Below are 72,089 nucleotides of genomic sequence, written 5' to 3'. Positions count from 1 at the left end.
AAATTTCAGCACTATTATGGCACCTATCACTGAATGTATGAAAGGTGGGAGTTTTAATTGGACCGAAGAAGCACAAAAGAGCTTTGAACTTCTAAAGAAAAAGGTATCCGCAGCTCCTATTCTTACACTACCAGATTTTAATAAGGTTTTTGAAGTGGATTGTGATGCCTCGAATATGAGAATTGGTGATGTTCTTAGCCCGGAAGGACAACCTATTGCCTACTTCAGTGAAAAGTTGAATAATGGTCGTAAAAATTATTCAAATTATGACAAAGAATTCTATGCTATTGTTAGAGCATTGGATCATTGGCAACATTATCTTTTGTATAAAGAGTTCATTCTCTTTTCTGATCATGAGTCCCTGAAGTATATCAACTCCCAGCAGAAGCTAAGTGCTCGACATGCCAAATGGGTTGAATTTCTTCAGTCATTTACCTTTGCTATTAAACACAAATCTGGTGTTCTGAACAAAGTAGCCGATGCTTTAAGTCGAAGAAGATCATTGATATCCACCATGCAAGTAAAGGTGCTGGGATTTGATATTCTAAAGGAGTTGTACAAAGATGATCCTAGTTTTGGTCAGATTTGGGAACATTCTGCCAATAGGCCAATTCGTGACTTTGTTATTCAAGATGGTTTTCTTTTCAAAAATAATCGTCTTTGCATTCCGACTTGTTCTTTGAGGGAAGCTGTAATCTTTGAAGCTCATGAAGGAAGACTTGCTGGACATTTTGGTAGAGATAAAACTCTTGCCCTTGTGCAAGAAAATTTTTATTGGCCAAGGATGGAACGTGATGTAAAACGCCATGTTGAACGATGTCGAACTTGCCATATTGCAAAAAGCCATTCTCAAAATATAGGATTATACACCCCACTTCCTGTTCCTCTTGCGCTTTGGGAAGACGTGAGTTTAGATTTTGTGGTGCGATTACCAAGAACCCAACAAAGCAAAGATGCAATAATGGTAGTAGTTGATCGATTTTTAAAAATGGCTCACTTTGTGCCATGTTCTAAAACACTAGATGCTTCTCATGTGGCTGATTTATATTTCAGAGAGATTGTGAAACTCCATGGTGTTCCAAAGACAATAACTTCAGATCGTGACACAAAGTTTACAGATCACTTTTGGCGTACATTATGGAAGAAGTTGGGAACTCATTTGCAATTTAGTTCGTTGCATCATCCACAAACTGACGGACAAACCGAAGTTGTTAATAGAAGCCTCGGAAATCTATTGAGAAGTTTAGTTGGTAACAATCCTCGCCAATGGGATCTGACATTAGCTCAAGCTGAGTTTGCATACAATCGATCAACAAGCCAGACAACGGGGAAAAGTCCTTTTGAAGTTGTATATGGTCAGAATCCTTCTAGTCCATTAGACTTGGCTCCCCTACCAGCTACTAATAATTTCAGCGGAGATGCAGCTGATAGAGCTGATCATATCAAGAAACTACATGAGCATGTCAGATTAAAAATAGTAAACCAAAATGAGAAATACAAGAAGCAAGCAAACAAGTTTAGAAAGCCAGCTGTCTACAAAGAGGGTGATCTGGTATGGATTCATCTGCGTAAGGAATGTTTTCCAAGAGGAAGATCAGGAAAGTTAAGTCCTAGAGCTGATGGAGCATTCAAAGTACTTCAAAGAATTGGTGAAAATGCTTACAAGATTGAACTTCCAGGTAACTATGGTGTGTCTGCTACGTTTAATGTGTCTGATCTCTCACGTTACATAGATGAGAACAATAAAGACTCGAGGACGAGTCCTTTTCAACCCGGGGAGAATGACGCAGAAAAATCAGAATTCTGAGAATATTTTGAGTCCGCTTTGATGAATAAACTGATTTAATCTAGGAAGTTCTTGATGCATTGTGATATACCGTTGGAAAGGTATAAGAGTCTAGTTTTCAGCAAATTTTACGGATCTAAAAAATACATTTCCTACAAGAAGTTATCCCATTTTTAGTCAGAGGTGGTCAGACTGCCCAGAATGGTACATTCTGAGTTAAAGTATTTGCATTCAGGCTAGTGTCTTGTGTTCTTAATTATTTCCAAGACTAGTTCATGTATTGGCAAGTCCCTATAAAATGATATCAGTTATATATTTTAGTATTCCAAGTCTAGAATGTCAAAAGATTGGTATTTATTTCAAGTACAATGCATCTACCTATGGCAGAAGGGATGTTTCTGGCCAAGTATATAAGGACTATTCCAATTATGTAACTGATATTGAAGTTGAAAATACAAATCCAATATTTATTTGAGCAGAAAGAATATTGATCTCATATTCTTATCCCTTGGTTGGATTCCCTTGGGTGGCGAGTTTATTCTTATCTCTAGGGTAGATTCCTTAGAGTGGCGAGTGTTAATCCAATTCTCCATTTACTTGTTGTTTCCAGTATCAGATGCACTTCTCACCACCATCAATTTGTTGATGCACTTCTTATCAACAACAATTTGTTGATGCACTTCTCATCAACACCCAATTTGTTGATGCACTTCTCATCAACCATCATGTGCAGTATGGGATGCATATGGGGCTTGATGAGAAGTGCATCAACAAATTGGGTGTTGATGAGAAGTGCATCAATAAATTGGTGTTGATAAGAAGTGCATCAACAAATTGATGGTGGTGAGAAGTGCATCACATATGAAGAGAAGTGCTTCATAAATTCTGTTCATGAGTTTAAGATTATGGGGGAGATTGTTGGAAAAATAATCTTAAACTCATAATTTAAATATTTGTGTTGCAATGCGTTTTTGAATTCTACCTGTTGCTTTGTTCCAAGAAGTCACTAGCTTTGATTTAGTACTGTTGCATGAACTAATCGTGCATGTAGTGGAGATTTTTTAGGATCATGATAAGTAGAAGTAGTGGCATGAGTTTAGGACTTTTAGTAGTAGTTAGTTCCTAATTTTTAGGCTCTCTTGCAGCTTTTCTATATATTTGTATTCAACTCCCGGAAATAAAAGATAAGTCTTTTGGCGTGCATATCTGTATGTGTGGTTTGTGTTTTACTAGAGAGAAGTGAATAAATATATACTTATGTATAAATAGTTATTTTCAAAAAAATATACTCTTTCCACACCAAAATTTTAGTTATATTGACTTTTTGCAAATACTCTTTTAACTATTGCCACTTTGACTTTTTGCATGTTCCTTTAGGCGTATAAAAGAGATAGCTTTGTAGTTTTTTATAAATTCTCCTCAATAACAATTTAAAAGTTTAATTGATATTAAGAAAAAAATACAAAAATAATATTTGAAGCTACCTTTTTCATACTCCTTAAAGTACATATAAAAAGTCTTCGATTGATATGAGGCGGAAGGAGTAATATTAATCATTTGACCCGTTACAAAAAAAGATGTAGGGCTTAATACTTGCCAACTCCATGAAAAATATATTATTAATGTATAACATGATATCACTAAGAAAGGCTGGGGATCAATCTTTGGCAACTACCCTTTTCATCATTTTGTTAGTGCTACTGTGTTATCAAATGTGTGTTTTTGTGTTTTAAAACTCCCTTATCCCATTTCATTTGTCTCGCTTTATATGGTGCTAATGTGTCATTTTTTAGGTTTAAAGTAATTTACCTCATTTAGGTGGGTTATTTTATATACGAAGTAATTATATGGGTGATATAAGAGACAATTAAAGTGAAATAGTGCATTTCTCACCTTCCGAGGACCTAGAGGAAAACAACAGAGTGTTTGGTTCATGATTAATGAAATCGTTACAAGAATCACATCCTTTATCCCAAATGATGGTGGTTGTCTTTGGATTAGCAATATAGTTGCTTGGAGTGGAAACCTCATTCTCATTATATAGGCAAATCATTCCTTACCTGCACCTTGAGTTTTCATATCATTCTCATTCGCATACCTTTCATTCCCATCAACAATCCAAACGCGCCCCAGTTCGGATGAAGGACTAGAAAACCTATTTCAAATAACACAATAACCAAAATATTAGTGTTAGGTCCAGATACGATTGTAGAAGGGGGGGGTTGAATACAATCGATACCAAATAATCGCGGAAGTGAATCTGATTGAAATATGACTTGTTAATCAGATTATAATTAATTAATATAACAATGTTTTAAGTCGTTATATAATTAATATGGTTCAGTTTTAATGTCCACTAATGTTCGTAGAATAAATTCGACAGGGTATATTCTAGATTAGTGATTAAAACAACCGGGTTATCAAAGCACAGAAAACTGTGGATATAACGATCAAGCAAGTTACGAACAACTTGAAAGCTTTACAAATGCTTTGATTTACAAAGTGATGAACACTTTCAAATGAAGAATGAATGCCATATATATATAGGCAAAGCATTGAACTTGTAAGACAAATAAAAGATAAGACAATTACAAGTGTTGGAAAGACAAAACAAGAAGGGCAAGACAATATAGCTTGGGCAAGACAAATTAAAAGCAAGGGAAGACAATTACAATTGCCTATCAAGCATAAAACATGGCAGTAAGACAATCTATACAAGGGGAAAGACAAATCATGGCAGGAAGACAATTTGTCTTGGCCACACATAGAATCGGTAGGATAATTATTTGAAATTGTCTTGCTGCTTCATGCAAATTTCGGTAGGACAATTTCTTGGAAATTGTCTTGCTGCTTCATTCAAATTTCGGTAGGATAATTTCTTGGAAATTGTCTTGCTGCTTCATTCAAATTTCGGTAGGACAATTTCTTTGAAATTGTCTTGCTGCTATCCATTACACTTTGGTAAGACAAAGTCAAGACTTTGTCTTGCTGCAATCTTTTCACCCATTTAACCAGTTCAGTAAGACAATTTGGAATTGTCTTGTTGGGCTTGTTTTAGTAGATTTAGTTTATATTTAATTAGACAATTATTCACTTAATTAAGTTAATCATGTAAATACATAAATTAAATTAATTCAAGAGTGAATTAATTTAATAAATAAATTACACAATCAATATAATTATTTGGAGAAGTGAAATAATAGTCTATTAAATATTAAACTACTCAACCTTCAGTAGAAATGAATCCTGTCTTCTTTAAACTTTAATAACTTCTTCTTGATTTGTCGATCGATCGAACTACCACTTCTGCTTGACTTCAAATATTTAATTTGAGTAACTGATACAAAGATGTACTGTATGGTTCATCTGTATCCAATTAAATCAAATATTCTTCGTCAAATAAACAATAAGAATTTGGTTTGTTCATTGAATCTTCGTCTTGTAAGTTCTTCTTCATTGAATGGAATCTTCTGAATAAATAAAGTATAGAAACTTTATATCTTCTGAACTCCTGGACGTGCCACAAAAGATTATTTGTGCACTAAGGCTTGAACATATTAATGAACTTCTTTCAGTGGTGTGCAGCAGCATCCTGGAATTTATCTGACATATAATTCCCATAAGTCATTTGACGTTCTTCGTACGGATTCCGATGACTTGCTATTTACCGAGCTTTCTTATCTGAGTTGAGTTGTACCTCTTTAAATACAAATAGGCTGAACATATGCCTTTCAATATCCCCCTATTTGTTTGTTAACATAACATGCAAATTTCCTAGAGGATAACTCAACTAACAGATAAGACAAAGAATTAAACATTGGAATGCAAATAGCAAAAGTTTATGGCTTTACATTAAACATTAAACCATGATCATAGATAGATTACAAAAGGATGTTCTTTGAACATATCTAACAAATATCCTAATCAATCTATTCACTCAGAAAGAGTGACTTCTCCTTCTTCAGTATCTGAACAGTGAATGATTGGAGTAGAAGGCTCATTCTGAACAGGTACTTCAGCTGCAGTGGATTCTCCACGCTTCTTTCTTTCACGAGCCAAAGAAAGATAATATTGAACTTCTATGTCCAAAGGGTCTTCGATAAAATCTGCTGGCTGGGATTGGTTAATATACTTCATATTTCTGAAGTAGTGTTGAATGTTTCTCCTTGTGCAGTAACTCACAATCTCAGCATCAGCATCAGCTTTGGCTTTCGTAGCGAAGCCCTTGGTACGTAGAAGAGTCGAAACAAGAACCAACTGATTAACATCATACTTGAGAAGATGTTTATAATCCAGGTAGAAGGTTCCAAACTTGCTCTCGTGAATGAACTTTACACAGTAAGGTCTTCTGACAACTTGTGGACTATTATGAACAGCATGTTCCATAAGTCTGTCACGGAGGAGTTCATTCAGATTTGAGCTGCGTCGAATCTTGTTACGAATCACCCAGATTTCAGTAATAGATAAGAACTTGAATAAGTCAATTGAAACCCTGAATGTTCCGTTCCTTTGAGTAGAAATGATGATCTCCCAAAGATCGAGGAGATTCTTGACACCGATAGTTATATAATCTAACTCAAGAGTTAGAGCACGCATAAACATATCCTCATTAGGGTTAGCCTCTCTCAGGTCATAGATGAAAGATTTGAACTTACCATCCTCGAAAGGTTCCCTTTGAGGTCCAGAGAAGATCTGCCTTGCTATATCCCAGCTTTCACCAACTTTTCTGGATACATCTTCTCTCTTTTCCTTGCACTTAGCATCCCACAGCTTCTGTTTCTCCAGCTTGACCAACTCATCAGTTGTCCTCTTCTCATTCACCAAATTCTGCAACTCCTGAAGCTTAGCTTTGCTAGCTTCATGTTCAGCTTTAAATTTCCTGACCCTTTCCAAGTGCTCAGGGTCCACATATTCATCTTCAGTGAATAAGTAGCTTTCATCGAAACGACCTTCTTCTTCAGCTTCATAATAGGCAGAATCAAATGCATCATCACCATCAACATCTTCAGGAATGTTATCATAATCCATATTAGTGAAGATGTTTTCAGACTCAGGCATTTTGCCTTTTGACTTCTTCTGTTGTTTATCAGCTGCAGAAGAATCTTTTCCACTTGCTTCTTCTCCATCCTTATCTCCACCATCAGCATTAGCATTGTCATCTTTGTCTTCCTTATCCTTCTCCCCCTTAGTTGAGGGATCCTCTAGAGTTGACGGAGTTGTAGACTTAGAAATCTTCAAGTGATCAACAACTTGGGCCATAGTTTGCTCCAAGCTATCAAGCTTTGTCATACAGAGCTCCTGGTTCTTGTCAATTTCGTCCATCCTAGAATAGATACCCTTGACATGATCGTTCATTTCCTTTTTCAGAGAAGTAAAGGAAGTATCAGCAACTTTCTCCTGTACAGTCACCAGCTCTCCACTTCTGAACTTTGCATTCTCAGCATTCAATCTTTCTATTTCAGTGCTCAGAGCAGCCATTTCTTTCTGTAATAGATCTGTGTTGGTGTGTGCACTCACCTCACGAACACTCAAAGATTTTTCACTATCCTCTCGTGCATGTGTTTCGCTCGGTGTTTGCCTGATTTCACTCGTGTTTGTCACACCGTCACCATTACTTGTATAAACAACCATAGTTCCCTAAGATGGAACTGTAGGATGTGAAGGAACAAATTGTCCTTCTGATGCCTGTGAAGGCAGATGTACTTGCAGGTTGCCAAGTAGATCCTGATCCAAAAGGAAAGAGTGATCAGAAAAGTTTTCATATGACATGTTTTGAAAATCTGTGCTCTCTCTAAGTGAAGAATCATAAGACACAGGTTCAGTGTTTACTAGCGTGAGTGCTAGTTGTGTGCTTGACTCTTTACAGGATACCGCGGTAGGACGGCCAATTTCAATAAACGCATTCTGTGGAGAGAATGAATCTAGAGACTGTATATTTACCATTTCAGTGTCCAAATCCTTTTGGGAGGAAATGGATGCAGCTGCAGTTGTCTCCGGTTCTGCCACCCTTTGCTTATTGTGAAACAGAGCTGCGGGTTCTCTCAGAATTGCACTCCCACTCCGTTTCCGGGCAACCTTTCGAACAACTGGTGTCGTAGTGTTGGTTGATGTGTTTGATGAAAAATCAGTGGTTGAAATGGAAACATCAGCTTGGTTATGAACCTGGGTGTTTTCAGGTTCAATGCTGGGAGTCTGGAAATCAAATCCAATATCACAATCAAAATTTGATACATCAATATTAAAAGTATCAGTGAGAGTAGAAAGTACCTGAGCTACCTGTAAGTCAGTCCTGAAGTTCTGTAGCTCCGGGTTGATAGCAGAATCAGATGACAGTGGCTGAGAGGTAGATTGTGTTTGGGGAATATGATGTGTATGGGTAGGTGAAGGTATAGGTTCAGATTATGAGGGAAATATGGATGATTGTTGTTCAGGGAAGAAGTTGTAGTGTTGAGGGGATTGGTTTTGAGATTGGTGAGGAGAGTTGTATGGTAATTGGTAAGGTGATTGATATGGTGAGTTGTAAGGAGGGTTGTAGGGTGAGTGGTGTGAGGATTGGCTGGATGATTGGTAGTCTTGGATGAGTAGTAGTGGTTGGAGGTTGTGTTGAGGGGATTGTTGTGCTGGTTCTGGTTGTTGTTGATCAAACTGTTGTTGTTGTTCTTGTTGCTGTTCTTGTTGCTGTCCTTGTGCTGGTTGATGCTGTTGTAGAGGATTAGGGACTTAAACAGGCTGAAGTGGAGCACTAAACTGCTCCAGCATGAAAGGAGTCACAACCAGAGGCACATTTTCATGCTTCTTTTTATTGACCAGCCTTGTCTGGATCTTGGCACAAGTCCTCAGAATAGGAACCACAGGAGAATCGACATACATGTTCCTATCTGCCTCATTCATCTTATCATTTAAAAACAACATTAGAAACCTTGGATAAAAGAATTCAACCTTCTCATTCTGATGAATAGATCATTGTGTAACAGAACCCATTTTCCTGATAATCTCCCTTAGCAATATCTTCCCAAAGTTGATCCGACGATTATAAGCTATGCTGAATCTAAAAATTTGCAACATCGAAGATATATTGCCGAAATTCTTCCTATTAGTGGGAGCAAACACCTTAGCCAGGGTGTTGAAGAATACATCCCATTCAGCCTTCAGATTTCCCTTAGACATTTTAGGGAGAAAGATCTGTGCCTGATAGTTAATGTCCTGGAAGAATTGTCTAATTTCAGCATCTGTAGGGTCTTCATCAAAATTTTCCCTTGGAAATCCCAGGATTCTATTAACATCATCAACAGTGATGACAATCCTCTTTCCATTAGGTAAATCACCTATCAGCTTGAAGTTATCCAGAGTCGTAGAGTTGACAGCATTTGAGTAGAAGTCAAACAGTGGTTACACTTGAATCGGAATATCAGCTGTCAGTGCAGTACTAGCTAGACATTATCGTGTAAGGAATCTGACCCATGTCTTGAATCTATCTGAGAAGTTATCAGGATTCAGGTTTGCACAATAATTGGTCTCAGCGATCACAAATTCTCTGGCCATTTTTTAATAATTAAAAATTGAATTAAGCGAGAATTTTTCAAATGAAATGTTAATTTTCAAATTTCTCGCAAATTTCAACTAATAATTAATAATCAATTGATTAATTAATTAATAATTCGAAATATTAGAATAATATTGAATTAAAAGTTAATTAATGAAAAATGGCACTAATCCAAATTAACTTCAATTGCAAGCCAAACAGTCCCTTAACTTTCAAAAACCCAATTTCAATCAAACAAGCCAAACAAGCCCTTAGGTCCAGTTAACCCCAATTCGATTTAAAGAACCCTAAATTCAAACAAAAACAATTCGGCTGCAATAATCAACAAATCCAACTCCTTCGACTATAAACTGAAGGTCACAACCAAAAGCTTGAAGATCGAATCACAAATCAAGCATGAACACACGAGGTCAGTACGCTTTGACGAAATTTCGGCAGAGGTTCGACTATAATCCGAGCAAAAGTACAAACCAAGCAAGCTTATAAGCTTGAAAAACAAGAACCCAGCAAGTTTTTGGCAAAACTTGAAAACCCAGATCAAAAGATGCGTGTATAAACAGGTGATGGAGGTGATGAAGTCTGCTAAGACAAACACTCGAAATTGTCTTAAGGGTTTTAAACCAAGTCGAAGAGACAAACTGGGAGATATAATTCTCGGGAAGACAATTTGTTATGCGGGCAAGACAATTGAGATTGTCTTGCCAAGCGTAACGCGGGGTAGTGTAGAAATATGTAAGACAATAGTTTATGCGGGCAAGACAATGGGAATTGTCTTGCCGAAACCAAAATCAAAGCAACCATCAAGGGTCAGTAAGACAATTTAAATTGTCTTACTGAAATGGTTTGACGTAGTGAAAAAGGAGTCTCAGCAAGACAAATAATTGTCTTACCGAGTCCAGAAAGAAACCGAGCAAGACAAACAACAGAAATTGTCTTGCTGAACTAATAATTTTCAAATAAAATAACACATATATGATTTTTAATTGATTTCAAAGATAAAACTTTTTGCAATTAAAATCAAAAATCTATAATAAAAACAATACTATATATTACATAAATATGTTGTAAATTCCAATTCTAATTAAATATAAATATTTTTGAATTTAACTTTAATTCAGTAAAATGAATTAACTTAAAATCAAATATTTATGCTTAATTAATTTTGAAAAATACAAGATAATAACAAATAATTATCTAAATGCCTAGAAAATATTACAGGGGAGTACAGGAGCACTTAGAAAATTACAGACTAATATACAAGCATGCATAATTACTCAGAATATTATCAGATAATATACAAAATATCATATAAAATCTAATAATACAGATATAATTACACAGAAAATTCACAAAAATATATAAAAACATATAAAGCATATGAAAAATATATACAAGAGAACTATGTCATATTTAACGTCCCTAACTCACAAACCAGTTTAGAAAAAGTGGATTCATCCAGTGGTTTAGTGAAGATGTCAGCAATTTGTTCAGTCGTGGGTACAAAATGTAACACCACTGTACCATTCATGACATGTTCTCGAATGAAATGATACCTGATATCAGTGTGCTTGGTTCTTGAATGTTGAACCGGATTGTTGGAAATGGCTATGGCACTTGTATTATCACAAAATATAGGAATTTTGTTTACTACAACACCATAATCATTCAGTTGATTCCTGATCCACAAGATCTGAGCACAGCAGCTTCCAGCAGCTATATACTCAGCTTCAGCAGTAGAAGTAGACACGGAGTGCTGCTTCTTGCTATACCAGAAAACCAACCGACGTCCTAGAAATTGACAGCTTCCAAACGTACTCTTCCTATCAATCCTGCATCCTGCATAATCAGAATCTGTATAGCCGGTTAAGTCAAAACCAGTATTCTTAGGGTACCAAATACCTAAGCCAGGTGTACCCTTAAGATATCTAAAGATTCTTTTGACGGCTATAAGATGTGATTCCTTAGGATCAGCTTGGAACCTAGCACACAAACATGTTGAAAACATGATATCTGGTCTACTTGCAGTAAGATAAAGTACAAAACCAATCATACCTCGATAGCTTGTGATATCAACTTTCTTACCAGATTTATCCTGGTCAAGCTTTGTGGCAGTGGCCATGGGTGTCTTTGCTGGTGAAGAGTCTTCTAGATTGTACTTTTGAAGAAGATCTCTAACATACTTGGATTGGCAAATGAATATTCCATCTTCCTTTTGGCTTACTTGAAGACCAAGGAAGTAGGACAGCTCACCCATCATACTCATCTCATAGTTACTCTGCATTAACTTAGCAAACCTCTTGCACAAGTTATCGTTAGTAGAACCAAATATAATATCATCAACATATATTTGAACAAATATCATATCCTTATCATGCAATTTGTAAAAGAGAGTTTTGTCTATGACACCTCTAGTAAAATTGTTTTCAATTAAAAACTCAGAGAGACTGTCATACCATGTCATTGGTCACTGCTTGAGTCCATAGACAGCTTTGAATAGGAAGTATACAAAATCAGCAAACTCTGGATTTTCAAAGCCAGGGGGCTGTTCCAGATATACTTCTTCTTCCTGCTTTCCATTCAGAAATGCACTTTTCACATCCATTTGATAAACCTTGAAGTTGGAGTGTGCACCAAATGCAAGAGATATTCTGATGGCTTCAAGACGAGCAACTGGAGCATAGGTTTCATCGTAATCAATTCCTTCTTCTTGTGAATAACCTTTTACGACCAGTCTGGCATTGTTTCTCACAACAATGCCATCTAACTTGTTACGGTAGACCCATCTAGTTCCAATAATAGATTTACCCTTAGGCCTTGGAACTAGGGCCCAGACTTCTTGTCTCTCAAATTGATTGAGTTCTTCTTGCATGGCAAGAACCCAATCAGGATCAGCAAGTGCTTCATCCACTTTCTTTGGTTCTAATTGTGATAGAAAACCAGAGAATAGACATTCATTTGTCGTAGCACTTCTAGTCTTGACACCAGCATCAGGATCACCAATAATTAAATCAAAGGGATTATCTCTGCTCCAAATCCTTTCCCTTGGAAGATGTGTCCTAGATGATTCAACAGTATTGTCAGTAAGCTGAAATGTGTGACTAGTTGATCCACCAGCTCCCCCTGAGTTGTTGTCAGGTTGACTTGATGATCCACCACTAGCATTAGTGGAATCTCCAGTGTTTCCACCATTTCCTCCACCATTGCCTGGATCATCACCATCATTTTTGTCTTCTCCTGTTGCAACCTCAGGTGGCATATCATCATCTGAATCGGAATCTGGATAGTTGTTAAACTTCAGAGACTCAGATGCATCAGTAGATTGTAGACTTGGAAGTTTAGTGTCATCAAATGTAACATTGACACTAACTTTCACTGACTGAGTGTCAATCACAAAAAATCAATAAGCAATTTTGGTATAACCAACAAAGATTGCTTCATATGCCTTTGGTTCAAACTTACTCAAATTCTCTTCACCATCTTTAAGAACAAAGCATTTGGCTCCAAAGACATGAAGATGTTTGACATATGGTTTCTTGTTGTTATACAGCTGAAAGGGAGTTTTCACGTGATCCTTATTGATCAAAGTTCTATTCTGGGTGTAACAGGCATTGCTCACAGCTTCAGCCTAAAAGTACAGAGGAAGCTTTGCTTCAGCAATCATTGTTCTAGCAGCTTCAATCAGTGTACGATTCTTTCTTTCGACGACTCCATTCTGTTATGGAGTCCTTAGTGCTGAGTATTGTCTGTTGATTCCTTTTTCAGAGTAAAAGTTGACTAAGGTTTGATTCCTGAACTCAGTTCCATTATCTGACCCTATTGCTTTTACAGGAACACCCTTTTCCAATTCAACTTTCTTGATATGATCAATTACTGTCAGGGGAGTTTCATCCTTGGAAGCTAGGAAGTAAACCCAAGTAAATTTTGAGAAGTCATCCACAATAACCAAAGCATATCTTCCTCCATCAATTGACATAATATTCACCGGGCCAAATAAATCCATGTGCAAAAGCTGCAATGGGTCAGTGATACTATTGATGGTCTTGCTTTTGTGAGAGGCTCTCTTCGCTTTTCCTTTCTGACAAGCTTCACAGAGATCATCAGATGTAAATTTCAGAGAAGGCAAACCACTCACCAAATCTCTCTTGACCAGAGAGTTTATATTTTTGAAGTTGAGGTGTGAGAGTTTCTTATGCCATAACTGACTATCTTCAGCAGATGCTTTTGCATAGAAACAGTGATATTCATTTCCTGGTCTAGTAGATAAATCAGCTACGAATATGTTGCCTTTCCTGATGCCACATAGTGAAGGACGTTTATCCTTGGTATGTTTGATTATACATATTTCCTTTTCAAAGTGAACATAATAACCCTTGTCACAAAACTGGCTGACACTAAGGAGATTATGTTGTAGTCCTTCAACTATTGCAATTTCTTCTACGATGATCCTTCCAACTTTGTACTTTCCATATCCAACAGTACGACCTTTGCTATTATCAGCAAAAGTAACTGAAGGTCCAGTTGCCTCTCTCACTTCTGTCAGCAGGGATCTATTGCCAATCATGTGCCTTGACGCTCCACTGTCAAGCACCCAAACAACTCGAACAATTCCACTGGCACCCTGCAAAAGACAACTTGATTAAACATTCTTTGGGACCCATACTTGATTAGGTCCAGCAAACTTAAAGAACTGATTTCTATCAGGTGTAACAACAGAGCCTCTTGGACTGATACTTGGTTCAGACTTGACTGAACTTACTTCCTTAACAACAACCTTATAAACCTTAGTTTTAGGCTTTGGAACATAAGTCTCCTTCCTAACACGAGGAGGACTAGCAGTCTTTGTCCTAGCATACTTTTTGTTTGTGCGTTGTCTTGGTGACGTGTTTTCATTTTTAGCATGCAAATTCTTAAAATAAGCAGACATAGTATTGAAAGCACAAAGCATACGATTATCAACACCACAAAATTTATGGCATGCATCAAATATAGGAGCAACAGGAATATTAGTCACAATAGTAGGAACATCAACAGATTCTACTCTAACATTATTAAGAGTTTTAAAGTTCTCAGTAGAATGGCATCTATTGTCTCTGTTCTTACTATTCACAAAGTTATTAGGCTTGTTGAACTTAGTTCTTTCTGAGTTGACACCTAAACCAGCTTTAGGCAACCTAACATTGCCTTTCAATTTGATTGGTTTCAGGTTTGTCAGAATCTCATCTCTCTTCTCATTACTCTCTTTCATTTTAAGGTCTTCCTGTTTGAGTTCATATTTAATGACAACAGGAGTTTCTAAAAGAGGTTCAGCTTCTGAGGATTTAAACAATGGTTGAGAGGAATCTTTCAAAACAAAAGGAATTCCTCTCTCCTCAGCACTCTTCTTAAAGGGAGTAATGTTACTAGCCTTTCCTACAGATTTGTTATAGTCAAAACCTATTCCAACACTTCTCATGATCTCTTGTTTATCATTAAGCTCTTTGACTATAGTGGAGGCATCCTTAAAGCCTTTACATTTCACTTTCTCTTCGTCTAGCTGATGTCTTAAAGCAATCTCACCTTTCTCTAGAACTCTGACTTTAGCACATTGTAATCCTAAATCCATAGTCAGTTGTTCAATTTTAGGTTTTAATACTTTCATCTCATTCATCTTATAAGCATGAATATCTAAGACTAAAGTATCAATTTTAAGATTGGTAGCTTTCAACTTTTTAATAGTATCATTTCTTTCAAGTCCTAATTGCATAAAAAGTTTAGGGCATGTAGGATCTACCTGAAAGCTTCCAGCAGGAAGAGGTGAAGATGATCCAGTATTAGCCATGAAAGCAACATTCCCTAGCTGCTCCTCTTCATCACTATCTGTATCATCCCAGCTTTTCCCTTCTGCCAGATATGATTTGCTTTTGAAGCTTTGACCTCCAGAAGTACCCTGATGCTTTCTCACTAATGCATCATACTTCTGCTTCAACTCGTCGTAGGAATCTTTTCTCTTTCCTTGAACCTTGGGCTGTTTGCATTCAGTTGCAAAGTGTCCCGGTTCACCACAGTTGAAACATTTAAACTTGCTTCTGTCCACCATCCCAGTCTTGTATCCTCCTTTGCTTGTAGAAGATGTGTAACCTCTTTTTTGAAACTTGTTGGCACTAGGTTTGTACTTGTAGGAGGGGTTCTTCTTGAATCTCATGTTTTCAAATTTCTTGGCAAATAGTGATAGAGATTGATCTTCTAACTGTTCTAGCTCTTCCATTGTATAAAACTCTTCGTCACCACTAGAAGAAGCAGTCTGACCTATCTCAGGTACAACAAATTCCTGAATGGCCTTAGAAGGAACAACAACATCCTTTTTTTCTTCCGGTGTAGGTGATTCAACAACTAGAGCTCTTGAATGGTTCAATATTTTACCCCAGCCATATCTCTGCTTACTTTGAGCTTGCTCGAGTTCATAAGTTTTCAAAACTCCGTAGAGTTTCTCCAGAGAAATCTCATTCAGGTCTCTACTTTCCCTGATAGCAGTGATTCTGTGTTCCAGATGTTCAAGAAGGGTTAAGAGAAACTTCATGTTGACCTCTCTCTTGTCAAAGTATTTCCCATTCAAATTTAAATTATTTATCAAATTATTAAGTCTGATAAACACCTCTGAAATCCCTTCTCCGGGACTAGAACCAAATTGTTCATACTGAGCCATCAGAATCTCTTTCTTGTTCTCTCTTACTTCTTCTAAGCCTTCGTTGATAATCTCTAACATATCCCAGATTTGCTTCGCGTTTGTACAATTAACAACAGCATTGTACATGACAGGATCTAGGGATTCAACTAAGATCAGTTGAAGAGTATCATCTAAGTTCATCTGTTCATTCTCTTCATCTGTATACTTAGAAGGTTCTTTTGGATATGTCTGATGAGGTATTAACACACCATCCTCTTCGTGTGCTAATATGACATTCATCGGAGTAGAAACACCTTTGTTCAGAATCCCGATGTATTTTCTGTTCGCAGTGGTGAGGAATAGTAACATGTGCCTCTTCCATAGGCCAAAGTGTTCTTTGCTGAACAGTGGGATTTTAATGCTACTAATCTTTTGTGTACTCATTTTTAAGGATTTAAAGTGAATAGTGTTTGGATGAGATTTGGATTACTGAAAGAAAAATATTTTAAATCAGAATTAATTTTTGGAATAAAATTAATTCGAATAAAAAAAATTTGAAACGTTACAGAGTGTGTATAGGATCTAATACGGTGTATTCGTATTAACCGCTCCTGATGCCAATTGTTAGGTCCAGATACGATTCTAGAAGCGGGGTTGAATACAATCGATACGAAATAATCGCTGAAGTGAATCTGATTGGAATATGACTTGTTAATCAGATTATAATTAATTAATATAACAGTGTTTTAAGTCGTTATATAATTAATATGGTTCAGTTTTAATGTCCACTAATGTTCGTAGAATAAATTCGACAGGGTATATTCTAGATTAGTGATTAAAACAACCGGGTTATCAAAGCACAAAAAACTGTCGATATAACGATCAAGCAAGTTACGAACAACTTGAAAGCTTTACAAATGCTTTGATTTACAAAGTGATGAACACTTTCAAATGAAGAATGAATGCCATATATATAGGCAAAGCATTGAACTTGTAAGACAAATAAAAGATAAGACAATTACAAGTGTTGGAAAGACAAAACAAGAAGGGCAAGACAATATAGCTTGGGCAAGACAAATTAAAATCAAGGGAAGACAATTACAATTGCCTATCAAGCATAAAACATGGCAGTAAGACAATTTATACAAGGGGCAAGACAAATCATGGCAGGAAGACAATTTGTCTTGGCCACACATAGAATCGGTAGGACAATTATTTGAAATTGTCTTGCTGCTTCATTCAAATTTCGGTAGGACAATTTCTTGGAAATTGTCTTGCTGCTTCATTGAAATTTCGGTAGGACAATTTCTTTGAAATTGTCTTGCTGCAATCCATTACACTTTGGTAAGACAAAGTCAAGACTTTGTCTTGCTGCAATCTTTTCACCCATTTAACCAGTTCAGTAAGACAATTTGGAATTGTCTTGCTGGGCTGGTTTTAGTAGATTTAGTTTATATTTAATTAGACAATTATTCACTTAATTAATTTAATCATGTAAATTCATAAATTAAGTTAATTCGAGAGTGAATTAATTTAATAAATAAATTACACAATTAATATAATTATTTAGAGAAGTGAAATAATAGTCTATTAAATATTAAACTACTCAACCTTCAGTAGAACTACATCCTGTCTTCTTTAAACTTTAATAACTTCTTCTTGATTTGTCGATCGATCGAACTACCACTTCTGCTTGACTTCAAATATTTGATTTAAGTAACTGATACACAGATGTACTGTCTGGGTCATCTGTATCTAGTTAAATCAAATATTCTTCGTCAAATAAACAATAAGAATTTGGTTTGTTCATTGAATCTTCGTCTTGTAAGTTCTTCTTCATTGAATGGAATCTTCTGAATAAGTAAAGTATAGAAACTTTATAACTTCTGAACTCCTGGACGTGCCACAAAAGATTATTTGTGCACTGAGGCTTGAACATATTAATGAACTTCTTTCAGTGGTGTGCAGCAGCATCCTGGAATTTATCTGACATATAATTCCAATAAGTCATTTGACGTTCTTCGTACGGATTCCGATGACTTGCTATTTACTGAGCTTTCTTATCTGAGTTGAGTTGTACCTCTTTAAATACAAATAGGCTGAACATATGCCTTTCAAATAGTTTCAAGGAGGGATCAAAATAACAATTACGCTATGTATGTTATGACTAAAAATCCTCAAAAACATAATATACACCTATATAGAGGATTATAACAAATACTTTTATCTTAAATGTGTATTAAAGAATACGCTTAACAAATTCAGGTATCTTGTGTATATATGTGAATACATATCATTGGCCGAGGTAAATAAGCGTAGAGCTCAACTTATTTTCAATAGAATAATTCCAATGGAACTAATTCCAATGGACAATAAAAGCATACAAAACGCGACCACGCTCAACTCAAAATCAATACATTATACGAGCAATTACGTAACAGGTTGAAATCCATAATAATAAACTTGTATGTAGACACAGATGTTTGTATGTATTGTAGATGCCGAGAAAACCGTGGCGTGGCTTGTTGAGGTGGAATACAAATGAAAAGGGCTTACTTTAAAATTTTGGTTATGGTTATTACCTGTAATGTAAGTTGTAACCGAGAAAGTTAAAATTGTTTACTAAGTAAAAATAATTTTTGGATATCATCAATTTATCAGTATAATAATTATTAATTATTAAAATATTATAAATTAATTTTAAAACGGTTCTTTCCAATTATGTAGCTACAAATTTCATATATAAAATTGATTTGACTCGATTCATATCCGACTTTGGTCGTGGCCAAACACGTACGAAATTGTTTTTGGACTTCTTTCATCATACTATAAAGTTTTTTTTGACTAATATTTAAGATAAACCTTCTTTATGTGAGATTTGAGTTTACACTCACTCTATAATCTCCGTTCAATCAATCTAAGAACCACAAATCTTTGGGATTCTTATAGCGCCACTACTTATCTATGTTCCTCGTCTTGTCGGACTCGCTACTCAACCCCTTAGTTAGAAAGCTTTTCGACACAAATCGTCCAAGACCTCAAATCAAATCACACTTACAGAGAGCCTCCATATCACACAATTAAAACTAGATATCCCAATATCAAATTCTTAACCATCCTCTTTACCATTTATTGGTATAAAAATACGAGATCCAACTCCTAATGTAGAGCGAACACACAAATAAATTTGATATGCAAAACCCACATCCCAGACAATCACTCAACAATCAATTTACAAGAAGGTGAAGGTTCGAATTTGTCAAAGAGTATGTGTGTGTGCCTGTGTTTAATTATAAAAGAAAGCAACAGGCTGCAGTTTGAATAAGAAACTACAGAATTTCTTAAGAAACCTGGGGAATACAGGGAGGCCAAAGTGTTGATCCCGATACCAAAGCCAATAACACGGAGTATGAATAGCAATACACTATAAGAATGTCACATATAAATTAATTGATCTTTCCGTTATTTGCGAAATTTGAATAATGAGATTACAGTTTTAATGGGAAGTGTGTTTTAACTTCTTTCACAAAACTGAGCATGTTACTTTGGACTTGAAATTTCTATTCAACATCCTCTGTATATCTGCAATCAAGGTGATGATGAAAAGGAGAACATTAGAAGACACTGCACAATGTTGTAATGGTAAAATCTATATCTTTTTCATGTTGTAAGTTTGTTTGCCATGTTGCCATGATATGCTAATGCAGCATTTCTCATGCATGCGCATTTAAAGCATGTTCCATGTGGGTGCCATGTTTTGTGTCTTTTCTGTGTGTATGATATCAGAAAGACAGTAAAGGAACTATCCTAGATGTTTCTGAACACTCTCCAAAAAGTATCCAACCTTAGACCTACAGATCTATCAGAAACAAGAACGAAAGCATCTGAAGAAACGGCAAGGTGCAGATCTTGGCTTAGCACGGACTCCTTTAGCTTTCTGTTTTAGATGACTAGTACATGGATACTCCACCGTGGCAGAGACTTCATTGGCATGTCCCATCTTGATCATTCTCGGTGGTGACATATCTGGTGTGCACAAGCAGTGTATGAAGTTCTCAAGGAAGTATCTGATTTCAATAAATTCAGGTCCATCCGCAGGGTCTTCTGCCCAACAGGACACCGAGAGGGGCACTACCTCCTTTGGAATGTCGTCAGTGCTAGGCTTTACGTTCTGAAGGGGAGAGGGAGCAGAAGACTCAAATTAAATGAAATGAATTAAAGTCCAATCAAGTAATACAAAAGTTTGCTTAGCAGAAGTACCAAATCGAACTGTTTGAAGTAAAGGGTCGAAAGGGGTACAAATATATTGATACATAACACGAGATTTAAATAAAACTGAATATAGACATGTTATAAATGAGATTTAAATAAAACTTAATATAGAATGTGATCATGCCAAACTGAATATTTTGCCCAGGATCATTGTTATCGTTTGGCAAATTTTTTTCTTTTTTGCTATTAGATATAAATTTAGACATGTAATTAAAAGAATAATTAAAAGTGTTTCAAGCATGGATGCCATGTCAAGCACTAAAGAATAATGCAGGCCCAGTACCACCTCAAAATCCTGCTGTAGGTGAAAACCAAAGTAGAGGATTACCAGAGGAAGCTCCTGATGATAATGAACACGGGGACTGACAGATACACCAGAGTTATTAAAACCTCCCCTGCTCTTGTTATGACGAAACATGTTTGTAAATCTGGTACCAGATATATTGAGATAGTTTTTTCTCAAAAAAATCTAAATACTCGTTTTAGAATGATATATCATGACCCCGTGTATCCAAAAGCATGTTTATATATGCTGAAATTTTGTGTAAGATCATGATGTGCAACACTTCTAATTCTGACTCTTGATGAAAATTTTTTGTTTTCATAACCGTAATTGAACTTTAGTCTAATCCCGACAATATACCATATGGATGGTATAACAGATAAATGCCACATGCATTTTAAAATGTAACAATGAACATATATAAGAGGTTAAACTAAGCAAATGGAACAAGATAAGAGACGGAAGAAGGAAAGAAGTAAAAAAAGGTTTAGCAAGCAAACCTTAAATATTACTCTGTTCAAGGACAACCGCCTTGAACATAAAAACTGCATCATCTTTGAAAATGACTAATGTGAAGGATACTAGGAGTTTGAAAGTTGCTCCTACAGATGGAGAGAAAGATGGTTCCATGCACAATGGTAATAGCTCGGGTTCATCCGGTCTTACTGCTGGAAGTGCTGTGGAAAGTAGCCGCTCTGGAACTAATTTCAATGAAAGTAGCAGGAGTTGTAGCAGTGGTACATCTTATTGAAGAAACATAAGTGAATTTGAGGATGGTGGTTGCGTGGATGATTGGGAGGTTTTAGCTAATGAATTGGCAGCTACTGATGACAAGGAGGATCAGAGTGCCTAGAAATCTGAGTCATTGCTGGAGAATAGAAGTGCTGTCAATTTGGATCATCTGCCTGAGTTGGTGAAACAACCAGTTTCAACAATGGACATTATGAAGCCAAGGAAAGAGAAGCGTGATGAAAGATTTCAATAATTGGTGGAGAATAACAATGTTTCCCAAGTACTAAACTATCAGCCTGAGGTGGTGAAACAACCAAATGAAAGATCCACGCAACCACCATCATCAACTAACCACTGCTACAACTCCTGCTACTTTCACTGAAATTAGTTCCAGAGCAGCTACTTTCCACAGCACTTCCATCAGTAAGACAGGATGAACCCGAGCTATTGCCATTGTGCATGGAACCATCTTTCTCTCCATCTGTAGGAGCAACCTTCAAACTCCAAGTATCCTCCCCATTATTCATTTTCAAAGATAATGCAGTTTGCCCCTAAAGGTTTAATGTTTCAGATCTTCTGGTAATCATTGGGAAAAACAAAGTACATGAAAAAACAGACTTGTGTATTGTCAAGTAACCCACTACCACAGATGAAACTGTCAGAATATGCCAAACTATCTTCCTCTAGTAGAGCCGCAAACACACTCCCCTATTTATCCATCAGAGTCCCCTATTTAAAATAATTACGGGCACAGCATTATAAAGCCGAATACTAATCTGTCACTAATACCTCATTTATCACTCGCACATGATTTGGCTTGATCGGATCATATAGTCACACCAGCTTATAGTGCTAAAAGACCAGCTTTAGACATTTGACTCGGCAAAAGAAGGGTATACATGAAACAGTTGCTGCTGAACCTACAGGAGCAAACAGAACACAAAGGCAAACTAAAAGATTGACAGTATTTGCAAGGATGACATTAACAAATTTCAGAAGTTAGGTACATTTTACTCTTTAACTAAATTACAACAACTTCCTATGATATTGATACTAATAATTTATTCTAATCTAAAAATTCTATAACATAGGTTAATGAGAAGAGACACTGCTTGCTAAGAAAAGTTACAGTGCTACAAGGGACTTGAAATATTAAATCTATTTAGTAACTAAATAAAACTTCTGAAAGCTTCTCGTGTTTACCTCTTACCTCCAAGTTCTTGCAGAGCAAATTCGAACCAGGATAATTCTTCTGCCAGCAAATTTTCAACAACTGCGCCTGTTTCAATAACAATTTGTTCTTGTAAATCATTGCCAAGCTTACGATATTACACATATAACAACAACTAAGTTGATTTTTTTCAACATCATTAGGGAAGGAAAATTTATTTTCATCTTTTCCACTCTATTAGCATTTAGGTGCTCAGTTCTCTAGGTAAAATGTGATTTGGATATTATTCCACCTCTGTATAAGATTGTAACAGAGATGTGTTGACACACACAGAAAAGGTTAATCTATATTATCCATAAATTCAGTTAGATATCATTTGAAATTACAGATTGTGGTATTAAGTTTTAATCGATAAAGTGAAAAACAGTGTGTTACATAGAGCTTGAAGTAAAAAGAGGTCATGCCGAGCCTTAATGGAGTCATTTTCGGATGTAACCTTATTGCATTCCTCTGATACTTTCTGCAGCTCTTCTTTCAGGAAGTGGTTTTCATTGTTTAGAGCATGGACCATGTGCTGTAACTCTTCATATTCATACTGGTACAAGATAAAATGCGAAGACATGATGACTAACATACCTTACACTTAGACAGCATATAGATAATAATTAAAGAAAACTTTAGGCCAGATGTATCAGGGCTATAATGTAACAGGATAGATCTAAACCCATTATCAAAGTCATCATTAGCAATGTACCAATATGCAGCTATAAGTTGTCCGGTAATTTTAACATTTCATAGAGTTTAATTGAACATCTCCTTCTATCAAAAAAATCTGCAAACAAGACGGGATTTAATCTAATTTTATGATTAGATAAATCAAGATGGTTGTTCAATATATATATAGGGTCATGTTGCTCTTAGAACCCTTAGCCTAAAAACTCTAACAACCCTTAGCCTTATTTCTAGTATTAATTAGGGTTCTGCAGCAGCAGAATTGCACATGCAAAAAATGACCAGTTAAATAAAGTGCTTGTAGAGCATCAAACTAAGATATTTCTTAAAAAAGGAGAATATCAAGAAAATTGTTTACAAAAAAAGAACTATAATCCGTATGAACTCAATTAAGTTGTGTCATGTATGGCATAGGAAAAAGAACTCAATTAAGCTGTGTCATGTATGGCATAGGAAAAAGAACAAAATATATTCAGTTTTCAACAAACTTGAGCAGAAAAACTATAATCCGTATGAACCTCGAGGCTTAAGTTAAAAAGATGATACAAAGTCAGAAGTGAATTCCAATTACTGAGGTCATAGTAGGATGAGCCAAGATTCCTCCTGGAGGGAAAAGAGCGGGATACTGCAATGGAATTGCATAAGGAATATCCTAAATCATCAAGCAAAAGCTTCTTTAGTAAGTCATGGGACCGACAAAAAAGCCAACAAGGGAATCAGAAACAAACAGCTAAGCATAAGATGTTAAGATGAAGTAACACCTGACTTCTCCACGTATTGGGATTGAGGGTAGGAGAAGCTACAATTGTGGCATAGTATGCCGCAGCTCTGCCATGAAAAGCCTATAAAGAATATAGAGGTGTCAGCTGCTAAAGTACTGTACACCAGAATGATATAAATATATTCCATGACTTCAGAAAAGACAATTATAAAGCTTAGTTTTGTTAGGAACCTGCACAGAGCTTAGCCGATCAGGACCTGGAGCTTTTACTTTTGGCACTTCCTGCATGTTTCAAATGAAGAAGAGAACACGTGTTCCTTATCACTTTTTGTAGTATCCAGTGTTTCCATAAAACCTCAAATAATTGCTAGTTCCAACCTAATGGTCACAGGCTAATATGTTTTTCTATAATTTGGTTCAAGGACTTTTGCGGATGGGGAAAATATTGAGCAGTATGAATACTCTATCAAGGCTGGTTACAATTGTATTTACCAGAAATTTGGAAATTTCAATCTTCTGCTGATAATCCCAATAAAGCTTGATTGTACATTCCAACAGGGTATAACTATACTTGTTCATTTCTTCTCTCAATTTGGATGATTATACATGTTCAAATACTGTATTGGAAAATAAGAGGTTCCCTATTCCACCGGCAAAGTAATTTTTACTTGTATTCAGGATTGAGTGTGGTGTCTCTCATCTGACAAACAAGGCCTTCCCGTTGGCATTTAAACAATTTGTTAGGAGGAGCAATAAAATGAATTATAATGGAATTTAATTTTACTTTATTTTTTTTGAGAGAGGTCTCTATAGTACGGGGTATAATTTAAGGAAGAGGCGATCGTGGAAAAAAGGTAAAAAGGGCTATATGTTTCTGCACCTGAGCTATGCGCCAATCATACATGAAACTACACGGATACTACCAAATTTAGGATTAAATGAATGTGTTTGTTTGCTTCAGTAGAGACATACCTGAACTGAAGAAGCCGGTTTAAAATGCCTCATAAGTGTACCCTCTTCCCCGTCACTCATTGAATCAAGAACAAAAAATTTGTTACTGTACTTTCAAGGTTCTCGGCGGTCAATATTGACAATTAAAATATAAAACCTTAATGAATAAGATATCACAGGTTACCTTCATTCAGTATTACAAAAATTTAACATGCAGAACCAGGTTGCAGATAAACTTCCGCTTCCTATAGACAAGACTTAAGTGACTTTCAGTGACTCCAAAGTAATATAGAATTCACCCTGCTCTGAAAGCATTCAACTTTAAAATTAATCAACCTCCCACCAGAGGTTTCCATATTTAACTTTCAGATGCTAATATTTATTATAATTGAATATATATTACAGACACTAAGTAGTTCTGTTAGTACCTGCAACTCATATGTGTGAAGACTACATAAATAATTGTAAAGTGCAATTGATCAAACTGTAAAGTAGCTTAATCCACAACTTTAAATGTAGTATGTTATAGTCAAGCTCCAACTTTCCTTCTCTGGGGCTGACTTATGAGCTTGAAAGTTCAAACCTTCAAAGCAAGTATTGAAAACACAATAGATAATTATTGCATTGATTATGATTTTAAAATCCATATAGGTGGGGGACTTCACAATAAAAACGCTTGTAAAAACTTATGTACTATTTTTGTGACGGAAAAATCTCCCGAATCACATAATAACATAATTAAAACATATAGAATAAATTCTGCACATGAGAAATGACACAAAATAAGTATTACAACATTAAGAAATATAATTAACGCCTTAGGTGCAATCTTTTAGCCGTCAATCAATCTACACACTTCTTGTTTGCAACACTAATAAATCGTAAATTCAGCCTTTTAGAGCAATTATTCAAGGCAAATTAGATAATTAATAGTGTTGATTTCAGATCTGCAAGTGGAATTTGTACAACATACCATCCATAACATATATCCTCCACAACGTGCAAACCACATTTCAATATAGTTAAAGTATATGTTTACACTCTTACCAAATATAAAATTTAACTTCAAAACACAAGTAAAAATCAACGAAAACCACACAAAAGTCACAATAGATAATTATTGCATTGATTATGATTTTAAAATCCATATAGGTGGGGGAGTTCACAAGAAACACGCTTATAAAAACTCATGTACTATATTTGTGAAAGAAAAATCTCCTGAATCACACAATAACATAATTGACACATATAGAATAAGTTCTGCAGATGAGAAACGACACAATATAAGTTTTAAATCATTAAGATATATAATTACCGACTTAGGTGCAATCTTTTAGCCGTCAATCAATCTACACACTTCTTGTTTGCAACACTAATGAATCGTAAATCAGCCTTTTAGAGCAATTATTTAAGGCAAATTAGATAATTAATAGTGTTGATTTAAGATCTGCAAGTGGACATTGCACAACATACCATCCATAACATATATCCTCCACAACGTGCAAACCACATTTCAATATAGTTAAAGTATATGTATACACTCTTACCAAAAATAAAATTTAACTTCAAAACACAAGTAAAAATCAACGACAACCACACAAAAATCACTACAAAAGCAAATAATAAATTCAGGCACTTGTGGATCTAAAACTGAAAAAGGATAAGAGGGGAGGAGGGAGGCAGTGTGCCTTATTTTTTGCAGAGTCACAGAGAGGGGACTGCGGCGGAGGGTTTTGTGGACTATATAAAGGACAGGGAAGAAAATCAAAAAGCAAAATATAAAATTAATATTCATTGATATTTGAAAGTTTGATAAAATAAAAAAATCATAAATTGCTATTATATTAGATAGCAACAAAGAATTTAAAATTTTAACATTTATCTAGAAAATTTTATGATTCAGTTGGGAATGTTTAGGAATCTATTATATGTGATTATTATTGTTGAATAATATATGATCTTTTTGGGGACTCCCTTTAACACCTTCAAGTTTTAGATGGGCTAGTTAATTAACAATTATTATACTCTACCAAAAATATTTAAATAATTTTATCACCTATTACTAAAATCAAACACACTTAGAGCATCCCCACCCCTAGACCTACGTCAATTCCGTCAATTCATTAATTTACTTGACGTAGTTTGTTCAACTATTTTGCTAATTTTTATTTAGCAATTATAAGTCAAGATAGGTAATCGTTAATTTAATCAATGGACTTTTATCTATACAATGGTCATTTATTATTACATCAATCATAATAATAGTGTTGATTTCAGATTTGCAAGCGGACATTGTACAACATACCATCCATAACATATATCTTCCACAACGTGCAAACCACATTTCAATATAGTTAAAGTATATGTATATACTCTTACCAAATATAAAATTTAACTTCAAAACACAAGTAAAAATCAACGACAACAACACAAAAGTCACTACAAAAGCAAATAATAAATTCACGCACTTGTGTATCTAAAACAGAAAAGGGGGGAGAGGGGAGGGGAGGGGTGAGGTAGTAGTCTACAGCAATTTAGGATAGTTTGGTTTAGCCTGACTTATTGCTTAAAGTATAGAATATGATTCTAAATATGCGATATTATATACCGTGACAGTCACATATATCACAGATGTTTATTTCAAAAAGAAAGAAAACTACATGCAGGCATATAAATAACACAAATTAAATCTCTCAGTTTGATATTTGAAAATCTTTTCGGGATCTCTAACACCGTGATAGTCACATATGTAACTATGGAACTTGCAACATAAAATCTAAAAAACAATAAACCACCTGGAGTGGGCATCTCTTTACGAAAGATGTGTAACCATTGTATAATCTTCTCAGGATTGTTTTCATGGATTCTTACTCAATTTAAGTACTCTAGTGTGGGTGCGACTGAAAAATCCCTGGGAAATGAAGTATCATGTAAATCGCAGTTTACCAGACTGAAGCTATTAACGGAGTTGCATGGTAAAAAGGTCAATGAGAGTTGGGGACTAATTCTCTGTTCCGAAACCAAACCACAGAAAAATTCCCCCCATGATACATTTTGCTGAGTTGTAGATCTGGAATTGCCGAAATCAAGTCCATCAGCATGAAAAATTTCAAGGATTCCATCTTCCTCGTCTCCACAGGAAGTATACCAAGATTTGAACAACTTGATATGATTAGTGTCAGATGATGGGAGTTTTCACAGTAATCAAGCACAAGTGACATGAGATAGTAAGCATGGATGAAAAACAGAACCTGTCACGCAAGTCGGATGTAGTTCTCTGTTACTAGGGAGATTATCTGTCACAACAATATCTACGTTAAAATCCTAGATTAAACAGCCTCAGACAGTAGATTAAAGTGTAATTAGTTACCTAAGACATCAAAAGCAACTTCACGCCAATCAGATGTGTCAATGATAAGTGTTCTCCCAGTAATCAAGCACATAAGACATGAGATAGTAAGCATAGATGGCAACTGAACCATAAATATGACAGTCAAATTTTTTCGGATTCAAGAACAAATGCTCCACCAGCATCTTTTCTGCAACTATTTTCAGCGAGTACACTACCATTTTCCGCATTTGCTGCATTCACAGTGACCATGAATAATGAACTGGACTAATGCTGCACCAGCATCTATATAATTTTATACATATAACATATATGTACAATTAGTCATATATAGACATAGACATACAGAAAGAAAGTGTGGCTGATTGCACAGCTAGACAACTAAGACATGAAATTAAAGGCAGCATATCCGATCATATACAGAAGTGCTTTTCAGCAACAACACACCAATTCAGACAGCTGATACTAGAGCTTAGTTTGATACTGATATATAACAATGGGGAAAGAAAGAACGTGCAAATACATAGATATTCAGTACAAGCTGAGAGCTGACAGATTAAATAAGGTCCAATGAAGGTATCAGAACTGCAGGTAAGTGCTAACTTAACAGGGTATCAACATGCCACATGTTATCTGAACTCTGGTTGTGATGTATTGGGTTCAGGGGCTTGAAGCCAGTTACATTTCATTAACCAAAGACCCTTTTTCGACCTTAAAGCAATCTGGAGGAAATGGATTAGGTTCTCACTCAAGTGAGGGTGCAAGACGGAAATTCCTGCAAAAAGCGTTATCATGTAAATTTAAATTGAGCATAACATTATGATATAAGTCTGCAAGATGGAAATGATAAATATATAGTAGAATATCTTACTCGTAGTAGTTTTTTTAGACATAGAAACATAATGGACCATTACACCACACGATAATACGGGCCATCTACAATTTTGCATTGTTGAGATAAAGAACACGTTCACTCTTCCGTCTTCACAGTTCACACTACTGCCCATAAGGATGTTTCACTGATCCTGTAGTTGTACTTGTATGATACATTTCACGTCAGTGCGTGTCGTATCTAATTTATGGACCATAGATCATAACACTCCTCTGCATAATGAAAAAGCTTCTGAATACAATGTGCGTCTGCTGGATGTAGGACATAATTAGTTGAGTTCACTGTCAGGACTCGAGGGCTCACCAGTCTCCACTTCAACATAATTTGTTAATTTCCAAAATATCTCTCCAACCAGCGATCTATAGTGGTTGATTCTATGCCAAAGAAGTATAGTTGTGTCGTTCCATGATATGCCGATGGCTTCTCTTCCGCTGGGACGACACTGAGAAATTTCCTCACATGTTTGCTGGATTTTTTGTCTTTGGGCTAAATGAAAACGTTCCTGTACTTGCTCTTCATATACAAGATAGACGCCAATCTCTTTCACCTCAAAATTCTGATTATCATCAAGGTTAAATATCGAAATCTTGACCTCATCTCTGTTGGTTTTATTTAATCTAAACATGATATTTTAAATAAAATTGTAGCTGTTGGAGCTATATTCTAGTGATAGAGACAGTAGCTTAGTAGTAGGAAATAGATAAAGATATTAGAATTGAGATAGAAGTTGGGAACTGATAGTAGAGTTGTGTTAGGAGTTTAATTTCTCTAGCTTGTACTGCACTATATATTTTCACGTCTGCTGCTTGAATTAATAAGAAGTTTTCTTTGCTTATTTCCATTTCTTATATCAGCTGTGTGTGTAAATCGTGAGTAGATTCTATACGTGGTATCAGAGCTTGAGTTTTCAATCAGTGCACCCATGGAAGCAAACAAGTCAAAAGAGAATGGGATCGGGCTGAGCTACCCAATGCTGACCAAAACCAATTATGCTGCGTGGGCTCAGAAGATGATGGTGTTCATGCAGGCACACGGCGTGTGGGACGCCATTGAACCCAAGGACCCGAAAACAGTAGTTGATGACAAGATGGACAAGCGCGCATTGGCTGTGATTTACCAGGGAATTCCGGAGGATCTGCTCCTGGCACTCGCTGACAAGAAGACATCGAAGGAAGCTTGGAATGCTGTGAAAACAATGAGTCTGGGAGCTGATAAGGTGAAGAAGGCGAAGGCCCAGACTTTGAAAGGTGAATTTGAAAACTTGAGTATGAAAGATAGTGATCAGCTGGACGATTTTTACCTGAAGCTGCATGGTCTGGTTTCAAATATCAGAGCACTAGGGGAAAAAATGGAAGAAAGTTATGTAGTGAAGAAGCTTCTCAGGGCAGTTCCCTCGAAATTTCTCCAAATTGCGTCCGCTATTGAGCAGTTTGGAAAGTTGGAGGAGATGTCTGTAGAAGAGGTCGTTGGTTCTTTGAAGGCTCACGAGGAACGCATGCGTGGGTCAAGCGAAACAAACCAGGGGCACCTCTTGCTGACAGAGGAGGAGTGGAGGAAAAGAGACAGCAGTGAGGGACATCTGTTGTTAACTCGTGAAGAGTGGATGAAGAAAAACAGCGAAGGAACTCGTAACATTAACGAGAACCGGGGAAGAGAAGCAAATCGAGGAGGACGCGATAGAAGCAAACTGAGATGTTTTAATTGTCAAGGACTTGGACATTTTGCATACGAATGTCGCAAGCCTCGACGGGGAAGAGAGGTCCAAAAAGAAGTGAATCTCTCTCAAATTCAGGGAGACGAACCAGCATTGCTGATTGCTGAGGTTGACAAGGTTGAAAGAAAGAACATGATGTTACTGAATGAAGAGATGGTGGCTCCAAAATTAACAGACAAGGCCGAGGGACACAGAGACTCATTAATCTGGTATTTGGACAATGGTGCGAGCAATCACATGACTGGACAACGGGGAAAGTTTAAGGAGTTGGATGAGAGTGTAACTGGAAAAGTCAAGTTCGGTGATGGATCCACGGTGAATATCAAAGGCAAGGGAGTGGTGGCATTTAAGTGCAAGAATGGGGAGGAGAAAATGCTAAATGAGGTATACTACATTCCTACTTTATGTAACAATATCATATCTTTGGGTCAACTCTCAGAAGCGGGTAATAAAGTTATATTGGAAGGGGACTATCTGTGGGTGTATGAGGAGCAAGGTCGATTATTGATGAAGGTGAAAAGAACTGAGAACCGTCTTTATAAGATAAGTCTCGAGGAGAGCAGTCAAATGTGTTTCTTTTCAAAAAATGAGGAAGATACGTGGATGTGGCACACAAGACTTGGACATGTAAATTTTCAAGCTCTGGAACTCATGTCAAGGGAAGGAATGGCACACGGAATTCCAAGAATGGTCCAACCGAAAGAAAAATGCGAAGGATGTTTGATGACAAAGCTGGCTAGGACCTCTTTCCCATCTCATACGAGTTTTGAGACAACGACCCCCCTTGAACTTGTGTATGCAGACATATGTGGCCCTATCATGCCTGAGACTCCCGGAGGTAATCGTTATTTTTTATTATTCGTGGATGATTATAGCAGGAAAATGTGGGTATACTTGCTAAAAGAGAAAAGTGATGCATTTGGTATGTTCAAAAAATATAAGGCAGTGGTCGAAAAAGGTACAGGGAAAAGCATAAAGATGTTGAGAACGGATCGGGGGGGTGAGTTTTGTTCAAAAGAATTCACATCCTATTGTGAAGAAATGGGTATCGAGAGACAATACACTGCTCCGTATACTCCGCAGCAAAACGGGGTGGTCGAGAGGAGGAATAGAACAGTAGCAGCGATGACCAGAAGTTTCTTGAGAGAATCAAAGTTGCCATCGTATATGTGGGGGGAGGCAGTAAGGCATTCCGTATACGTGCTAAACCGTTTGCCAACAAGAGCTTTGAATGGAACAACCCCATATGAAGCTTGGGGAGGCAGGAAACCAAACCTGAAACACATCAGGTTGTTTGGCTGTATAGCTATCATGAAGGTCCCATCTGTGCATGTAAGTAAGCTGGACGATAGAGGAAGAAGAGTTGTGTACCTTGGGCGAGAACCGGGAACGAAGGGCTGCAGACTATATGATCCGGTTACAAAGAAACTACAAGTGAGTCGAGATGTGGTATTTCGAGAGAAAGAACATTGGTCGTGGGAGAAGAATGAACAAGACGTGAACATTCCTGGATTGATCACAATGATTGAAGATAATTCTGAGAAAGACAGTAGTACTGAGACTGGGGAAACTTGCTCAACCCCTGTGCGTATGATAGAAAACAGAGGCGCTGACATGTCTGTAGAGAGGTCTGCTGCAACACCTGCGAGTAAACCTCGGAAATACAGGGGATTAGACGAGTTGTATAGTGAGACTGAAGTCATAGAAATGTTGGATGAACTTATGTTGTTAAAGGTCGAGGAACCAATGAACTATCAAGAAGCTAGCATGAAGAAGGAATGGAAGGACGCCATGAACATGGAGATGGAAACTATCGAAAAGAATAACACCTGGGTGCTTATGGATCTTCCACCTGGGCACAAACCTATAGGACTAAAGTGGGTATTTAAATTGAAGAAGGATTCGGAAGGCAACGTGGTGAAGCACAAGGCTCGACTTGTCGCGAAGGGTTATGTGCAGCGAAAGGGAATTGACTACAACGAAGTGTTTGCACCTGTGGCTCGACTTGAAACAATACGTTTGTTGCTGGCATTATCTGCAAAAGAAGGTTGGGAGGTGCACCACTTGGACGTAAAATCAGCATTTCTAAATGGAGAACTACTTGAAGAAGTGTATGTTATGCAACCAGAGGGATTCGAGAAAAAGGGAGAGGAACGAAAGGTGTATAGGTTATTGAAGGCACTTTACGGGTTACGTCAAGCACCGAGGGCCTGGAACGCAAGGTTGGACAAATGCTTGAGAGACTTGGGATTTAGGAAGTGCCAACATGAGCAGGCTGTTTATACAAAGTGCCAGAATGGGAATGTTGTGATCATAGGTGTGTATGTAGACGACCTTTTGGTTGCAGGATCGGATCAAGAGGAGATCGAGTTATTTAAGAAGAAAATGAACGAGCAGTTTGAAATGAATAATCTGGGTCTACTGTCATATTATCTTGGAATCGAAGTTCATCAAGGAAAAGCATGCACAACACTGAAACAGTCTGCTTATGCTAAAAAAATCTTAGAAAATGCGGGAATGTGGAAGTGTAACTTAACCAGGAGTCCAATGGATCAGAAATTACAGTTAGATAAAGATGAAGACGGACAACCAGTGAATTCGACTGAGTACAGGAGTGTTGTTGGCAGCCTGAGATATTTAACTCACACGCGACCGGATATAACATTTGCAGTTGGGGTTGTTAGTAGATTCATGGAGAGACCCACTGTCAAACATCAACAAGCAGTAAAGCAAATTCTGAGGTATGTAAAGGGTACTGTGAACCACGGGTTGGCATATGCAAGGAATGGAACCAAGAAAGTTATAACCGGTTACACAGACAGTGATCTAGCAGGTGACGTGGTTGATCGGCGCAGTACGGGCGGCATGTGTTTTTACTTGAATGGGAGCTTGATCTCATGGGCTTCACAAAAACAGAGGGTCATTGCACTTTCTTCATGCGAAGCGGAGTACATGGCTGCAACTACAGCAGCCTGTCAGAGTATTTGGCTTCGTGGGCTGCTGGGAGAGATTTCTGGGCAACAAGTAGGAGCAGTGGTGTTGTGTATTGATAATAAATCTGCGATTGAGCTGATGAAGAACCCTGTGCTGCACGGAAGGAGTAAGCACATAGATGTTCGTTTTCACTTCATTCGTGAGTGCATCGAGCGAGGAGAACTAGTGATTAAATATGTGGGCACGCAGGAGCAGAGGGCAGACATTTTAACTAAGGCACTGGGAAGAGTTAAGTTTGAAGAGATGAAGGCGTTGATTGGGGTTGAAAATCTTGCTGAATAAAAGTCTGAGCGTATAGCAGCAGATAACATGTTTAGATTAGGAGGGAATGTGTTGGTTTTATTTAATCTAAACATGATATTTTAAATAAAATTGTAGCTGTTGGAGCTATATTCTAGTGATAGAGACAGTAGCTTAGTAGTAGGAAATAGATAAAGATATTAGAATTGAGATAGAAGTTGGGAACTGATAGTAGAGTTGTGTTAGGAGTTTAATTTCTCTAGCTTGTACTGCACTATATATTTTCACGTCTGCTGCTTGAATTAATAAGAAGTTTTCTTTGCTTATTTCCATTTCTTATATCAGCTGTGTGTGTAAATCGTGAGTAGATTCTATAATCTCCAGGTCCCACCTCGTGAGCACCTAATTTCCACTGGCATATCCAAGTCATATATTCATCACCTTCAGGGATGCCATAGCAGATTGGATGATACACAATCACTTTAACTTTGGTCATGTTATGGAATACCAAGCAGAAATTACTACTCATTCTTCGACCCGGGCTCATTTTGTACACAATGTAGTGCTTAAGTATCTAAGTTTAGAATGTGATATCATAAAGGATAATGAAGGCCCGTAGCTTTGACTAGTGAACCATGTTGGAACACTGCTCCCAGGATAAAATATGTTAAATGATTTACACCAAAGAGCAAGTTCGTGTACTCCCTGTACAATGTAATGAATAAATTAACTAGTCAGTCTAGCATTGCAACAAAAAAGACATGGCAAGTGTCCAACAACTTATTTCTTATTCATTGTTTTAAAAATTGTACACTCAAAATATATCGTTATAACTTTTAATAAGACATTCTTTTAAGCAAAAAAGCTTTTAGAAAGACGAGTTCGTACATGCTAGCTTGTACCCTGGTTATAAATTTAAATATTTTGATATTTTATTTTCAGGTTTGTTTGTATTCTTTCATAATATTTTTAATTTTATTTAATATAATATGTGTTTATTTCATTAATTTATTACATGACACTTATACTTTATATTTTTAATAAATGTGTGTGTAATTACAATAAAAAAATGGCTCTGAGGTCAGGTCAAAAAAGAAAACATATAAAATCATATGGATATATTTGTGAATCAAAAATCTCCTATTTCCAACAAAAACTCATTAAGTGGACCTCTCATTTTGGCTTTAAAAAAAATATACGTATTTAAATGCCATGACTACTTCGTAAATAATCAACGACTACTTGGTTAGATCTCTCACCCCAGATCTCTCACCCCGTTATCATATTGTTCCAATCTTAAACAGTGTGCGAATAATTATCAAAAATAGAAATAATTTATTAAGATCTAAATTTTTAAAATTTTGAGTTCACGGCATTCTAACTTAATTATTTAGACCAAGTTTTTAAAATTTTGAGTTTGCATTCTCATCATAGGTATATACATATATACCAAATATATAAAAATGGAAATGAAAAGCAGAAATATACTTAGCAAACAAAGTGACCAATGTCATGGAGTGAGAGATCACCTGGATGGAGCACCGTGTTTGGACAGCAGTGAATCCATTGTACAATCTAATCTGGATAATTTTCATGGATTCCACATCACAAATACCACAATTGCTAATAAATTCTGCGTCTATCTCGTCTATTGGTGCAATCTTGAATATATAGTCCCATCTCAAGTAATTTCTCACAGTTATACAGAAAATAATAAGCTTCGATATACTGACCAGGCTTCCATGTAATTCTCTCCAATAATCGGCAACCAGGAACCGCAAGGTGTCCTATTTTTGGTAAATCTTCAAGTGTTTGAAGCCGGTTGCACATCCATAATTCGAGAAACTTGATCTCTTCTAGACCTTTAAAGCAATCTGGTAGAAAGCGGATTGGATTCTGACTCAAGTTTAAGTATTCAAGGGAGGACGAGACTCTGAAATCCTTGGGAAATGAACTATCTTGTAGATTGCAATGTACCAGACTCAATCTTGTAATGGAGTTGCATGGTAAAGAAGTCAACGAGAGTTTGGGACTTGTACTTGGCCTTGATACCAAACCCCAGATAAATACTCGCCGTGAAACATTTTGATTTGTATAACTTTCAAGTCCATCAGATGAATTACCAAAATTGAGTCCATCTGCATGAAAATTTTTCAAGGATTCCATCTTTCTCATATCCGCAGGAAACATACCAACACCTGAACAACCTGATAAGGTTAGTGGTTCTAGTAACTTCAGCTTGCATAAATTTTTTGGAAGCTTTTTTAAAAGTTTGCAGTCTTTTAAATTTAACAACACGAGTCCTTCGGCCATTCCAATAGATTCATCAATCTCAATTAAACTTGCACAATCTTCAAGGAGCAATTGCTCAAGTGAGCAAAGTTTTGCAAAGTCTGGGGTTTTCACAAGGCCATGGCAGTGGCTTAGATTTAGAAACTTTAATGATCGAAGAAGCTGCAAGACATGTATTCAAAAGAAGACGTGCTAAATTAATATATGTAATGCAGAATCTTATTCTTTAATTTTTTTTAATAAGAGAAAGTAGAAACTAGCATGGCCTACCAGGTTTCCTTGATTAAAGGTTTGCAGTTTACTACTCTGCAAGTCAATTGCAACTAAGCTGCTCAGAAGGAAGTCAGCCTAAAAAGACCTTAAAAGGTATTTATGCCAACATAACCATTTCAAATTTTTAGGGAATTTCTTGTACCCTCCACTTAGTCGTACATTATTCAGCTTCAGAAGTCTTAGCTTGTGCATCACAGAAAAAGCTTTTGTTTTTAACTCTGCCTGATGTGCATTAGTTGTATTCATTTCTAGAGCCAGACCTTCAATTGCTTCGGTGCCCTGGTAGAAGAAGAACATGAAAGTGTAATCAAACTCTGACAAGAAAAAATGTAATTGTTATAATACGTAACAGAAGGTGTTTATCTTACTGCTTCATCTTTTAATACTTTAAGGGAGTCTTTACAATGCCACAGTCTACTCCTTTGCCCGGGATTTCTAGGTGATTGCTGACGTATAATTTCTCTACCCATGCTCTGAATTGATTCATGCATTATGAGATTTTCATATTCATCAGTCTTCAACAAACATCTATCAATAAGATTTTCAATTCCAATTAATGTGTGATACTCACATTCATCTAGTATCCCAACCACAAAACATTTGGGCTCTCCAGTAAAGAAACACGCAATATCCAAAAATAAATGTCTATCATGGTCATCTTGCAAAGAGTCATAACTAATTTGCAAAAACTTCTGGACATCGCAGTGAAGAATTGTTTCCAGTTTTCCAATCGCACTCCTCCAAACATCTACCTTCTTGCCACGTAGAGAAGCACCTAGAACCTTAAGAGCTAAAGGAAGACCTTGGCATTGCTTTATTATTCTCTTAGAGTGCTCTATGTAACATTCCGAGGGGCCACTGTCTTGGAATGCATGCCAACTGAACAACTCCAATGAATCATGGGTATTCAATGTTTTTACAGCATATCTCGTACAATGTTCATAAGCATTCAGCAAATGCACATTCCTAGTGGTTATGATAATTTTGCTTCCCTGGTAAAACCACTCCCGCATCCCAGATATTGCCTCCAGTTGTTCAATGTGATCCACATCATCCAAGACTATCAGAAATTTTCTATTATGAAGGGATCTTTTTATCTTACTAATGCCATCATTAAGATTCTTTATCTCCGGAGTCTTTCCCTTGGAAATGTCTGAAAGAAGTTGCCTTTGTAGACACACTAAACCATCAGAACGTTCAGAATATTCTCTTATGTTTTCTAGAAAACTGTGGCCTTCAAATAGTCCGAGGTTCATGTTGTAGACGCATTTGGCAATGGTTGTCTTTCCCACTCCTCCAACGCCATAGAGTGCAAACACTTCCACATCGGTGGAACCATTTCTTAACCATAAACTAATTTCTTGTACTGAAAGACCTATTCCAACTGGATGTCATGTCATAGTTAAGGTGTTACATGTCACCTTATCGTTGACCACGTTAACTATTTTCTGGATAACTTTTGATTCGTACCTACAGAATTGGAAGAAAAAAGATAGATCTGGTTGGTAATGAAGATAGGTCAATATTACTAATGTCACTGAACACGCATGGATTAGCAAGTGATCTATAAGAACATCAACATAGAAAAATTCTGACACTGATAACCTCATCTTTGCACAGAATACCTTGATTGTAAACTATTTCATAAAAGTATTGTGAGCATAGAAGTAGAGGTCAGTGTGGTTCGATTTAGACTATACCACAATCATAATCTTTATTATCTCAAATTGTCAGATTCAATACCGAAATTGAACAAAAACAATAATTCAACTTTAGGACTCTTAATTCAATTATAAACAGTTCAGTTTCAGTTAAGAAACAATTCTATATTTAAATGATAAAGTTGAGGTCTGGGATTCAAAGTATACATTAACAAAAAAAAACTTCAAAAAAATGTAATTTCTGGATTTTAAAGAGGGAATCTGACATATTTGAGTATGCATTTGGTTTTATGAATATGGTAAAAAAAAGGTCCATGTACATTTATTCCATTATATTTAATCAGCCTAAGTGAACAGAAACACTGCCTACAAAAAAAATTGAATTTCCCCAGTTAAATTTACAATGAACATAAAGTGACAGACTTGGTGGTTTGTGGCTTATTTAAGAATCTTGATTTTCTGATTCATCTTATTAGCATAGTCATAGTGTGATACTATCATATGCATCATGATGCAATAAGACAAAGGTAGGTTGCCATGAACATCAAGTCTCAATCAAATACTCCTCAAACATTAGTGGACTTAACATTAAAGGGCATAGAAACAGAAAAAGAACTCAAATTTAAGAGGAAAAAACTGTATTACCCATCAGCCACGTTCTGCACAGACATGCCTGCCAAATTGGCAAGCTGAGTAAGAGCTGTCCTCCATCGCTTTATTTTGTCCGTCAAATTCTTCCTTTTTGTCTCATCCACCTCCTTGTTGAATTTCTCTTCATGGTGATCTATTGCTTCAGATATACGACCAGATTGTTTGCGAACATGAGACGGATCAACATGGTAAAAAATAGGCAATAGATAACGTTTCGAGTTGTTCCTGCACTCAAGAATCAACACAAGTTCTTCAAGGCACCAACTCGAAAATGCATAGTTCTTTGAGAACACAACGATCCAGCTTCTTGACTGCTGGATTCCATTTTCCAGTTCAGATTTGATGATCTCCCCACTCTTAATCTCCTCATTATCTCTGAAAGTGCTGAGTCCTTCATTTATTAATGCAGTATACAGATGATCCGTAAACGTTTTGCGAGTATCTTCACCACTAGAACTCAAAAATACATCATAACTATATTTCTGAGCTGATGACTCCAAAAATTTCAGTTTCTTCATGAGTTAAGAATATCAAATCAAGTCTCTCTTTTTAACTACTAAGAGCTGAAGACCTTGTAGCAACATATGTTTGTATATTATTGTACACATTCATTATCCATCACCACAATTAAAAAATTGCAACTACAGGGAGACTTTGAATTGGTAAACTGAGATCATCACACCTTAGGCCAGGAAGGGTCGAATTACAGTAACCTTCGTAGACTTTTGTTAGAAAATTAATTTTAACAGTTTATCATAAAGTGTATTCATGAACTTTGCTAATTTTATATTGCAAATTTTGTATCTTAATTAACTTCCGAAATGCAAAATGTGTTCTGTAAATTTCCAATATTACGCTATGAAATAGGTACTTCTCTTAAATTTCATACATATCAGTGGTGAAACCAGCCAGGATGTCATGGACAAAATGTCCTACTTGTCTTACTACAACCTACCATTAATACTACTACTATCCTACAGATGGGTGCATAAAAATTTATTAGCGACTTAGATCAGGATTAAGGACATCAACTCCATTAAACATCTTAACATCATATGGATCTAGTATTATTGTAAACATCATTATCTATCACCACATCTAAAAATTGCAACTAGCTAGGATATTACGACACAAGATTAACCTACTACCTTAAATTAATAGAATTCTACTGTATTGAATGACTTGAGGGAAACTCTGGAATAGTAAACAGAGATCATCGGGCCAATTACACTAGCCTTCATAGATTTTTGTTAGAAATTTAATTTTAACAGTTGAATACAAAATGGATACGCGATCATATAGGAACTTCTCTTAATTCTTTATTGATTTTTGAAGTACATATACACTGGGATTGCTGTACAAGTAGTTTGATCAAACACATGGTGTATCATAAAGAACAACGATATTCGTGTGAAGGTACCTGAAGGGTGGAGCAGAGCAAATTTATCCAGTCTTGTTTCCGATAATCAAACCCCATATTCTATTTTTTGGTTCACTGAAAATTTATTCCGGTTTGGTTTAATAGGATATCTAGATCCAGATATTCATTTTATTCAAATTTAGAAATTGAATTATTCATATCAAATCAGTTATATATAACTTAATTTAGTTTATAATTCATTACTTAGTTTAGTAATACTTTAACCAATTGAACTAAGTCATTTGATACGGAAAAACCATGTCCTAACCAATCACTCAACAATCAATTTACGGGAAGTTGAGGGTTTGAATTTGTGAGAGAGTACGTTGTTTAATTATAAAATTATAAACGAAAGAAACAAGCTACAGTTTGAATAAGAAATACAGAATTTCTTAAGAAACCTGGGGAATATAGGGAGACCAAAATGTTGATCCCGGTACCAAAGCCAGTGACAAGGAGTATGAATAACAATATACTATAAAATGTCACAACTAAATTAATTGATCTTTCCGAATTTCCGTTATCTGCTAAATTTGAATAATGAGATTACATTTATTGAGAAGTGTGCTTGAACTTTCTTCACAAAATTGAGCATGTTAGTTTGGACTTAAAATTTCTATTCAACATCCTCTATATATCTGCAATCAAGGGGATGATGAAAAGGAGAACATTAGAAGATATTGCACAATACTGTAATGGTAAAATTTATATTTTTCTCATGCATGCGCCTTTAAACCATGTTCCATATGTGTGTGCGCCGTCTTTTGTGTCTTTTGTGTGTGTATGATATCAAAAAGTAAAAGAAGAGTAAAGGAACTATCCTAGATGTTTCTGAACACTCTTCCAAAAGTATCCAACTTTGGACCTATGGATCTATCAGAAACAAGAACGAAAGCCTCTGAAGAAACGGATAGCTGCAGATCTTGGCTTAGCACCGACTCCTTTAGCTTTCTGCTTTAATTGACTAGTACATGGACACTCCCCAGTGGCAGAGACTTCATTGGCATGTACGATCTTGATCATTCTCGGTGGTGACATATCCGGTGTGCACAAGTAGTGTATGAACTTCTCAAGGAAATATTTGATTTCAATGAATTCAGGCCGATCCGCAGGGTCTTCTGCCCAACAGGACACCGAGAGGGGCACTATCTCCTTTGGAATGTCATCGGTGCTAGGCCTTGTGTTCTGAAAGGGAGAGGGAGCAGAAGACTCAAATTAAATCCAATGAATTAAAGTCCAATCAAGTAAGTAATACAAAGTTTGCTTAGTAGAAGTATCAAATCAAACTGTTTCATGTAAAGGGTCGAAAGGGGTACAAATATATTGATACATAACAATGAGATTTAAATAAAACGGAATATAGACATGTTATAAACAAGATTTAAATAAAATTGAATATAGAATGTGATCATGCCAGACTGAATATTTTGGCCAGGATCATTGTCATCGTTTGGCAAGTTTTTTTTCTTTTTTGCTGTTAGATATAAATTTAGACATGCAATTAAAAGTGTAATTAAAAGTGTTTCAATCATGGATGCCAGGTAAAGCACCAAAGAATAATGTGCCCAATACCACCTGAAAATCATGTTGTAGTTCAAAACCAAAGTAGAGGATTACCAGAGGAAGCTCCTGATGATAATGAACACAGGGACTGACAGATACACCAGAGTTATTAAAACCTCCCCTGCTCTTGTTATGACGAAACATGTTTTTAAATCTGGTACCAGATATATTGAGATAGTTTTTTCTCAAAAAATCCAAATACTCGTTTTAGAATGATATATCATGACCCCGTATGTCATGAAGCATGTTTATTTATGCTGAAATTTTGTGTAAGATCATGATGTGCAACACTTCTAATTCTGACTCTTGATGAAAATGTTTTGCTTTCATAACCGTTATTAAACTTTAGTCTAATGCCGACAATATACCATATGGATTGTATAATAGATAAATGCCACATGCATATTAAAAAGGTAACAATGAACATATATAAGAAGTTAAACTAAGCAAATGGAACAAGATAAGATAGGGAAGAAGGAAGGAAGTAAAAAAAAGGCTCAACAAGCACTGCTTAAATATTGCTCTGTTCATGGACTAGGAGTTTGAAGGTTGCTCCTACAGATGGAGAGAAAGATGGTTCCATGCACAATGGCAATAGCTTAGGTTCATCCAGTCTTACTGTTGGAAGTGCTGTGGAAAGTAGTTGCTCTGGAACTAATTTCAGTGAAAGTAGCAGGAGTTGTAGCAGTAGTACATCTTATTCAAGAAACATCAGTGAAGTTGAGGATGGTGGTTGTGTGGATGATTGGGAGGTTTTAGCTGATGAATTGGCAGCTACTGATGTAAGGAGGATCAGAGTGCCCAGAAATCTGAGTCATTGTTGGAGAATAGAAGTGTTGTCAAATTGGATCATCTGCCTGAGTTGGTGAAACAACCAATTTCAACAATGGACGTTATGAAGCCAAAGAAAAAGAAGCGTGGTGAAAGATTTCAATCATTGGTGGAGAATAACAATGTTTCTCAAGTACTAAACCATCGGCCCGAGGAGGTGAAACAACCAAATGCTATCGTGGATGTTTTGAAGCCAAAGCCAGAAAATGGTCAGGCAGGGAGGTGTGCTTATGATTATCAATCAAAACATCCACGATAGAAAATTTTGAAAATTTTGGCTTTGGATTTTATTGATAATCATAAGCACACCTCCCTGCCTGGCCATTTTCTGGTTTTGGCTTCAAAACATCCACGATAGTATTTGGTTGTTTCACCACCTCAGGCCGATGGTTTAGTACTTGGGAAACATTTTTATTCTCCACCAATGATTGAAAACTTTCATCACACTTCTATTTCCTTGGCTTTATAACGTCCATTGTTGAAATTGGTTGTTTCTCAACCTTAGGCAGATGATCCAATTTGACAGCACTTCTATTCTCCATCAATGACTCAGATTTCTGGGCACTCCGATCCTCCTTGTCATCAATAGCTGCCAATTCATCAGCTAAAACCTCCCAATCATCCACGCAACCACCATCCTTAACTTCACTGATGTTTTTTGAATAAGATGTACCACTGCTACAACTCCTGCTACTTTCACTGAAATTAGTTCCAGAGAAGCTACTTCCCACAACACTTCCAACAGTAAGACTGGATGAACCCAAGCTATTGCCATTGTGCATGGAATTATCTTTCTCTCCATCTGTAGGAGCAACCTTCAAACTCCAAGTATCCTCCCCATTATTCATTTTCAAAGATGATGCAGTTTGCCCCTAAAAGTTTAATGTTTCAGATCTTCTGGTAATCATCGGGCAAAACTAAGTGCATGAAATAACAGACTTGTGTATTGTCAAGTAACCCACTACCACAGATGAAACTGTCAGAATATGCCAGACTATCTTCCTCCAGTAAAGCCGCAAACACACTCCCCTCTTTATCCATCAGAGTCCCCTGTTTAAAACAATTACGGGCACAGCATTATAAAGCCGACTATTAATCTGTCACTAATACTTCATTTATCACTCGCACATGATTTGGCTTGATCGGATCATATACTGACACCAGCTTATAGTGCTAAAAGACTAGCTTTAGACATTTGACTCGGCAAAAGAAAACTCTACATGAAACAGTTGCTACTGAATCTACAGGAGCAAACAGAACACAAAGGCAAACCAAAAGATTAACAGTATTTGCAAGGATGACATTAACAAATTTCAGAAGTTGGTTACATTTTACTCTTTAACTAAATTACAGCAACTTCCTATGGATATTGTTACTAATAATTTAGTCTAATCTAAAAATTCTATAACATAGGTTGATGAGAAGAGACATTGCTTGGTTGCAGTGCTACAAGGGACTTGAACTATTAAATCTATTTAGTAACTAAATAAAACTTCTGAAAGCTTCTCGTGTTTACCTCTTACCTACAAGTTCTTGCAGAGCTAATTCGAACAAGGATAATTCTTCTGCCCGCAAATTTTCAACAATTGCGCCTGCTTCAATAACAATTTGTTCTTATAAATCATTGCCAAGCTTACGATATTACACATATAACAACAAATAAGTTGATTTCTCCAACATCATTAAAGAAGGAAAAAATCTTTTCATCTTTTCCACTCTAATAGCATTTAGGTGCTCAGTTCTCTAGGAGAAATGTGATTTGGATATTATTCCACCTCAGTATAATCTTGTAACAGAGATGTGTTGACACACACAGAAAAGGTTAATCTATATTATCCATAAATTCAGTTGGATATTATTTGAAATTACAGATTGTGGTATTAAGTTTTAATGGATAAAGTGAAAAACAGTGTGTTACATGGAGCTTGAAGTAAAAAGAGGTCATGCCGAACCTTAATGGAGTCATTTTCGGATGTAACCTTGTTGCATTCCTCAGATACTTTCTGCAGCTCTTCTTTCAGGAAGCGGTTTTCATTGTTTAGAGCATGGACCCTGTGCTGTAACTCTTCATATTCATACTGGTACAAGATAAAATGCAAAGACATGATGATTAACATACCTTACACTTAGACAGCATATAGATAATAATTACTGAAAACTTTAGGCCAGATGTATAAGGGCTATAATGTAACAGAATAGATCTAAACCCATTATCAAAGTCATCATTAGCAATGTACCAATATGCAGCTATAAGTTGTCCAATAATTTTAATATTTCATAGAGTTTAATTGAACATCTCCTTCTATCAAAAAAATCTACAAACAGACGGGATTTAATCTAATTCTGATTAGATAAATCAAGATGGTTGTTCAATATATATATAGGGTCATGTTGCTCTTAGAACCCTTAGCCTAAGAACTATTAGAACTCTTAGCCTTATTTCTACTATTAATTAGGGTTCTGCAGCAGGATTGCACATGCAGAAAATGACGTATTTGTGTATTATATTTTGAAATTATTTGAACACATACAACGATGCAAAAAAACATTTATTTAGATTTAGATCCTGAAAATCTATTTAAAATTTAGGGTTCTTTAGCAGAACCTTAGTGGTCCTAACGTTTGATTGTAAGGATTGGTTCCCTCTTGAACGCAACCCACACACAACGATGCCGAAAACAATTTTTTAGATTTAGATCCTGAAAATCTATTTAAAATTTAGGGTCCTGCAGCATAATCTTAGTGGTTGTATGGTTCTATTTTAAGGATTGTTTATATCTTGAGCGCGACCCTATATATATATAGTTTAACCAGGAAATATAACCTCGACACGAGCCGTACGACAATAATAATAATGTTGTTTAGGGTACACCTATGTCAAACAATCATTTAAAAATATTAAATGATGTTTTTATCTTTTAAGGCCAAATTTTTTTTATTTACCAACAAAGAGCACATAATAATTTTTACACGACATATAATAAGTTTCATTTTATATACAAACCATAAATGAGTTATGTAATTTGATCATAAACTTTAAAATATATTATAATGAACTATAAGAAGAAAATGAAATTGAGTACATTAAAATATGTGTAATATACTATAAATATTGATGATATTTTAAAAAAATTCATAACATAGAAGAAATCTCTAGATATATAGTTTAATGTGAATATAATTCTTTATAATTTGTACATATATGTGTGTGTGTGTGTGTGTGTGTGTGTGTCTGTGTGTGTGTGTATCTGTGTGTGCGTGTGTGTGTAATTCTACATATAGAACAAAATACAGCACATACATAAAATATTATTAGCAAAATTACAGAATTTACCTACAAACTCATAAAAAATCTTCGAATACAATTGATATATTATATAACACAGAACAAATAATTAAAATATACAACACAAACTAAGAACAACATAATTTTAGTGAAGTCAGATTTCAAAAAAAACTAACCAATTAACATGAAAATGAGAAACGGAGGGGATTATGTGGAATCATGTATACGCTGTTGTATTCTAATTGTATATGGTGCCTTCTTGGGGGGGGGATTAGATTAGATTGATCTAACAGATTATATTAGTTTCTAGTTTCTATTTTAATTTTACTTTCGATACTAAACTATAATAACCAAACATAAGAATAATTTGTAGTTTGGTATGGTACCCTATTTTTGGTTGCCCGTCAAATTGATGTGAACCGTTAAATATAATATTAGAAGGAATTCATACAAGTGTCTAAAGTTCGTTTCTTACCAACATGTTAGATTTTAAATTTTACAATATCAATTTTAAAGATATGAATAAATGCGAATTACTGACAATTACATATATTCTATTTTTAAACTATTCAAAAATACAAAAATATAATAAAAATTACAGAAAAATAAACAATTTAAAATTAACCCGAGCTTTGCACAGATGTAAGCTCCCCCTATTAACTCAGCAAATCATATAGGTTACAAATACAAAAAACTAAGAAAATCTTATATGTTTCCGTAGTCTTGATCTCCTAGCTGACTCCCGATTGGTTTGCTTTCTTTTTTCTCTCCTCAGCTCAAACTTGTCATGTTAACCCAAGATTTAATTTTATTAAAACACTTGTATAAAGTTTAAATTTATTGTTTAAAGAACTAAACTTGTGCATTTCTTTTCCAAACAGATGGAGTGATTTTTCTTCTACAATGACAAACAAAGAAAAGTATATCCACGTACTTCCACTAGCTATCAGATTTTATATATAAGAAAGCAAAGTCAACCTAGAAGGGTGTCCCTGATTCCATATTGTACTAGTTGTGATGTAGAATCATAATTCATTTTTAACACATATCTCTGTCAATAAAATTTAAATGTGAAAAAAAATAGATAAAAGAACAAACAAGTATGTAGGTTTGATACATGGACCCTTTGATCAGGCTTCACCTGCACAGCCACAACTCCCGGAGCAACAGAATCTGATCGATTTGATCCAGCCGCAGAAATGGTGTCCCCTGGACCTTCTTCAAGCATCTGGTGAACATTTCTGTCCTTGCCAGCAGCAGATTCCTACATATGACAAGTTAAATAAAGTTCTTTAAGAGCATCAAACTAAGATATTTCTTTAAAAAAAGGAAAAAATTAAGAAAATTGTTTACAAAAAAAACTGAAGTCAAACCAACTCAATTAAGCTGTGTCATGTATGGCATAGGAAAAAGAACAAAATATATTCAGCTTTCAACAAACTTGAGTAGAAAAACTATAATCCGTATGAACTCGAGGCTTAAGTTAAAAAGATGCTACAAAGTCGGAAGTGAATTCCAATTACCGAGGGCATAGTAGGATGAGCCAAGATTCCTCCTGATGGGAATGGAGCGTGATACTGCAATGGAAATACATAAGGAATATTCTAAATCATCAAGCAAAAGCTTCTTGAGTAAGTCATGGGACCGACAAAAAGGCCAACAAAGGAATCAGAAACACACAGCTAAGCATAAGATGATAAGATGAAGTAACACCTGACTTCTCCATGACTTCAGAAAAGACAATTATAAAGCCTATAAAGAATATAGAGGTGTCATCTACTAAAGTACTGTACACCAGAATGATATAAATATATTCCCTGACTTCAGAAAAGACAATTATAAAGCTTAGTTTTGATAGGAACCTGCACAGAGCTTAGCCGATCAGGACCTGGAGCTGTTACTTTTGACACTTCCTGCATGTTTCAAATGGAGAAGAGAACACGTGTTCCTTATCACTTTTTGTAGTATCCAGTGTTCCCATAAAACCTCAAATAATTGCTAGTTCCAACCTAATGGTCACAAGCTAATATATTTTTTTATAATTTGGTTCAAGAACTTTTGCAGATGGGGAAATATTGAGCAGTATGAATACTCTATCAAGGCTGGTTAGAATTGTATTTACCAGAAATTCGGAAATTTCAGTCTTCAACTGATAATCCCAATTAAGCTTGATTGTACATTCAAACAGGGTATAACTATACTTGTTCATTTCTTCTCTCAATTTGGATGATGATACATGTTCAAATACTGTATTGAAAAATAGGAGGTTCCCCATTCCACCGCCAAAGTAATTTTTACTTGTATTTAGGATTGAGTGTGGTGTCTCACATCTCACAAACACTGCCTTCCAGTTGGAATTTAAACAATTTGTTAGGAGGAGCAATAAAATAAATTATAATGGAATTTAATTTAATTTTATTTTTTGAGAGAGAGGTCTCTATAGTGCGTGGTATATTTTAAGGAAGAGGCGATGTTGGAAAAAAGGTAAAAAGGGCTATATGTTTCTGCACCTGAGCTATGCGCCAATCATACCTGAAACTACGTGGATACTACCAAATTTAGGATTAAATGAATGTGTTAGTTTGCTTCAGTAGAGACATACCTGAACTAAAGAAGCCGGCTTAGAATGCCTCATAAGTGTACCCTCTTCCCCGTCACTCATTGAATCAAGAACAAAAAATTCGTTACTGTACTTTCAAGGTTCTCGGCAGTCAATATTGACGATTAAAAAATAAAACTTGAAAGGATAAGATATCACAGGTCACCTTCATTCAGTATTACAAAAATTTAACATGCAGAACCAGGTTGCAAATAAAGTTCCGCTTCCTATAGACAAGACTTAGGTGACTTTCGGTGACTCAAAAGTAATATAGAATTCACCCTGCCCTGAAAGCATTCAACTTTAAAATTAATCAACCTCACACCAGAGGTTTCCATATTTAACTTTCAGATTTTAATATTTAATAAAATCGAATACATAGTACAGACACTAAGTACTTTTGTTAGTACCTGCAACCCATATGTGTGAAAACTACATAAATAAGCACATAAATAATTATAAAGTGCAATTGATCAAACTGTAAAGTAGCTTAATCCACAACTTTAAATGTAGTATGTTATAGTCAAGCTCCAACTTTCCTTCTCTGGGGCTGACTTATGAGCTAGAAATTTCAAACCTTTAAAGCAAGTATTGAAAACACAATAGATAATTATTGCATTGATAATGATTTTAAAATCCATATAGGTGGGGGACTTCACAATAAACACGCTTGTAAAAACTTATGTACTTGTGACAGAAAAATCTCCCGAATCACATAATAACATAATTAAAACATTTAGAATAAATTTTGCAGATGAGAAATGACACAAAATAAGTTTTACAACATTAAAAAATATAATTACCGCCTTAGGTGCAATCTTTTAGTCGTCAATCAATCTACCCACTTCTTGTTTGCAACACTAATGAATCGTAAATTCAGCCTTTTAGAGCAATTATTTAAGGCAAATTAGATAATTTATAGTGTTCATTTCAGATCAGCAAGTGGACATTGTACAACATACCATCCATAACATATACCCTCCACAACGTGCAAACCACATTTCAATATAGTTAAAGTATATGTTTACACTCTTACCAAATATAAAATTTAACTTCAAAACACAAGTAAAAATCAATGACAAATGACACAAAATAAGTTTTATAACATTGAGATATATAATTACCGACTTAGGTGCAATCTTTTAGCCGTCAATCAATCTGCACACGTCTTGATTGCAACACTAATTAATCGTAAATTCAGCCTTTTAGAGCAATTTTTTAAGGCAAATTAGATAATTAATAGTGTTGATTTCGGATCTGCAACTGGACACTGCACAACATACCGTCAATAACATATATCCTCCACACCGTGCAAACTACATTTCATAATAGTTACAGTATATGTTTACACTCTTACCAAATATAAAATTAAACTTCAAAACACAAGTAAAAATCAGCGACAGCCACACACAAGTCACTACAAATGTAAGTAAAAAATTCACAAACTTGTGGATCTAAAACGGAAAAAGGGGGAGAGGGGAGAGGGGAGGGGGGAGGGGGTGTACCTGTACCTTATTTTTTGCAGAGTCACAGAGAGGGGACTGCGGCGGAGGGTTTTCTGGACTATATAAAGGGCAGTGAAGAAAATCAAAAATAAAAATATAAAATTAATATTCATTGATATTTGACATTTTGATAAAATAAAAAAATCATAAATTGCTATTATATTAGATAATAACAAAGAATTTATAATTTTAAAATTTATCTAGAAAATTTTATGATTCAGGTGGGAATGTTATGGAATCTATTGTATATCATTATTATCGTTGAATAATATATGATCTTTTTGAGGACTCCCTTTAACACCTTCAAGTTTTAGATGGGTTAGTTAATTAACAATTATTATACTCTACCAAAAATTTTTAAGTAATTTTTATGATCTTTTTGAGGACTCCCTTTAAAAAATTATATGATCTTTTTGAGGACTCCCTTTAAAAAAAATTGCTGACAAATAGGTGAAAAACTGTTTGGTAAATTTAAAAACAGCTTATCCAAACATCAGCTTTTAGCTGAAAAGCTGCTTTTAAAAAACGCAGGTCCCCCATGCTTTTGGAAAAAGCTGTTTTTCAGCTTTTACAGGAAGCTGTTACAGATTTCACTATCAAACCTCACCAAAAACAATTATATTTTATATTATAACTCAAAATAAGCACATATCAAAACAATTACAAAATAGTTATCTGATTTCTACAACAGCACTTATTTATCAGCACTTTTTCTAACAGCACAGTAATTTTTAACCGCACTCCCAAACAGATACTAGCTAAAAAATTGATGGACTTCAATATTATAATTGCAACAATAAAGAATTATTGTATTAGGTTAAACTACAATTTCAAGTAACACGCAGACTAATACTATTTGATAGACATCTTGAAAAAAATAATTTTAATATGACATTTTATTAGAGCATGGTCATGGGTGTGCTATATGCACTGTTGTACCTTATAGGTATATTATAAAATAAACTAGCATTAGTGCCCGTGCAAGGCACGGGCCTCGTATGAAACTCATATCGTTCTCAATATATACAAGCGTCCTCGATAAAATAAGTGTTGTATGAATGGCGAAAGAATATATACAAAACAAAAGTACAACCCAACAAACTGGATGTGTTATCAGACTGTATCAAATTATTTATGCTCCGTTGTTCCTCGTTGCTGCAGCAAAATATATTGCATATACCTTGTCCGGCATAAGAGTTAAATTCTGAAGTTGCTGATTGCAGACGCCCTCGGCCTATACCCATTGAAGGAGAAAAAACATAAGCAGACTGCACACATACTCTTTGAAAATACATCTATACTATACTATGATAAGCCAACATGACATACAAAATATGAAAAATCTGATTTAAAATTAATTGAATAATAATCATCACATATTAATAACAGAAAAATATTTATAAATAGATAATAAATTATAAAAGCTAAATTTTCGTGAGAACATATAATCGGTTGGTTAATATAATTTAATTAAAATTCAACTCATTAATATTAAAATATTAAAATAATGTTAAAATTTAAATAATAAATTACGAATTATATACCTGCCCGTGCTTCGCACAGGTTATAGGGCAGTAAGAAATAAGAATGCATTAGCTGATAACCTACGACATGCAAATAACCATATTCACCTGTACTTCAGCATCAGTTTTCTCAACTTCCATGGTAAACTCAGCAAAATATTTCTTCTTCTCAACCACACTATGTCTCAAATTCTCATCTGGAAGCTTGACCCTTTTAGAGTTGATAAATCTCACCTTCAAGGAAGACAACAACAAGTATTAGGAAAAGAAAGTCCAAAAAGAATCTTAGAACTTGGAAAATAGGTTGCACAGATATATACCAGATAAGTAGAATATGCTATTAGCCAATTAGACAACCCACCAAGAAAACAATTGCCAGGTTCTGCCTTTCCTACATTTATGCAATCGTCTTTGGATACTGAATTCAGTTCACAAACCTCTAACATCAATTGATGTCGATCAAGTATTCCACGACAATCTTTTAGTACCTATTTAAAAATACAATCATAGGGAACATAGTCAACCTTTTTAAATTTAACAAAGGTTATAACAACTGCACATACAACAAGCATGAATCAATCAAGCAAACCACTAACCCAACATTATGTTCTACGGGAGTATAAAGTAATTGCATCTTCTCCAAGTTAAATAATTTTATTTATTTTTTGCTACTGTTAATGGAAGAAAATTCGCAACCAACATATCATAGTTGTACCTTCTGAAAGGCTCCTTCCCCAGTGAGATTTAACTAGCTTCTACGACAAACTTGACTTCGCAGAGGCAAATTGATGCTTCCTTCTCTTCCCTGGAACATTTTCACAAAATCCGTAATGAAAACAAATTTACCAAAAAATATCGTATCAGGATCAATCTTTAGTATAAGAATTGGTGGGCAAAAGAAACTTGCCTCCGTAACAGAGTTATAATCAAATGTCAAACATTTTTATCTTGACGAGTCGAGAGCAGAGTAAATTATTGTTTAGATGGGCTATTCCATTTATAGGGCATTGCAATGCATGCAAATCAGATCTAATATTACATAATAATGCTTTGCAATGTTCCAGTCATGTAGCTCTAGAGACTTTTACAGTCAATGCTTACACCTTACACTATCATTTATTCGACATGTCAAAGATCATTGCAAACAAGGTATATGTACTATTGACATTTTCATAATCTCTGCTTTTCCACTGTTCAGCCCTCAATTTAGAAACTTACTCTCAGTCTAAGATAGGCATCTCTTATATGATGCAAACCCCTTTAAACACTTAGCCTTGTCTCTAACTTTCGTTAGTATGTCAACTTTCTTTAATTGGATGGAAATGATCAATTAAAAGCCTGTCAGCCAATATCATAAAGCCCAAGTATTCACTCCACATCGACGATAAGATTTGCAATACAGTCTATCTTAGTTATATTTGTTATCTTAGGACGACCACCCATGATTTTTTTATTCACATTCAACATATAGAGGCATGCCACTTACATGGTATTTAAATTTTAATAGAACTAATATACCTAAAGAGTTTACCTATTCAATATTAGAGAATCATAAATGTAGCAAGACTGCAACTTTTATGTAGGTCTGACTGCAACTTTTATGTAGGTCTGAATGAGATACATTTAAGTTACTTGGTCAAGCACCAATTTTTTTATGGAAAAAGGACTGGGATGACCGTGATATAACACTCTGATATAACTGAAGTCGAATAAATTATCTACAAGCAAAACAGAAGTTCTACTTTTCTCTTAGGTAGATCAGAAGATATTTGATTAGATCATCCCAGATACAGAAACAGCCTCTCCCCACCCTACCCCAAGCAATGGGATTTTGTGTATCTGTGTTCTTAGCATTCAGAAGCAAGGTGTTCTCCTTCTATTTTCATTCAGTTAGTTTTTTATATCTTGTCTGGGTCTGGAGTTGGACTTGAGGGTTTGATTATGTATCAGTGAGCAATGAAGTATTGAGAAAAATCATGACCTTGACTCCTTAATTCTGCCTACGTTGTAAGAGAAATTAATCAAGTAATCTACTTAATATACCATAACTCTTATTCATTTATCTTAATGTGGGAAGTTATGCATTTATTTGGACACTGTGTACAAGGTGACAAAGCACTTGGATCATGTAGCAAACATCTTTGAGATCTCGCCTAAATGTCTACTTGGATCATGTAGCAAACATCTTTGAGATCTCGCCTAAATGTCTACTGGAACTCCTAAACAGTTTGAGTTCTCGAAAATGGTCTTATAATTTAAATAGTTAAGGAACAAATTACAATCAGATAAAGAGATTACCTGATTGTGCGTCTCAATCATCACATCACATATACCCTCGCTGAAAGACCGAAAGTCTGTGGATGCACCGAGCGCGTTATATCATTATAATCCTTATAGTTTAATTAATTGAAAATAAGGGATTATTGTATATGATGATATCATTTAGTATTTCAATGATACATGTGTTTTGTCTTAGATAATTAAGATCCATATTACCAAGTTGGATAAATGCTCTTGAGCGTAATTTTGATTCCTTAATATGATAGTAATGAAAAATATAGAGTAAAAGGTATTTATCATTGTTTCATGCATTCACAGGTTTCAATGTAAGAAAAGGTCATAAGTTGCAATTTAAACTGGTAAGGCGCATCAAAATTTGTAACATCATGCAGGATACAAAGATATAATTTCCACCTAATTTGATTTGCTTACTTCAAACCTATGTTGATGTGCAACAGATGTATAATAAATATGAGATTAGACGTTTAACACACACACAAAAATATAGCCAGATACTTAAAGAACCATCGGTTTAGCTAAGCGGTGTGTGTCCGTGTGTTGTAAACAACTTGTTACATAAAATACTTAAAAAGAAATTGATGATGCTTAATATTCGAAGGATAACCTGTAGTGGTTATAAAATGAGGGCCACTGGATAATTTCTTCAGTCGTTCATACTGTGAATGTTGACCCAGCCGGTAGTAAATATAGCCTAGATTCAATGTGCCTCGGGAAAAGTATCCCAACTCCTGTACCCAGTTCCACCTTCGCTTAGTGGTCCCACTGAATAATCCAAACCGCACAATCATCCAATTTCAAAACTGCCCAAATCACAATTTAATAACTAATCAATTCAACTACTCAAATCATAAAAAACTGAAATTCATGCTACCAATTGCTTAAGAGAATAATCAAAAAAACACTTAAGAAATAGCCCATACCCCGAATAAGACTATGATTATGAACAAAATTCTTCCCTCTCATGGCACTGCCGGAAAAATTGCACATTCGTTACTCATAAGCCTAGACCCTAAAACCCAAAAAAATAATTATGTAATCATCGATTTCACTAATTTTGACCTGACAACCATCAGCGATGGTTTCGAGCAAGCTGAGAAGGGATATTACTGGGACGGAGACCAAACCACGTGTCATCGGCGTGAACTTTTAAGTAAGAATTGAGAGTGCTGAACAAGCTTTGGCTTCCTTTCAGCCTCAGAGATACTGAGATAGAGAGATGATGGACTAACAGGAAGACGCGCAATCAGCTGGAAGACAAGAGGGCAGGGACAATAGAGTGCTTATTTTGATTTTGATAGGATGAGGTCCGGAATTAGACTCGGAAGGGTGTAAAGCTCTTTTGATGATAAAAATTAATTTGTACAAGAAGTGAGATGTTAGGTTTGGAGGGGCAGAAATGTCTTTTTATGCTGAATAAATTTGCTCAGGAAACTAACCTGTTCTCGTATAATAGATATGGTAGAATGTAAAATGCATCACTCTAATGGAGTGTCAAATATTTTGCTAAAATAGCACAATGCACTAGTTGGTGTTATGTATAACACAAAATATAAAGTATTTGTATTTGCTACATCCCTGAAAAAGTTGAGAAACAAAGGAAAATAGAAAAAGTTATAAAAGTGAACAAACTTTATACACATAAACGAAGAAGTTGGATAATTTGAAACAATTAGTTACATATATGACCAACGAGATATGACTCTACCGATTATAACATCACCATCGGTCGTGCCCTTATGCTCATAACTATAGGTGTTATAACACCTCTCAAAGGAAAAAGTTTGTAGCTTAGCCAAACACCTAAATTGTGTGGTCAAAGCGATATACTAAGTGAAAAGGCGTTATTTCTTCATATAGGAGGAAGTTTAGCTTAGCCAAACACCCAAGTTGTGTGATTAAAGTAAGTAAAATGATATATCATCAGGGATGTATCCACGAAGCTTAAACGGGATCTTTCACTTGTTTCGAGAAAGTTCTAGGGTTTAATAGTTTTTTATAAATTCTCCTCAATAAAAATTTAAGAGTTGAATTGATATTAAGAAAAAAAACAAAAATAATTTTTGAAGCTACCTTTTTCATACTCCTCAAAGTACATATAAAAAGTCTTCGATTGATATGAGACGGAAGGAGTAATATTAATCGTTTAACTCGTTACAAAGAAAGATGTAGGGCTTAATACTTGCCAACTCCATGAAAATATATTATTAATGTATAACTGATATCACTAAGAAAGGCTGGGGATCAATCTTTGGCAACTACCTTTTTCATCATTTTGTTAGTGCAACCGTGTTATCACATGTGTGTTTTTGTATTTTAAAACTTCGTTGATCCCATTTCATTTGTCTCGCTTTATATGGTGCTAATGTGTCATTTTTTAATTTAAAGTAATTTACCCTCATTTAGGTGGGTTATTTTATATACGAAGTAATTATATGGGTGATATAAGAGACAATTAAAGTGAAATAGTGCATTTCTCACCTTCCGAGGACCCAGGTAAACCAACGGAGTGTTTGGTTATGATTAATGAGCGCGTTACAAGAATCACATCCTTTATCCCATATGATGGTGGTGGTCTTTGGATTAGCAATATAGTTGCTTGGAGTGGAAATCTCATTCTCATTAGATAGGCAAATCATTCCTTACCTGCACCTTGAGTTTTCATGTCATTCTCATTTGCATACCTTTCATTCCATCAACAATCCAAACTAAAATACCTAATTCAAAGAACACAAAAACCAAAATAATAGTTTCAAGGAGTGATCAAAATAACAATTATGCACAAAAACATAATATACACGTACGCCTATATAGAGAATTATAACCAATACTTTTATCTTAAATGTGTATTAAAGAATACGCATAACAATTTCAGGTATCTTGTGTATATATGTGAATACATATTATTGGCCGAGGTTAGTAACCTGCTAGGCTATTATTACCACCAGAGTCTAGTACACAAGTGTAGAGCTCAACTTATTTTCAACAGAACAATTCCGATGGACATGCAAATATACAATAAGAAAAAAACAACACAACTATGTGAGCATACAAAACATACAAAACTCAACCAAAATTAATTAGTTAGTAAAAGACAATAAAAGCATACAAAGCGCAACCAAAATTATCTTAAACTCAAACTTATCAAGTAATTAGCAAAAGATAATAAAAGCATACAAAACGCAATCACGCTTAAGTTAAAATCAATACAACTTACAAGCAATTACGTAACAGGTTGAAATCCATAATAATAAACTCGTATGCAGACACCGATGTTTGTATGTATGGTAGATGTCGAGAAAGTAGTGGCCCGGCCTGTTGAGGTTGAATATAAGTGAAAGGATTGATGTAGGCTTGGTTTAAAAGATCAGGTTATTACTTATAATCGAGAAAGTTAAAGTTATTTATAAGTAAAAATAATTTTTGGATAATTTTTTGATATTTGCAATTTGAATTAATTATTAATATAATAATAAAATATTTTAAATTAATTTTTAAAATAGTTCTTTACAATTATGTAAAATCAAATTTTAAATATAAAAATTGATTTGACTAGATTCAGATTCGATTTTACGTCAAACACGTACGAAGTTGTTTTTGAACTCCTTTTGAGAGGGGTCATATTAATATAGTTTTTTTAGACAAATCTCTTTTATTTTTACATACTATATGAGACATGGTTGATACTCAACTATCTTCCTTGGATGCAAGAACCACAAATATTGTGACCTTTATATCGCTGCTACTCATCTATGATGCCCAACTACATTTTGCTAGAAAGATTATCGACACAAGCCGTGCAAAACCTCAAATCACACTTCTAGAGAGCCTCCCGTATCACAAACCCACCCAGCATCAAATTCTTAACCCGCCTCTGTTACCACTTATTAGGGATAAAAATACAATCAAATTCTTAATGTACCTCTGTTACCACTTATTAGGGTAAAAATACGAGATTCAATTCCTAATACAAAGCAAACACATATAAATTTGATGCGGAAAAACCATGTACTAAACAATGAAGTTGAGGGTTCGAATTTGTGAGATAGTATGTTGTTTAATTATAAAAGAAAGCAACAAGCTACAGTTTGAATAAGAAATACAGAATTTCTTAAGAAACCTGGGGAATACAGGGAGACCTAAGTGTTGATCCTGGTACCAAAGCCACTGACACAGAGTATGAATAACAATATACTATATGAATAACAAGATATTATAATAATGTCACAACTAAATTAATTTATCTTTTCGACTTTCCGTTATCTGCTAAATTTGAATAATGAGATTACAGTTTTAATGAGAAGTGTGTTTTAACTTCCTTCACAAAATTGAGCATGTTAGTTTGGATTTGAAATTTCTATTCAACATCCTATGTATATCTGCAATCAAGGTGATGATGAAAAGGAGAACATTAGAAGATACTGCACAATGCTGTAATGGTAAAATCAATATCTTTCTCATGCATGCGCCTTTAAACCATGTTCCATGTGTGTGTGCCGTCTTTTGTGTTTTTTGTGTGTGTATGATATCAGGAAAAAAAAAAGAAGTAAAGGAACTATCCTAGATGTTTCTGAACACTCTCCAAAAAGTATCCAACCTTGGACCTACGGATCTATCAGAAACAAGAACGAAAGCATCTGAAGAAACGGCTAGCTGCAGAACTTGGCTTAGCACAGACTCCTTTAGCTTTCTGCTTTAGATGACTAGTACATGGACACTCCCCAGTGGCAGAGACTTCATTGGCATGTCCGATCTTGATCATTCTAGGTGGTGACATATCTGGTGTGCACAAGTAGTGTATGAAGTTCTCAAGGAAGTATTTGATTTCAATGAATTCAGGCCGATCCGCAGGGTCTTCTGCCCAACAGGACACCAAGAGGGGTACCATCTCCTTTGGAATGTCATCAGTGCTGGGCCTCATGTTCTTGGGGGGAGAGAAGCACAAGAGTCAAATTAAATGCAATGAATTCAAGTTCAATCAAGTAATACAGAGTTTGCTTAGTAGAAGTACCAAATTAAAGTGTTTGATGTAGGGTTCGAAAGGGGTACAAATATATTGATACATAACAATCAGATTCCAATAGAACTGAATATAGACATGTTATTAACGTGTTGTGTCTGGTCGTAGAAATCATGAAGTACTTACTTGAGTTACAACAGCATATGCTGCTATCATGGAGTTCCTTCCTTTATATGGAATTTTACTTGTCAGCAGCTCCCACAGAACCATTGAGAAGCTGTAAACATCCACCTTGTGATCGTATCTTTTCGTATTGCTCTCACCAAACACGTTAAACATCTGATTTATATATAGAGTGAGGATTATATCATGATCTTAAGTCAACATATGGCGAGTTGTGTAGCTTAAATTTACCTCAGGAGCCATCCAGCGGTAAGTACCAGCTTCAGTAGACATATCACCAATTATCTCCTCCCTAGCTAACCCAAAGTCAGTTATCTTGACCATATTCTGGTCTTCTGATAGAAGCAGATTTTCTACAGTATTCACATAAATTCATTAAGAAGTATACATAAAGAAACAAGGGAACTATAAATATCACATAAAAACAAAAACATGACTGAAAAAGATAAAAGGACAGTATTGTCATTGATTAAATAGTATGACCACCACCAGTCACTAAAACATAAAACAAATCTAGACATGGGGAAGTGGATAATTACGGGGCTTTAAGTCGCGGTGAATAATGCCTTTTGCATGCAAATAAGTCATTGCTCGAGAGATCTCCAGTGCAAAACGTGCCGCCAACTCCAGATCTAGACAATTTGGGTACATGTTCATCAAGTACTTCTGGAGTGTACCACCTCTCATAAACTCTGTGATAATCATCAGGGTTGGTTCAAGAGAGGTGCCAATGAACTGGTCATAAAAAAGATAGTTTCATCAGGAAAAAGATCTAAGCCGATAATACTCAGTAAGGAATATCTTATGATCATAACTTAATGGATATAAACAATGTTTGATTTTAAAAATCATGCTATATTTTTATAAAAAAACATTCAGTTCACATAAGTAAACCTTTACTTGATGTAACTCAAAACTGATATAAAAAATGAAGCGTTTACTGATTTCATTCAACATTGCTTCTGCCTTCCATGTCACTTTAAAGATCTAGTAAATCACTTAATCTTTAATTTTGTTGTATGAGATCAACTAGAGTCTTCAAGATTTAGTTAAATTAGTAGAACGCGTATTGTAGACATAATAATTTAACTTTATTAGTTTGCCTACAAAATCTTGCTACTAATACAGTAATACTGGAAGAAGTAATATCTAGAAAAAACGTAGTGATGGCTAAAGTAAAATCTTATTGCGGTCTGGAATCTTGATGAATGTATAGAATTAGTTATCCTGATTTGTAAGCGGAAGAAAACTCTTACCAGTGTTTCTTCATATATGAAGATTGTAAATATAATACCCATACTCTGACATGTAATCATAGTCCTTTTTATAAAGATGACAATAATCTTTTTAAGAACAAAGAAGGTGATTTAAATCATAATACATGAGAAAAAATTTTAATATCCCAACCTAGAATAATTTTACCTGTACTAAATTTCATGTAGCAATAATGAAATGTAATACATGATGCAATTTAGAATAATCTATTCTAGACTTAAGCGTATACTTATGTTTATATTCAGTTTTTTACAGTTCTGAATTTGCAAGTTCAGGCATCTTCCCCTAGATATGCAACTTTCAGAAACACAAGCTACACAATAATCTGTTGGAAAATGTGGGTGAAGTCCCACACTGTCAAATCAATTTTGAGCCTTAAATTGAGTGAATCTCGATTACATGTTCATAACGAGTCATGCTTGAATTGAGTTCTCCGTTGTGAGAGCATTCTAACCCGTGTTTAATTACTCGAAATGACTAAGGGATGGATGAGATATGATGATCCAGAGATGCTCCTTAGTAGTGGAAATCTCAAAGTGAAACCTTAAGTCCCCTGGTCACATAAAGAGCCTTTGAAGGCCATATGTAGCAGAACACTTGTAGTGCTTATACCATCTCTAACCCATGTAGTGTAATTTTTACACTATGTTAGTGTCACGAATCACGATCACATTTTTTATATAATGAATTCCAACCATCATTTATAATATATACTAAAAGGAATATTTCTATAACATAGAGGAATAATTCACACTAAAAGGAATCTTTCTAAGACATAAAGGGAACAAATTTGTTTTATTAGCAAAAGCAAGGGCATTGTTGGAATTATGAAAGACACCAAATTTGGTGTAAAGATTACACCAAATGTACTTTCGACGCCAAATTTAGTGTCACGCTGTCCATTTGCTATAAGTTTTTACATCATTTTAGTGTCACATCGGAGTTGGCTTTATAGTGCAAGTTACATTATAATAACATTATAGTGTCGGGTTGGAGTTGCTCTTAGATGTATTGCTAGTGTATTGCTACACCACCTCAGGGGGTGCAGAGTGTGGAATTTCAAGGTGAATTTCGTGGTTTTGCAAGCCTCGGGCTTTTCCACGTGCGCATCGTGCGGACACGAATTCAACACAAATTTGGGCTGAGTTTTGCTAATTTATTATTTCCATTGGGCTTGGCTCAATATAAAATGACTTAAACTAATTCAAATTTAGTTTTGATTATTTAATTCAGTAAAATCAATTTCTTTTCTATTACAGAATTATTAGTACCGACTTAATTAAACACTCCACACACACGAATACGACTTTATTTTTATCTGCTATTACATACACACACACGAATACGACTTTATTTGTTTGTTTGTTTCTCACATATTGACTAACATAAGCAACGGTGTAGGAATAATATGGATACGAAGCATAGCATATATGTAACGCTTGGAAATAAAGATAAAATCATTCTACTTATTCATTAATACAATTCCTATAAAGATTGAAGTGGTATTTCTCGTTAGGTGTTATAGCATATCAATGTGTATGTCTATCAAATAATGAACCGAGCTTGTATGTCACACGCGGAAGTGCAGTCTGGGGAGGGTGAGTTGTGTGAAGACCTTACCTCTATTGTTGTAAGTGTTCAAGCTTTTGAGAAAAAAAAAAACTGGAAAGTTATGTAAGATTTTGTAATTTACATCTTTCTTCAAAAGTTAAAAGCTATAAAAGATTTTACAGATTTTCTGATCAACTGCAAAAAGGTGTCTCAAGGCGAAAGATAATGCAAATAGTAGAATACAAATCAATTTGGAATTAATGTGTATTCCAACCAGTAGAGTGCTTTCAGCATGCTAGACCAGCATCAGGAATAACAGAGTGAATATGCATCACAAAAGAAGATAAGCCAACTATGGTATAACGGTTGTTAGGAGTCACTGGTGAACAGTCTATGGATCAATAGGTGTAGAGTTAGTTTATGAAGTCAAATGAAATTTCTATAGAGATGCTAATGGTAGTAAATGCATTGTGCAGAGGTCGGTTAATACACTGTTGTCATGTTTAAAGGGATCCCAAATTTAAATAAATTTGCAGTGAGTTGGTTCATATATAGTGAGCTGTTTTATCAGCATGTTGGCAGAGTGCCCAACGGAGATACTACGAGTAGTTTTTTTCTCAGTTTATGGCTGAAAGTAATATTAAAAAACTAACACTATTTTAGGAGAAATATTAGTTTCATGATTCTAAAAGTTATCTTGAACATTCAATTTAATAGATTAAATTTACATAATTCTATATAAAATAATTTCTATTTATTTAAATATCTAAATGCAACTTGAAAGCACTTTCGTAGTGGCTCCGCAAATGGGAGTTACAACATCGATCCTCTAACAAACAAATACTTATGATGGGTTTTTAAGGATAAACTATAACAGCGTGACCTGCAAGCAGATTAGTACCATAGTTCCTATATTTGGTAAAAAAAATTACTTGATAAAACTGGCATTATTCAGTACTTTACAAATAGATTTAGATTAGAGGTTAAAAATTATCACTTGGCAAGTCGTTACAGTATTGATATAGTCATCAGTGTCACTGTCCTAGTAATTTAAATTAAGACAATTCGCAGAAAACTAACATCTACACAAGCATAATTAATAAAAATCATCCAGAAGATGCAGAGTGCTTGTTGCAGAACAAACCTGACTTTTTTTTTTGACTGTTTTTCTTGTAATTGAAAGACAACATACCTTCACAATATTTTCATGTCTTGCTTTTGAATGCAATGTGACCTCTCTCACAAATCTCTCTTGCCATGTAGTAGTACGTGCTGGGGAATCCACTGGCAGTACTATTTTGATTGCAGCAGGCTTAGATTTATACCTGTATATGCAGTTCCGATGATAAATTAAAATACCCATATGTAGAAGATACTAAAATACTCATATTGATGATACAGGAAAAGCTAGGCTCGCATATTTTCCACAAATGGCCACATAGACAAGTTCAAACTGATAATTAGGTGTAACAAATTTCAGAAATAGGAAGGTTACCTGAGCAAAGATTAGTGTTTGCATTTTACTTTTTTATTAGATTGCATTAATTCATTTCAGATATTCTGTTGAGCACATGTATATAAATGAACAGTTGTTACACAGATTCCAGCAGATATAGGCATATAGTATAAATGAGTAATTATCTTATTGTTCAGCGATTTATCATTGGGAAGATTTCTTGGCTGACGCTTGGTAACTGCTAAATCTTATTAACAAAAGCAGTACTTAGACATTTTCTTCCACCCTGAAGTTTTGTCATCAAGAAAATCTTTTCAAAGGATTCCTTAGAAGTTTTATTAATTAGGCACAAACTTTAGCATAACTATATACTTATCAGGAAAGAACAGAAGAGTTGTGCTTTAGATAATTTAAATTATTGCAATACCCTGTGCACACCATTTCAAGTGGGTATAGATAATGCTTATACAGGTTTAAGTCAATTAATTTAACTGTGTCTTCAATATTTAAGTGAAATGTTGTGGAAAATAGTAGTTATACAACACAAAGATCCTTTTAATAAATCATATAGAGATAGCTGCAATTAACACAACTATACTAGAAATTTGGTCAAAACTAGTCGAGGCAGACTACATGATGTTTACACAGCTAATACTATGTCTTCCAAACTAGTTCAGGAGGACTAAATAAATCCGATCCACTGATATCTGTAACCAATTGAGAAGGAAGCATTGAATCCTCTGCTAACATGATTCCAATTATAAGGCATATTCAGAGTAGACACATAAACAATTCCCAACGACTGTATTCTAGGTACAATCATTCCTTCTCTACTCAAAGGTGCATCAGTATGACGTACTTATAGTCCGTCCTGCTCATCTTTACACATTCTTGCTTAACTTTTCCTCAGTAGCCCCGTGTAATCTATTACAGTCATAACATACAGAATTTTTAATCGCCAAATTTTATCAGCTTTGTTGCTGTAACTTATTACAGTAGAAGGTTATGCAAATCTCTACATGGTATATTTTATCTCATTGTTTTTAGATTGGCAGCAACAGCATTGTAGATTGTCCTCTTTGTATTAATTAATGTGATACAATACAATTTGAAGAGCATTATGCAAACATAACAGGCGGTAAAGAAAGCATCAGGAAACGACACGTGTTCAGTCTTGCAAGGCACGTGTCAAACCCGTATTAAATGTGATCATCCGTTACAAAATCCAAAATACACACTGCATGCACAATGCTTATCATCACCACTGAAACTCGTTAAGAACACGCAACTCTTGCATTGCTGTCCTGCAAGCATATGCGTCATAAATCCTAGATAGATCTCACACTATCTAGCAAAGCTACTTGCACCTTTTATTAATTATACATTGTATTCGGCATGGATATTATCTAAAGAAGCCCATTATTTAAGGCAGACTACTAGCAGTTTCATCTACAAAACCTTCTCCTTCCTCACGCCATTCACATAAACCATTAATCTCAATCTCATGCTTCTTGAAACACAAACAGAATGAGAACCAGAACACTAATTTTAAAATTTGCACAAATACCAAATATAAATAAAACGTGCAATCAAACCAAACTAAACAAAATTACTCAACATATCTCAAACAGACCAGAGGGTAAAATATACACAGACTTTACCTCCGCTCCTAAATACAGAGATCATGTTTCCGCAAAACACCCCCAACTTAAAATAATACCAACAATGAACAAACATATCATAACAACCTAACTAGGCTTATGCACTCAATTCACAATTCAACAAACATCATACAAGAAATTGCATGTCAAAGTAATGAGGAAAAAGAAAAGCTAAACGAAATGTACACATACATAACAAAAAAAAAAAAAGAAGATAAAATCTTACATTCCCTTGTAAACAACGGAGTAGACACCAGCAGCAATCCTAGTCTCAAACGTAAGATGCTTCGGATCAATCAGCAATTTCTTGTCAATTTGAATGCCACAGTCCACTTGGTACCGAGACTCGGCGAGGCTGAAGAGGTCACCTCCAGGAGCAAAAGGGTCCACCATGGTGCTCTCAAAAGTTGAAGAGAAGCAAAAGAAACCTGGGAATTAAAGACAGAGGAAGCAGAAGAAAAAGAGTTAAATAGCAAGAGAGTATATGGTTGTATATAGGGACGAATACGTGGGGTGAAAAGTCAGAAAGTGATATAAATGAGAGGGAAAAAGGCTTGTTAAATTTCTTGAAACTTCTCTATAATTACATACACTCTACCTTTCTGTGTATCGAAAACAAAAAAGTAAATTAACAGTTAGAATATGACCAAAAAGGCAAGTAGATAGTTTATTCTTTTAATTTTATATCAAAATAGTTGCATAGGGTACTAAAATTATTATTGGACCCAAAATATTCATGCTATCAAATTCGTAAAGGAATTCGGAAAGAAATTCAGAATTTCTAATATTTCTCTTATAGTAATATCAATAATTCGTTAAGGTAAATAATTACGAGATAGCATACAAAATTAATTTTACATGAGCCATTCGAGATTCCTCACATTCTCTTATGCTAATAATCATAATTGATGAAAATAATCATGAAATTACATATAATTCAGTGACTAATCTGAGATCACTTATATTTTTCTAACACTATACTCATAATTGGTGAAAAATCATAAGAATAACATATGAAATTTAAGTTATTAATATAATAAATCATTTATTTAAAAGAAGATATTTACTAACAAAATAGCATAAATATGATATTTTTTGTATAGCAATTAATTTGTTAAAAATGTTTTTCAGTAATTAAAGTTTGTATGTACCACTGAATAAAAATAATGATTATGATTCAAATTGTGCGCACAATGCATAATTTAATATTCGGTAAAAGTTATAACAGAGAACAATATGTACGATAAAAAGATTAAAAAATTGAAGGGAAAGAAAATCAAAGATGAATCTCAGGTGACTCGACAAGTGGATAAGGATTGTGCTAAATTGCCTGCATGAATGGCACGTAGTAGAAGGACAATTATGCTGACACTAACTCATCTTGGTGAAAAATATACAGTAACTTTTTAACATTTGAGAACCGGTTTTTTTCAGTTTCTGAACTCATCGCCCCTAATTCAGTCTCGAGAGCTGAACACTCAAATGGGTGTTTTTGCTTCATTCGATTCGACTCTCTCACCCTGATTCGATTCTCTCTCACTCGAAAATTATTAGAGTTTATTGCAAAACGCAACCCCCTGGATTTCCGAAAATTCACTTTTAGACATATACTTTATATAATTGCACTTTGCACCCTGTTAGTTCGTTAGGCGCGTCACTTTGCACCCCTTCCGTTAATTTTGACTGTTAATGTTAAAAGTCTCAGGGGTAGTTTGGGGAATTTAAAATAATTAATTTTAACCAGATTTTATTTAATTTTTTTGACCCTCTAAACGATATTTTTTGAAAAATCTTAAAGAACGAAAGTTGTAGAGAACGAAAAAATCCTTTTAAAACAATGAAATTCAAAATTATTGAAATATTTTTTGTAATCTATTATATATCTAATAGACCAACTATGAGTAATTTAAATCAAAATGACTAAACTACCCTCGCTCATTATACATAATTTAATTCAAAAAGACCAGACTACCCTTACTCACTATTAATATTTACTTTTAATACCAACCTATTTATTAGACATTAATGTCTCTTCATTAATATGCATTAATTGCTTTATAATTAAAACTCTAATACATATAAGTATATAACATTTATAGTTATGATTTAATAAATAAATAAATATCCAGTATTATAAAAAGCGAGAATAAAAATATCGACGATTAATCGAAATGGTTCACATGGTCATTATTTGATTAATTTAATATTATATATGTAAAAATAATATATATAATCATTTTTAAAATTTTAATTTCTCTTCACAAAATTTGTAAATTTTTATATTTTTCATGATTTTCGACCCATTATTCAAATTTCTGACCAATTAGACATCGATTAAACGGATTTTACCAAATCGGATCAAAATCCGTCCGACTATTGATCACTAGGTTAACTCGGCCAATTTTTAGAATGTTTAATTGTTATTATTTAATAAAATTATATACATATGTATTAGAATAACTATAAAAAATATATATAACTATATGACAAAACTCTAATTCGGCAAGAATCTCATTTTTCGTATTAAATTTTCAATAATTTTAGGTGAGTGGTAATTTAATTATATAATTTTATATAGTGTACTATATTTTTTGTATTTATATTTTAATAAATACCATAATAGTGAGGATATGTGTACATATATACATCAATATAGAGTGTATTTGGGTAAATCTTATGAAAAGTGACTTCCTTCTTAAAATAAAAAAAAGTGGACTATTTGTGAGAAGTGAGTCAATACTTATAAGTGATTAAAGTGTTTGAAAAAAAATTGAAGCCCTCAAAAAAAGTTAGAATTTCAAGTTCCCATGCGTGCTTGTGACTTTTTACACAAACAGGTCAAAAAAAACATATGCGACTATTTTAGAAAAAAAAGCCGAAAGCAAGGACAGATATACACATAATATGACTTAAAATACAAATAAATATTAAATTGAAATTAAATTTGCAAATAATCTCAATTTAAAAAAGATGAACAAAAAAATATGAGATATATTAATTTAATTCAAAACGACCAATTTACTCTTTGCTCATTATACAATATTTATATATATAAAGGTTATTATTGACCTTTAACACTAATGTATTTATTAGACATTAATGTCTAATCATTGTAAATTAATTTGATATGACTAATATACCCTTCTCTTAATACACATATTTTAATATATATATAAAAGTTATTATTGACTTTTAATACTAACGCATTTATTATACATTAATGTCTAAGCAATGTATTTATTATACACATTAATTATAACATGATCATTATTTGAAATTATTTTAATATTATACATATAAATAATATATATCTAATCATTTTTAAAATTTTAAATTTTCTCCACAAATTTTGTAAATTTCAATATTCTACCTGATTTTTGACCGATTAATCCAATTTTGACCAATTAATCATCGATTTAATCGAATTTTACCAAATCGTATTAAAAATTCGTCTGTTATCGATTATTCGGTTAATCGGCCGATTTTTAGAATATTTAATTATTGTGATTTAATAAAATTATATATATGATTTAATAAAATCATATATATGATTTTTTAACTATACGACAAAGACTCTGATTCGACAAGAATCTTATTTGTTTTTATCAAATTTTCAATAATTTTAGGTGAATGATAATTTAATTATAGAATAAAATTTTAAACAGTGTATAACCAACTATGAGTAATTTAAATCAAAATGACTAAACTACCCTCGCTCATTATACATAATTTAATTCAAAAAGACCAGACTACCCTTACTCACTATTAATATTTACTTTTAATACCAACCTATTTATTAGACATTAATGTCTCTTCATTAATATGCATTAATTGCTTTATAATTAAAACTCTAATACATATAAGTATATAACATTTATAGTTATGATTTAATAAATAAATAAATATCCAGTATTATAAAAAGCGAGAATAAAAATATCGACGATTAATCGAAATGGTTCACATGGTCATTATTTGATTAATTTAATATTATATATGTAAAAATAATATATATAATCATTTTTAAAATTTTAATTTCTCTTCACAAATTTTGTAAATTTTTATATTTTTCATGATTTTCGACCCATTATTCAAATTTCTGACCAATTAGACATCGATTAAACGGATTTTACCAAATCGGATCAAAATCCGTCCGACTATTGATCAATAGGTTAACTCGGCCAATTTTTAGAATGTTTAATTGTTATTATTTAATAAAATTATATACATATGTATTAGAATAACTATAAAAAATATATATAACTATATGACAAAACTCTAATTCGGCAAGAATCTCATTTTTCGTATTAAATTTTCAATAATTTTAGGTGAGTGGTAATTTAATTATATAATTTTATATAGTGTACTATATTTTTTGTATTTATATTTTAATAAATACCATAATAGTGAGGATATGTGTACATATATACATCAATATAGAGTGTATTTGGGTAAATCTTATGAAAAGTGACTTCCTTCTTAAAATAAAAAAAGTGGACTATTTGTGAGAAGTGAGTCAATACTTATAAGTGATTAAAGTGTTTGAAAAAAAATTGAAGCCCTCAAAAAAAGTTAGAATTTCAAGTTCCCATGCGTGCTTGTGACTTTTTACACAAACAGGTCAAAAAAAACATATGCGACTATTTTAGAAAAAAAAGCCGGAAGCAAGGACAGATATACACATAATATGACTTAAAATACAAATAAATATTAAATTGAAATTAAATTTGCAAATAATCTCAATTTAAAAAAGATGAACAAAAAAATATGAGATATATTAATTTAATTCAAAACGACCAATTTACTCTTTGCTCATTATACAATATTTATATATATAAAGGTTATTATTGACCTTTAACACTAATGTATTTATTAGACATTAATGTCTAATCATTGTAAATTAATTTGATATGACTAATATACCCTTCTCTTAATACACATATTTTAATATATATATAAAAGTTATTATTGACTTTTAATACTAACGCATTTATTATACATTAATGTCTAAGCAATGTATTTATTATACACATTAATTATAACATGATCATTATTTGAAATTATTTTAATATTATACATATAAATAATATATATCTAATCATTTTTAAAATTTTAAATTTTCTCCACAAATTTTGTAAATTTCAATATTCTACCTGATTTTTGACCGATTAATCCAATTTTGACCAATTAATCATCGATTTAATCGAATTTTACCAAATCGTATTAAAAATTCGTCTGTTATCGATTATTCGGTTAATCGGCCGATTTTTAGAATATTTAATTATTGTGATTTAATAAAATTATATATATGATTTAATAAAATCATATATATGATTTTTTAACTATACGACAAAGACTCTGATTCGACAAGAATCTTATTTGTTTTTATCAAATTTTCAATAATTTTAGGTGAATGATAATTTAATTATAGAATAAAATTTTAAATAGTGTATATTTTTTATATTTACATTTTAATAAATATCATCATAGTAAGGATATATGTACATTTAGACATCAAGATAATAAGAATTAAAATACAAGTAAATATAAATTTAAATTATATATTGGGAAATTTTTGTTGGTACCCTCGTAGAAGTGGTTTTTTTCAATGGTACCATCGTATTTTTGACTTCTACCGATGGTACGTTCGCAGTTTTAATTTACTCTCTATGGTACACTCGTGTACTTTTTATTTACTCTCTATTGATTACAAACTTAAAACAAATTGTATATTTGAAATCCTTGCGAAAAGTTACATAAAATAGACCCTTAAATCATGTTTAAACAGAGTCAAAATGATGGTATTCTTTCTGAGCAGTTTAATGTTCGATCGTAAATAAAGGTATACTATTTTGTCATAGTCAAAACTCTAAGCTGACGATTGCTGCGCGGCTGCTGACATAATGAGATGTTATATTTCCAATTGTGTTTAAACATCATGTAATATATACTGTAGTTGATGATAAAAGAAGCAGTTTGGCTGCTGACATAATGAGATGTTATATTTCTAATTGTGTTTAAACATCATGTAATATATACTGTAGTTGATGATAAAAGAAGCAGTTTGGCTGCTGACATAATGAGATGTTATATTTCCAATTGTGTTTAAACATCATGTAATATATACCGTAGTTGATGATAAAGGAAGCAGTTTGGCCAAGCATCCCGGTACAGGGGCTAATGACCAGAAGCCTGAAACAGTGATTAGCCAGTAACTATTTTTTTTATTCTATATATCTAAGTATCTGACACATACTTGTAGCAGTAAAATCGAATCTTGATCAATTTAATCCAAAATGACTAAACTATCCTTTACTCAAAATACATTCAGTTTGTTCGACTCGATCATTGGTGTAGATGCCGTATGGTTTTCTATTATTAGATTAACACCTTTGTTTCAAAAAAAAGAAGAAGATATTTTTCATTCACAAAATTTGAACGTACGTCTATAAAAAAAAGAAAAGATTGGGAAAATAAATTTTTTTAAAAATGATTAGATATATATTATTCATATGTATAATATTAAATTAATTCCAAAATCATGTTATAATTAATGTATATTAATGATTGGACATTAATGTCTAATAAAATACGTTAGTTTTAAAAGTCAATAATGACCTCTCTATATATAAAAATATGTATTTTGATATTGCAGTCAATGGACTGGCTTGATGTATAATGTAGGAATTAAGTATTTACGGGGCTATGTTTGGCTACGAAAGTTAAGCCTTAATGTTTATTTGTTTTTATAAAAATGTATATATTTTATAATTTTTTGGATATATCATATATAATTATGATTTAATAATAAATAAATAAATATTTAGTGTTGTAAAAAGCGGGAATCAGAAAATCAACGATTAATCAGAATGATTAATAGGATCATTATTCAGAATTAATTTAATATTATATATGTAAAAATAATATATATATATATATATATATAGTCATTTTTAAAATTTTAAATTTTCCCCAAAATTTTTGTAAAATTTTAATATTCTACCTGATTTTCGACCCTATTAATCCAATTTTCGACCAATTAGTCATCGATTTAACCGAATTTTAATATATTTTTTGTATT

At 34.3% G+C, this 72,089-nt stretch overlaps 3 protein-coding genes, 1 long non-coding RNA gene and 1 pseudogene across 16 annotated transcripts; all 5 read right to left on the bottom strand.

Moving 5' to 3' along the window:
* Positions 1 to 23,922: 23,922 nt before the first annotated feature.
* On the bottom strand, positions 23,923 to 27,716 carry LOC135152991 (uncharacterized). Of its 2 annotated transcripts, XR_010292412.1 has the most exons (4): positions 27,630 to 27,716; positions 24,856 to 24,991; positions 24,115 to 24,165; positions 23,923 to 24,004 (listed from the first exon to the last, which is right to left on the bottom strand). It is a non-coding gene; the product is annotated as an uncharacterized LOC135152991 (long non-coding RNA). The 2 variants fall into 2 exon arrangements; XR_010292411.1 differs by lacking the exon at positions 27,630 to 27,716 and having other exon boundaries at positions 24,856 to 27,582.
* A 6,581-nt stretch (positions 27,717 to 34,297) lies between these two features.
* On the bottom strand, positions 34,298 to 40,400 carry LOC135152741 (disease resistance protein RUN1-like; annotated as a pseudogene).
* Positions 40,401 to 40,814: 414 nt separating this feature from the next.
* LOC108219972 (light-inducible protein CPRF3-like) lies at positions 40,815 to 55,331 on the bottom strand. Of its 12 annotated transcripts, none has more exons than XR_010292374.1 (14): positions 54,849 to 55,310; positions 54,533 to 54,728; positions 52,343 to 52,432; positions 51,948 to 52,115; positions 51,736 to 51,861; positions 50,111 to 51,338; positions 48,603 to 48,886; positions 47,863 to 47,913; positions 47,524 to 47,577; positions 47,124 to 47,264; positions 44,667 to 44,792; positions 44,231 to 44,309; positions 43,677 to 43,764; positions 40,815 to 41,505 (listed from the first exon to the last, which is right to left on the bottom strand). XR_010292374.1 is itself a non-coding variant. In XM_064094468.1 (14 exons), exons 8-13 carry the CDS (start codon positions 48,660 to 48,662, stop codon positions 44,256 to 44,258), a joined length of 486 nt encoding a protein of 161 aa, XP_063950538.1. In that variant the 5' UTR covers positions 48,663 to 48,886; positions 50,111 to 51,338; positions 51,736 to 51,861; positions 51,948 to 52,115; positions 52,343 to 52,432; positions 53,926 to 53,981; positions 54,533 to 54,728; positions 54,849 to 55,313; the 3' UTR covers positions 42,147 to 43,764; positions 44,231 to 44,255. The 12 variants fall into 12 exon arrangements, 8 of the variants coding, with proteins under 8 accessions (XP_063950538.1, XP_063950539.1, XP_063950541.1 ...); XR_010292376.1 differs by having other exon boundaries at positions 43,680 to 43,764; XR_010292375.1 differs by having other exon boundaries at positions 44,238 to 44,309.
* On the bottom strand, positions 43,164 to 43,755 carry LOC135152740 (uncharacterized). The gene is made up of 2 exons (XM_064093828.1): positions 43,654 to 43,755; positions 43,164 to 43,586 (listed from the first exon to the last, which is right to left on the bottom strand). Exons 1-2 carry the CDS (start codon positions 43,753 to 43,755, stop codon positions 43,164 to 43,166), a joined length of 525 nt encoding a protein of 174 aa, XP_063949898.1.
* A 2,888-nt stretch (positions 55,332 to 58,219) lies between the features above and the next one.
* LOC108222425 (serine/threonine-protein kinase STY13) lies at positions 58,220 to 65,518 on the bottom strand. The gene is made up of 6 exons (XM_017396349.2): positions 65,238 to 65,518; positions 63,087 to 63,219; positions 59,608 to 59,803; positions 59,300 to 59,421; positions 59,072 to 59,224; positions 58,220 to 58,849 (listed from the first exon to the last, which is right to left on the bottom strand). Exons 1-6 carry the CDS (start codon positions 65,402 to 65,404, stop codon positions 58,541 to 58,543), a joined length of 1,080 nt encoding a protein of 359 aa, XP_017251838.1. The 5' UTR covers positions 65,405 to 65,518; the 3' UTR covers positions 58,220 to 58,540.
* Positions 65,519 to 72,089: the final 6,571 nt, after the last annotated feature.

Source organism: Daucus carota, chromosome 5, assembly GCF_001625215.2.
Source record: "Daucus carota subsp. sativus chromosome 5, DH1 v3.0, whole genome shotgun sequence".
NCBI lineage: Eukaryota > Viridiplantae > Streptophyta > Magnoliopsida > Apiales > Apiaceae > Daucus > Daucus carota.
The sequence above is the reverse complement of the archived record's forward strand: the minus strand, read 5'-3'. Positions and strand labels throughout refer to the sequence as shown.

Excerpts from the sequence above, each read along its gene's own strand:
- LOC135152740 (XM_064093828.1), bottom strand. The coding sequence starts at position 43,755 with ATGGATAAAGAGGGGAGTGTGTTTGCGGCTTTACTGGAGGAAGATAGT. Across the intron at positions 43,587-43,653 it reads GGTTACTTGACAATACACAA|GGGCAAACTGCATCATCTTT; the intron begins GTCTGTTATTTC and ends TTAAACTTTTAG.
- LOC108222425 (XM_017396349.2), bottom strand. The coding sequence starts at position 65,404 with ATGGTGGACCCTTTTGCTCCTGGAGGTGACCTCTTCAGCCTCGCCGAG. Across the intron at positions 59,422-59,607 it reads TCACCGCGACTTAAAGCCCC|AAAATCTGCTTCTATCAGAA; the intron begins GTAATTATCCAC and ends TGAATACTGTAG. Across the intron at positions 59,225-59,299 it reads ACCGCTGGATGGCTCCTGAG|ATGTTTAACGTGTTTGGTGA; the intron begins GTAAATTTAAGC and ends TATATAAATCAG.
- LOC108219972 (XM_064094471.1), bottom strand. The coding sequence starts at position 48,662 with ATGAGTGACGGGGAAGAGGGTACACTTATGAGGCATTCTAAGCCGGCT. Across the intron at positions 47,578-47,862 it reads ATCGGCTAAGCTCTGTGCAG|TATCACGCTCCATTCCCATC; the intron begins GTTCCTATCAAA and ends TTTCCATTGCAG. Across the intron at positions 44,793-47,123 it reads AGGTGAAGCCTGATCAAAGG|TATGAATATGAAGAGTTACA; the intron begins GTCCATGTATCA and ends ATCTTGTACCAG.